The 72,089-nt window shown below is 46.4% G+C and overlaps 1 protein-coding gene across 1 annotated transcript; it reads left to right on the top strand.

The window, feature by feature from the left end:
• Positions 1-46,210: 46,210 nt before the first annotated feature.
• TUBB4A (tubulin beta 4A class IVa) lies at positions 46,211-52,869 on the top strand. The gene is made up of 4 exons (XM_069767309.1): positions 46,211-46,582; positions 49,938-50,046; positions 50,274-50,384; positions 50,777-52,869. The coding sequence occupies exons 1-4, from the start codon at positions 46,526-46,528 to the stop codon at positions 51,832-51,834; spliced, it is 1,335 nt and encodes a 444-aa protein (XP_069623410.1). The 5' UTR covers positions 46,211-46,525; the 3' UTR covers positions 51,835-52,869.
• The last annotated feature ends 19,220 nt before the right edge of the window (positions 52,870-72,089 follow it).

Genomic DNA, 72,089 nt, shown 5'->3' with positions numbered 1-72,089 from the left:
TGAACTGCATGATACCCTATGGGGGGAGCTGCATGATGCCCTATGGGGGTGAGCTGCATGATACTCTATGGGGGGTGAGCTGCAGGATACCCTATGTCAGGGTGAGCTGTATGATACTCTATGGGGGTGCTGCATGATATCCTTTGGGGGAGCTGTATGATACCCTATGAGAGGGGGCGAGATACCCGATGAGGGGGGCAGCGTGATACCCTATGGGGGGCAGCATAATACCCTATGGGGGCAGCGTGATACCCTATGGGGGCAGCATGATACCCTATGAGGGGGCAGCGAGATACCCTATGAGGGGGGCAGCGTGATACCCTATGAGGGGGGAAGCATAATACCCTATGGGGGCAGCGTGATACACTATGGGAGGCAGCATGATACCCTATGGGGGGGACAGCGTGATACCCTATGAGGGGGGCAGCGTGATACCATATGGGGGGGCTACATTATATTCTGTGGGGTGCTGCATTATATTCCATGAAGGGGCTGCATTATACCTTATGAGGGGGCTGCATTATACTCTGAGGGTGCTACATTCTATTTTGGGGGGGCTGTATTATACTATTTGAAGGGGGCTGCATTATACCCTATGAGGGGGCTACATTATATTCTATGGGGGGCTGCATTATACCTTATGAGGGGGTTGCACTATACTCTAAGGGGGCTACATTATACTCTGAGGCTGGTTGCATTATATTCTATGGGGGCTACATCATATTCTATGAGGGGGCTGCATTATATTCTGTGAGGGGCCTACTTTATATACTATGAGGGGGATACATTGTACCCTATGAGGGGGCTACTTTATATTCTATGAGGGGGGCTACCCCAACCCCTGCTACATAATTAAGATGTGTACTACCTTATATTATAACCTTATATTAGCGTGTTTTACCACACAATTGGTGGTCTTGTATTTATTTCTATGTAGCTACATAGTGGGCCCCAAGAATGATTTTCTCTGGTGGGCCCAAAGTGCTCCAGTCCAACGATAGATAGATAGATAGATAGATAGATAGATAGATAGATAGATAGATAGATAGATAGATAGATAGATAGATAGATAGATAGATAGATAGAATAAAAGCTGACAATTCATTTGCTATCTACTGTAAAATCACAGCAGGAGCCGACAGGATAGAATAGATGGATTACATACAGTAAATACACACAGAATAGATAGATATATAGATGTCAGTGACAAATACAATTAGTTCGGTGTGTGTGCAGGTTACTGTACATGTATTTAATTATTAAAAGATTATTTTTCTGAAAAAAATTGAGTGGGCTCCTGTGTAATTTTCTTAAACAGCAGAAGGAAAGCTTATGGCTGGGGGGCAATGTTTATAGCCTGGGAAGGTGGTAATAACCATGGAGCCTTCAAAGCTATTAATATCAGCTCAAAGCTGTATACTTAACCTTTGCTGGCTATTAAAATGGGGAACCCCCCAAAAAAATTACATAGGGTCCCCTTATAATGAATAACCAGCAAAGGCTATGCAGAAAGCTGCAGGCTGACATTAATAGCCTAGGAAGGGGCTATTATGGATACTGCCCCCCCCCCCAGGCTAAAAACATCATCTCTCAGCCGCCCCAGAAAAGATGCATTTCTCCAATTTTGGCACTTAGCCTCACTCTTCTCACTTGCCCTGTAGTGGTGGCAAGCGGGGTGATAGTTTGGGGGGTTGATGTCACCTTTGTATTGCCAGGTGATATCAAGCACTGAGGTTAGTAATGCTGAGGCGTTAATAAGATTCCCCCATTAGGAACCCCTTAGTCACATTGTATGAAAACAGAGACACCCAGAATAAAGTCCTTTAATTGAAAGAATGACATTAACTCCTTTAATAATCTTAATAAAACCATATTAAGAACTTTGCCCATTCCCTCGTGCCCTCATCATCTGCTAAAGAGTTTAAAAAAAAACAATATTCCTCACCTTTTGGCAGAGATGCTGCTAATCCACTTGTCCCACAATGGGTCTAGCTCTGCTAGATCTAGATGGCAGGCTGCATTGTTGCATGATTTGACCATACAGCCTGATATCCAGCAGAGACACAAAGCAGTGTATGCTCAGTGTTTTCCTGTGAACTCTTATTCCCTGTTTGAGGGCACCACGAACGTGAGAAAGTTCTACTAGCGGTGCTGCCAGACATGTCCTTGGAGTTCACAACCAATGAACTCACCTTTATGACATCAATGTGAGTGCCATGGGAAAATTTCCCACGACACTCGCGCTGATGTCGGAAAGGTGAAGTGAGCTGTTTGTGAACTCGCAGGACCTGTCTGATGGCACAGGGAGCAAGAGGAGTATCTCACACTTACAGTATCATTAGATAGGTAATAGGAGTTCACAGGGAGACACTGAGCACACGGTGCTCAGTTTCTGCTGGATAACAGGATGTATGGTCGCATCATGCAACCATACAGCCTGCCATCTAGACAAATGGATTAGCAGAATCTCTGCGGAAAGGTGAGGAATATGGTTATTGAGTTTTCTTTAACTATTTTGCAGATGACGAGGGCGTAAGGGGAATGGGCGATGTCGTAAGTATGGTTTAATTAAGATTATTAAAGGAGTCTGTGTCATTCTTTCAATTAAAGGACTTTATGCCGCGCGTCTCTGTTTTTATACAATATGACTATGGAGTTAGTAATGGCACATCTTATTGACGTCTCTCCATTACTAACCTTGGGTCTTGATGTCACACGACAATACAAAGGTGACATCAACCCCCCAACTATCACCCCACTTGTCACTGCTACAAGGCAAGTGGGAAGAGGGAGGCTAAGTGTCAGAATTGGCAGATCTTAGAGATGTGCCTTTTCTGGGGTGGCTTAGAGCTGATGTTTTTAGCCTCAGGGGAGGCAGTATCCATGGCCCCTTAGTAGGCTATTAATATCAGCCCACAGCTGTCTGCATAGCCTTTGCTGGTTATTAATTATAGGGGGACCTTACGTCATTTTTTTAAGGTCCCCCATTTTTATAGCCAGCAAAGGCTAAGTATACAGTTGTGGGTTGATATTAATAACATGGGAAGCTCCAAGGGTATTACCCCCTTCTCAGGCTATAAACATCGGCCCCCAGCCAACAGGTTTCACTCTGCTGGTTAAGAAAATTACGCAGGAACCCACTCCATTTTTCAGAAAAATGATCTTTTATTAATTAAATACATATACATTAAATACATGAACTGTACTAATTGTATATGTCACTGACATCTATATATCATCCTATTCTATGTGTATATAATCCATCTATTCTATCCTGTCGGGCCCCGCTGTGATTTTACAGTACAGAGTTGCAGTTCTTTATCTATCTATGTAAAATATATACATATGTATGTGTGTCACTGATATCTATATATGTTTTCTATGTGTATATATCTTTTCTATCTATCCCATTCTAACCTGTCACTCTGATTTTACTGTTCGCGGCACATGAATTGCCTGCTTTTCAAAGGACATCGGTGAATAAAAGTCAGACAGCACTCGCATGGTTTTTTTCTCGCAGCCATAGGCTTGCATTGGTGAATCTTGGCCGAGTTTCGGTGCCAATCGCAGCTTTCGTCGATTTTACACGCACGTCGAATACGGCTGAGAAAATAAACGGTGATGTGCGCTGCCTCATAGATTAACACTGGGCCGAGTGTGCAATATTTTCTTGCATAGCACCCGGCCATATTCTACGGTAGTGTGACTCCGGCCTTAGTCTCTTTTTATGTCCTTTATTATGTTCCGTTACTTTCTTCTTTATCTATAGGTATTAACCCTGTAAGGTCAGGACATCTCTTCCCCCTTATAGATTTTTATTCTCTTATTCACTTCTTCACAAAAATCAGAACAGGAATGGAATTTGATGTCTGCTATAACTCTTCTTCTTTTTTCAATCATTTTAGGATTTTATTGTTTGAGAGAGAGAGAGAGTTATTGGTGAGGAGAATAAGGTAAGTGCTTACTTATCCTAAATCTACACTTCTCTGATATAATGGGGCCACTTGATGGCAGAGAGTCACCTTCCATGTCCCCATAACCTCCTGCAACTTCTCCTCTCGTAGAGAAACATTGAGGCTCCATGTGAGTAAGGAGAATAGCGGGTGACTCCGTGTTACCGCCGAGCATTAGCCTAAGAGAAAAGTAAGACGGACGAATAACTCGGCTGAGGATCGCAACGCAACGCTCAGACTGGCTGTCGCTCTCCTGGCACGAGTGTCACAGCTGCATGAAAATACAGTACATGCCGTCACGCTCGGGTCGGGAGAGCCGTCGATAAGTCTAAGCATTGCGTCGCGATCCTCGTCCGAGTTGTACAGCCGTCTGACTCGTCCCTAAGGCCAAGTTCAGACATTGCAGTATTATAGCATCCAAATGTTTGGAAATTCATTTATAGGAGGGAATTCATCTTACACTGCTTCAAAAGTTGTACATTTCTATGTAACGCAAGGCTCTAAATACAATTTAGCGCCTTTTGACTTTTTTTACTCCATCCCTGACACTTTTCAAAAACATGGGTACCGCCTAGTCGAAGGGCCAGGAAAGTCAAAGCCCAACAGAATAGTTATAATATGCACCAGAAAGTGTTGCAAATTGGCAAACTCCTCCCAACGTCCGGTGTTTGAGGTTATGCTAAGAGGGCTGGCCATGTTGGTTTGCGGAGACATTAATGGTTTAAGAGTCCCAGTTCTGGCTACTATAATATTGATATGTATGATATAAGTTGGGGTCTCTATTCTATAATTACTGTTTATATCTGATTATAAAATCCATCTTCTCTTATCAGCTATGGAGCAGATGACATGAATTCTCATTGTCTTCTTACTCTTTAATAGGAGGAAGGTAGAGGAGGCGGAGGAGGAGGAGGAAGAGGAGGAGGAGGCGAAGGAGGAGGCGGAGGAGGAAGAGGCGGAGGAGGAGGAAGAGGCGGAAGAGGAGGAGGAGGCAAAGGAGGAAGAGGAGGAGGCGGCGGAAGAGAAGGAGGAAGAGGAGGAGGCGAAGGAGGAGGAAGAGGAGGAGGAGGTGGAAGAGGAGGAGGAAGAGGAGGAGGCAGAGGAAGAGGAGGAGGAGGAGGAAGAGGAAGCAGAGGAGGAGGAAGAAGAGGAGGTGGAACATCTGATTGGAATGTATGTATCTAATATAACTGCAATTATTCATTCTCCCATATTCTCCCTGTAATAATACAAAGAGATGTCTACACTGATTATACTAAGACTTAATAGTATGATTTCTCTTCCTATCATTTTAGTAAATGCGTAATATTATTCACATTTTTATTATTTTTTTCTTTAACAGATTGATACACAAAATGGAGGGTGCAAAGTGAGTATTCGGGTATTTATCTTATTCCATCTTCCTACCACATTCATATAGGAGTGGTATGTGTACCAATAAGGGGAGGCCTCCATAATGATGGCATCACCGCTCTCACTCATAGGCCCTGGTGAATTCTTCGTACTGTTGCTCATCCTTTTCCCCCATAAGATAACAATGAGGTCATGAACAAAGTATGGTGAAGCCAAAAATTTCCCCGGACTCTTCACCGACCCAATGTTGACTTGGAGCCGTAGATTGAAGGATAATCATACCGTGCAGTACAATCTATGTGACCATGGAGCTATATAGATTCTGGAGGTGATGTCCATGCTGGTATCGGAGACACAAGTTATATAGATAACATTTCTTTAGTCTTTATATTAGCCAAGGTGTTAAAGGGGCGGTCCGAAATACAAAGGGATTTTCATTCTAAATCTCCATCTATTTAACGCCAAAATCTAAACTATTTTCTAATATACTTTCATTTTAAACACCCGATCCTTTGTTTGCAAATCCCAGTGCATGCTGTGATAGTAACATAGTAACATAGTAACATAGTTAGTAAGGCCGAAAAAATACATTTGTCCATCCAGTTCAGCCTATATTCCATCATAATAAATCCCCAGATCTACGTCCTTCTACAGAACCTAATTGTATGATACAATATTGTTCTGCTCCAGGAAGACATCCAGGCCTCTCTTGAACCCCTCGACTAAGTTCACCATCACCACCTCCTCAGGCAAGCAATTCCAGATTCTCACTGCCCTAACAGTAAAGAATCCTCTTCTATGTTGGTGGAAAAACCTTCTCTCCTCCAGACGCAAAGAATGCCCCCTTGTGCCCGTCACCTTCCTTGGTATAAACAGATCCTCAGCGAGATATTTGTATTGTCCCCTTATATACTTATACATGGTTATTAGATCGCCCCTCAGTCGTCTTTTTTCTAGACTAAATAATCCTAATTTCGCTAATCTATCTGGGTATTATAGTTCTCCCATCCCCTTTATTAATTTTGTTGCCCTCCTTTGTACTCTCTCTAGTTCCATTATATCCTTCCTGAGCACCGGTGCCCAAAACTGGACACAGTACTCCATGTGCGGTCTAACTAGGGATTTGTACAGAGGCAGTATAATGCTCTCATCATGTGTATCCAGACCTCTTTTAATGCACCCCATGATCCTGTTTGCCTTGGCAGCTGCTGCCTGGCACTGGCTGCTCCAGGTAAGTTTATCATTAACTAGGATCCCCAAGTCCTTCTCCCTGTCAGATTTACCCAGTGGTTTCCCATTCAGTGTGTAATGGTGACATTGATTCCTTCTTCCCATGTGTATAACCTTACATTTATCATGATACTCAAATGTAGTGTCATAAGAGGGGAGAAGCTGTGGTCACTGCCCCAGCCGCTGCCCTCTCTCTGAAAACGAAGTGTCAGCAGTGACCTTTGTTTCGGCAACTGGGCTAGTCCCTGTGCAATGTGTCCTGTACGATATGCACTAAGACAGTGCACTTTCTCGCCGACACAGATCAATAATAATGAGCTAGTAACAGAGCAGAGCACACTGTCAGTTCGCCTTGTAAGATAAATACCCGACTTGCAGAGACGAGCACCAACCCCCACAAGTTACTAAAATTGAAGAGTTGAAGAGGCGGCGATGGTCTCTGCACACTGGGAATTCGTCTTACAATGCGCAATGACAGTGCACTCTGCTTTGTTGCCGGCGAGAGAGCACACTGCATTTATGAACATCACGGCAGATAACTTTATAAATAGAATTCCTAACCAGAATTGTACTGTTTTCATTTCAGGCACTTTGAAAAGATCGCACTGCCCAATGAAGAGTCACTGCCGTAAGTAATTGGTGTAATCATGGTCCACAGCGTTCAATGTTTGTAGACATCAGTTACTTTTCACTGTGAGACACAGATGTGATCAGAGGTGTAACTTCAACTATTTGGACCCCAATACAAAATATGTAACAGGGCCCCTCAACTACCATAACCCATCTGCAATAGTGATGAGTATATATGTGGCAGATGAGGGGGTCCCGATGTATCTGCTCGCTCTACACTACCATGGCGATATGGAGATGTTCATCTCGGAAACCATAAAACTATTTTTTTCCTAATTCCTCTGAATGCTACTATTTGTCATTGCATTTATTACTGAGACACACTATATAGATGATATGTTCTGTAAGTTTCTTACGTTTCTCACTGTTTCTAACCAAAGCTACATTTCTATAGGCCATTAAGACCAATAACAACGGCCTGGGCGAGCACGGAAACCATCAAGTAAGTTATTAGAACCCATTGGCTCCCATTACACAATTACTGCCCCACGCCTTGCACTTATCTGTCTAAGGGGGTCAATATATGCCAGAAAGGAGGTAATGAAGAGAATGACATGAAAGGGACAATTAATGGAAAATGGCCGCTGAATTCAGTGTCTCCTAAGTGCCCGTTTGCCCCTTTAGCATCATTCTGTTCAGTGCCCACAGAAGAGCAAGTGGCAGGTGGACACTAAGGAGGCCATTTATTTCTGTTCTCTGCCCGGGTGCCGCCATTTAATTACCTAAGGAGCGCCCCCTACTGGAGCTGTGCGCTCCCCTGTAAAATTCTGAATTCATCAGTAAACTCTCCCGTTCATGAATGGTGGATTTATCGTCACTAGGGAGGGTTAATTGCTTCCTTCACAGTCTATTTCTTACCAGGTCTTTCCAAAATCCCAGTAAAAACACTGCAGTTTTACATGGATTATGGAAAACCATTGCATAAAATGTGCCATGATCGCAATGTGTGGACCCCTGTAACCCTCACTTATAAAGGGCTATGTCATGTGTTCAATAGTGAGGAAGAGAAAGGAGCAGTGGACGGATATGATCCAGTGACCGAGATGAGAGAGGAGGACACCAGGGAGGAGAACACCGGACTGTAAGTAGAGAGACAGTGACATGTACGATATTATAGGGCGTCCACCACCATAGATGTTTGATAGTAACTGATGAATGACTTGTTATGGTACAGACTGAAGAAGGTTCAGGCCGGGCTTCATAGGAAGTCACACATGGCAGACATGGAGGCCTCCAGTAGACCCCTAGCTGCAATGGCAACCAATCGGCACCCTACGATCACCTTGTGTGGGGGGCTGATGGCCATACAAAGTGTCAGCTGCTGTGTTAAAGCCCCTTTTGCATATAAAGGGTTAAACTAATGCGATCAACACTAGCTCCAATTACATCAGATACTGCTGGGCGTCGGCTGTATAACGGAGACATCACCGATGCTGCAGGGAGCAGACTCAGCTCTTGAGCCTGCTTCATGCAGAGATAGTGCACCCTCATTAAGGAGTTAACCTTCATTCGGCATATCCGACACCAGTCTTCATATAACCCTGTGTCCTCTGGATGTCAAAATAGATTATATGTGTGTAAGAGGAAGCAATGGTGCCCCTGAAGAGCCCTCATGATGTGACATTAGTGAGGATAGACTGCCATCTGCTGGCTGGATGAAACCAGGCGGAACCAGCTGACACCAGAAGAGTTGCAGGAAGAGTCAGGTCTTGTGTGGGACCTGGTCGGGTGCCCCGCATGACAGAGTTCTTGGATATAAAAGTCTTGCGATCCAAATGAAAGGAGGCTTTGGCCAAGAGTGGGCAAGTTGTAGACGTACACAAGAGAAGATGCTGCAGCCAGAGAGACAGGCAACAGCAGGAAGCGTGTGCTAGCAGAGTGCAGGCTGCTTGAGGACAGGACCCAGACAATACCAAATAAGATCCAGAGCCCAGACTATGCCGGTCAAGACCCGAGCATCCGATCCACGCCGGTCCAAATTCAGAGTCCAGACCTCACTGGTCAAGGCTTGAATTACAGACCTGCGCTGGTCAAGATACCGAACCCTGATGAAACCAGTCAAGATCCAGAGCCCAGACCCCTTCTCCCCAGATCCAGGATACAGCCGTCGTTCGTCAAGCACCGAAAACCCCTGAGTAGACTTTGCCCGGAAGAGTACGCCTGCTGTTACAGAAGGACGACATGAGTGAACAAGGCGATAGCTTCCAGACCCTGAGAGATTTTTCTGCCGTTCTAATTTTCTAATTGTACTTTGAAGCCCATTATGTGTTCTGCATTGTATAATCTACTTGTAACTACCCTGTTTATACTGTTTATTAACTACTGTAAGTTTCCGCCATAGCGAGTGAAATAAAAAGTTAATCAGCTGTTCCTGCATCATGTCTATCTGCGAGTTGCAACCGGTTACCTGCTTTACATATGATTTATATGACTTATTTTATGTGTCCAACAGTGAGGAAGAGGAGAGTGAGGAAGAACCTGAGAATACCACTATGGAGACTGACAGCTGGAGTATGAATAGGTTAGTGGAGAGTGCGAGACCACAGACAAAATCTTACTTCCTTTTTGATGACGCTTCGTTTGAAAATCCAACTGCATGCTGGGATACTCAAACAAAGCGACATCAGGGGGGTGCCCCAGACTCTGCACTCTCCCTGAAATGTAGCGTAGGCAGTGACCTTCGTTTCGGCGGCTGGGCTAGGCCCTGCACCATGTGCACTGTACGATATCCTGTTATGGACCTGGTGGTTAGGAGCACCCGAAAAGACCTGATGGTTAAACTAACAAAGGACAAGCTCTGGGAAGTGGGAGCTCTGCTGACCGCAACCCCTAATCCTATCACACACACTAGAAATAGCCGTGGAGCGTTCCTGACTCTCCCTGGATGCCTCTTCACAGCCTAAGAGCTAACTAGCCCTAGAGATAGAAAATAAAGCCTACCTTGCCTCTGAGAAATTCCCCAAAGGAAAAGGAAGCCCCCCACATATATTGACTGTGAGTTAAGATGAAAGTCACAAACACAGAAATGAAACAGGTTTCAGCAAAGGGAGGCCAGACTTACTAAACAGACTGAGGATAGGAAAGGTATCTTTGCGGTCAGCACAAAAAACTACAAAAAGACCACGCAGAGTGTGCAAAAAGACCTCCGCACCGACTCACGGTGCGGAGGTGTCACTCTGCATCCCAGAGCTTCCAGCTAGCACGGCAAAATCATGATAGCAAGCTGGACAAGAAAACAATGAACAAATAATAAACTAGCAGGGAATTAGCTTCTGCTGGAGTAGACAGGTCACCAGAAAGATCCAAGACCGAACTGAACCAGTACAAGAACATTGACAGCTGGCATGGAGTAACGATCTGAGTGGAGTTAAATAGAGCAGCCAGCCAAGGAATAAACTGAGACACCTGTGGAAGGAACCTCAGAAGCAGCAGCTCCAATCACAGCCACCAGAGGGAGTCCATGGACAGAACTCGCCGAAGTACCATTCATGACCACAGGAGGGAATTCGATAACAGAATTCACAACAGTACCCCCCCCCCCTTGAGGAGGGGTCACCGAACCCTCACCAGAGCCCCCAGGTCGATTAGGACGAGCCAAATGAAAGGCACGAACTAGATCAGCAGCATGAACATCAGAGGCAAAAACCCAGGAATTATCTTCCTGACCATAACCCTTCCACTTGACCGGGTACTGGAGTTTCCGTCTCGAAATACGAGAATCCAAAATCTTCTCCACCACATACTCCAACTCCCCCTCGACCAACACTGGGGCAGGAGGATCAACGGAGGGAACCATAGGCGCCACGTATCTCCACAACAACGACCTATGGAACACATTATGGATGGCAAAAGAAGCTGGAAGGGCCAAACGAAATGACACAGGATTGAGAACTTCAGAAATCTTATACGGACCAATGAAACGAGGCTTAAACTTAGGAGAGGAAGCCTTCATAGGAACATAACGAGACGACAACTAAACCAAATCCCCAACACGAAGTCGGGGACCAACACAGCGCCCGCGGTTAGCAAAACGTTGAGCCTTCTCCTGGGACAATGTCAAATTGTCCACCACATGAGTCCAAATCTGCTGCAACCTGTCCACCACAGTATCCCCACCAGGACAGTCCGAAGGCTCAACCTGCCCTGAAGAGAAATGAGGATGAAAACCAGAATTACAGAAAAACGGCGAAACCAAAGTAGCCGAGCTGGCCCGATTATTAAGGGCGAACTCGGCCAAAGGCAAGAAGGACACCCAATCATCCTGATCAGCAGAAACAAAGCATCTCAGATATGTTTCCAAAGTCTGATTAGTTCGTTCGGTTTGGCCATTTGTCTGAGGATGGAAAGCCGAAGAAAAAGACAAATCAATGCCCATCTTAGCACAAAAGGACCGCCAAAACCTCGAAACAAACTGGGAACCTCTGTCCGAGACGATGTTCTCCGGAATGCCATGCAAACGAACCACATGCTGGAAAAACAATGGCACCAAATCAGAGGAAGAAGGCAATTTAGACAAGGGTACCAAATGGACCATCTTAGAGAAGCGATCACAAACCACCCAAATGACCGACATCCTCTGAGAGACAGGGAGATCTGAAATAAAATCCATGGAAATATGCGCCCAGGGGCTCTTCGGGACTGGCAAGGGCAAAAGCAACCCACTGGCATGAGAACAGCAGGGCTTAGCCCGAGCACAAGTCCCACAGGACTGCACAAAAGAACGCACATCCCGTGACAAAGAAGGCCACCAAAAGGATCTAGCCACCAAATCTCTGGCACCAAAGATTCCAGGATGACCAGCCAACACCGAACAATGAACCTCAGAGATAACTTTACAAGTCCATCTATCAGAGACAAACAGTTTCTCCGCTGGACAACGGTCAGGTCTATCAGCCTGAAACTTCTGCAGCACCCACGGCAAATCAGGGGAGATGGCAGACAAAATTACCCCCTCTTTGAGAATACCCGCCGGCTCAGGAACACCCGGAGAGTCAGGCACAAAACTCCTTGACAGGGCATCAGCCTTCACATTCTTAGAGCCCGGAAGGTACGAAACCACAAAATCAAAACGGGAGAAAAACAGCGACCATCGAGCCTGTCTAGGATTCAACCGTTTGGCAGACTCGAGATAAGTCAAATTCTTGTGATCCGTCAAAACCACCACGCGATGCTTGGCTCCTTCAAGCCAATGTCACCACTCCTCGAATGCCCACTTCATGGCCAACAACTCTCGATTGCCAACATCATAATTGCGCTCAGCAGGCGAGAACTTTCTAGAAAAGAAGGCACATGGTTTCATCACCGAGCCATCAGAACTTCTTTGCGACAAAACAGCCCCTGCTCCAATCTCAGAAGCATCAACCTCGACCTGAAACGGGAGCGAAACATCTGGCTGGCACAACACAGGGGCAGAAGAAAAACGACGCTTCAACTCCTGAAAAGCCTCTACAGCCGCAGAGGACCAATTGACCACATCAGCACCTTTCTTGGTCAAATCAGTCAACGGTTTAGCAACACTAGAAAAATTAGTGATGAAGCGACGGTAAAAATTAGCAAAACCCAGGAACTTCTGCAGGCTCTTCACAGATGTCGGCTGAGTCCAATCATAAATGGCCTGAACTTTAACAGGGTCCATCTCGATAGTAGAAGGGGAAAAAATGAAACCCAAAAATGAAACCTTCTGAACTCCAAAGAGACACTTTGACCCCTTCACAAACAAGGAATTCGCACGAAGGACCTGGAACACCATTCTGACCTGCTTTACATGAGACTCCCAATCATCCGAAAAGACCAAAATATCATCCAAATATACAATCATGAATCTATCCAGGTACTCTCGGAAGATGTCATGCATAAAGGACTGAAATACAGATGGAGCATTAGAAAGCCCGAATGGCATAACCAGGTACTCAAAATGGCCCTCGGGCGTATTAAATGCTGTTTTCCATTCATCGCCCTGTTTAATACGCACAAGATTATACGCCCCTCGAAGATCTACCTTGGTGAACCAACTAGCCCCCTTAATCCGAGCAAACAAATCAGACAGCAGCGGCAAAGGGTACTGAAATTTGACTGTGATCTTATTAAGAAGGCGGTAATCAATACAAGGTCTCAAAGAACCATCCTTCTTGGCCACAAAAAAGAACCCTGCTCCCAATGGTGATGACGACGGGCGAATATGACCTTTCTCCAAGGATTCCTTTATACAACTCCGCATAGCGGTGTGCTCTGGCACAGATAAATTGAACAGTCTGCCCTTAGGAAACTTACTACCAGGAATCAAATTAATAGCACAATCGCAGTCTCTATGGGGAGGTAGGGCACTGGATTTGGGCTCATCAAATACATCCCGGTAATCCGACAAAAATTCAGGGACTTCAGAAGGAGCGGAAGGCGAAATTGACAACAATGGAACATCACCATGTACCCGTTGACAACCCCAGCTAGACACAGACATAGATTTCCAATCCAAAACTGGATTATGGACCTGTAGCCATGGCAACCCCAAAACGACCACATCATGCAGATTATGCAACACCAAAAAGCGAATATCCTCCTGATGTGCAGGAGCCATGCACATGGTCAAATGAGTCCAGTACTGAGGCTTATTCTTGGCCAAAGGCGTAGCATCAATTCCTCTCAATGGAATAGGATACTGCAAGGGCTCCAAGAAAAAACCACAGCGCCTGGCAAACTCCAAGTCCATCAAATTCAGGGCAGCGCCTGAATCCACAAATGCCATAACAGAATAGGACGACAAAGAGCAAATCAGAGTAATGGACAAAAGAAATTTAGACTGTACCGTACCAATGGTGGCAGACCTAGCGAACCGCTTAGTGTGCTTAGGACAATCGGAGATAGCATGAGTGGAATCACCACAGTAAAAACACAGCCCATTCCGACGTCTGGGTTCTTGCCGTTCAGCTCTGGTCAAAGTCCTATCACATTGCATAGGCTCATGCCTATGCTCAGAGAATACCGCCAAATGGTGCACAGCTTTGCGCTCCCGCAAGCGCCGATCGATCTGAATAGCCAAGGACATAGACTCATTCAGACCAGGAGGCGTGGGAAATCCCACCATGACATCCTTAAGGGCTTCAGAAAGACCCTTTCTGAAAATTGTCGCCAGAGCACACTCATTCCACTGAGTAAGCACAGACCACTTTCTAAACTTCTGACAATATACCTCCGCCTCATCCTGACGCAAAGCCAGCAAGATTTTCTCTGCCTGATCCACTGAATTTGGTTCATCATAAAGCAATCCAAGCGCCAGAAAAAACGCATCTACATCACGCAATGCAGGATCTCCTGGCGCAAGGGAAAATGCCCAGTCTTGAGGGTCACCACGCAACAAAGAAATAATGATTTTTACTTGTTGAACGGGGTCACCAGAGGAGCGGGGTTTCAAAGCAAGAAACAGTTTACAATTATTTTTGAAATTCAGGAACCTAGATCTATCCCCAGAAAACAAATCAGGAATAGGAATTCTAGGCTCTAACATCGGATTCTGAACCACAAAATCTTGAATGTTTTGTACCCTTGCAGTGAGATGATCCACACAAGAGGACAGACCTTGAATGTCCATATCTACACCTGTGTCCTGAACCACCCAGAGGTTAAGGGGAAAAGAAAGACAAAACACATTGCAGAGAAAAAATGGTCTCAGAACTTCTCTTATCCCTCTATTGAGATGCATTAATACTTCAGGCCAGCTGTACTGTTATGGACCTGGTGGTTAGGAGCACCCGAAAAGACCTGATGGTTAAACTAACAAAGGACAAGCTCTGGGAAGTGGGAGCTCTGCTGACCGCAACCCCTAATCCTAATCCTATCACACACACTAGAAATAGCCGTGGAGCGTTCCTGACTCTCCCTAGACACCTCTTCACAGCCTAAGAGCTAACTAGCCATAGAGATAGAAAATAAAGCCTACCTTGCCTCAGAGAAATTCCCCAAAGGAAAAGGAAGCCCCCACATATATTGACTGTGAGTTAAGATGAAAGTCACAAACATAGAAATGAAACAGGTTTCAGCAAAGGGAGGCCAGACTTACTAAACAGACTGAGGATAGGAAAGGTATCTTTGCGGTCAGCACAAAAAACTACAAAAAGACCACGCAGAGTGTGCAAAAAGACCTCCGCACCGACTCACGGTGCGGAGGTGTCACTCTGCATCCCAGAGCTTCCAGCTAGCACGGCAAAATCATGATAGCAAGCTGGACAAGAAAACAATGAACAAATAATAAACTAGCAGGGACTTAGCTTCTGCTGGAGTAGACAGGTCACCAGAAAGATCCAAGACCGAACTGAACCAGTACAAGAACATTGACAGCTGGCATGGAGTAACGATCTGAGTGGAGTTAAATAGAGCAGCCAGCCAAAGAATAAACTGAGACACCTGTGGAAGGAACCTCGGAAGCAGCAGCTCCACTCACAGCCACCAGAGGGAGTCCATGGACAGAACTCGCCGAAGTACCATTCATGACCACAGGAGGGAGTTCGATAACAGAATTCACAACATATCCAGAAACACAGTGTGCTTTCTCGCCAGCTCAGACCAGTAATAATGAGACGGTAACACAGCAGAGCGCACTGTCAGTTCACCTTGTAAGATGACTACCCGGGCTGTAGACATAAGAGCCGGCCCCCACAAGTTATGTCAATTGCATAGCTAGCACTGGTCTGTGCACACTTGAAATCTGTCTTCCAATGCGCACTGACAGTACGCTCTGCTCTGTTGTCCATGAGAGAGCGCACTGCCTTTGTGCACATCACGCCAGATAACTTTATCCGTAGGCTTCCTATGTATCAATTCTTCTTACCTGAACTGTATTTTTATTATTTCAGATGTTTTGGATCAAATGAAACCATCGCATCGTCCAGGACGGAGCCACTGCCGTAAGTAATTGGTGTAATCATGATCCATGACGTTCAATGTTTGTAGTCCTCAGTTACTTATGTCTCACTGTGAGACACAGATGTGATCAGAGGTGTAACTTCAACTATTTGGGCCCCATCTCAAAATATGTAGCAGGACCCCTCAATTACCATAACCCATCTGTAATAGTGATGAGTATATATGTGGCAGATGAGGGGGTCCCGATACGACTGCTCGCTCCACACCCCCTATACCTATGTGGAGATGTTCATGTCGGATACCATAAAACTATTTTTTTCCTAATTCCCCCATATTGTTATGCCTCTGAATGCTACTATTTGTCATTGCATTTATTAACAAGACCCGATATATAGATGATATCTCACTGTTTCTAACCAAAGCTACATTTCTATAGGCCAATAAAACCAATAAAAACGGCCTGGGCGAGCACGGAAACCATCAAGTAAGTTATTAGATCTTTCATTGCTGCGTTTGCATTACTGGACCCCATAGACAAGGACTGCCGAAATCCTGGAGAAAATGAATATATATGTATTAATCTGTGTGAGAAGAAACTTTAAAAGGATTTCTATCACTTTTTCTGTTGAGAAAGGAGGCAGCTAAATATCAAATTCCAAGGCTTAATCCATTGCTCATTTATTGTCGTAACCCATTGGCTCCCATTACACAATTACTGCCCCATGCCCTGCACTTGTCTGTATGAGGGGGTCAGTATACGTCAGAAAGGAGGTAATGAAGAGAATGATACGTGGAGTGCCCGCTAGGGCCATGGGGTACTCAGGCCGGGTCCGGCGGCACTTAAATGGGTGGTCACAGTGGCAGTGACCCGGTCCGTGGCCCTGGGCATCCAATAAAAAATGTGAAAAAGGGGATAAAGTTTATGGAATTAAATGTTCGTGACACCACCTGTGGTACTCAGCAATAAAGATGTTAGCCAACGCTGCAATCAGATCCTCTGGGGTGATGGTAGTGATGCAGCAGAGTTGGCACAGCTCTCTACAGGTAGCGCTAACCCCAGGGCAGGTATAGTATTTAAGTGAAGAGGAGATGGTGGTTGGTATGCCAGGCAGGTGTTGTAGAAATAATACCAAGACACAGTAAGGTGCAGTTTCCACTTTTGCTCACAGTTCTCCAGTCCACAAACACCAGTCGGAGGCTGTTTTTTCCTGGTGAATGGTCCAGCAATCTGCCAGGTAGTTTGGGGTGCACCTTTCCAGGACTCCTTTCATATGCCTTTCTCTGGCCATCTCACTACACTGGCTTCCACATCTCCTGCCCAGTGTCTTTCCTCACAGTGTCCCAAGCCAGCAGCCGTGGACCTTGTCAGGTGACCTCATGTGAGTCCCCTGGCTCCTTTATGGCTGCCTTTTGGCAAAGTTTGGGTGGATGTGGCTGTGACTATTGCAAAGCCACAGCCTCCGGTTTCTTAGCTGAACTTAGAGTCTCTCATTAAATTGGGGACGGTCCCTTAACTGCGACCTGGTCCCTCCACTTCTGGATATGGGACCCACGGGTTGCTTCTGCACTGTCCGTGTCCCTAGGACCCCTTCTGTCCTCCCGGGAGCTTCCTTCTGTCTATCTCTCTCTGTTCCTTCTTTAGTTCCGTTCTGCAATGTCTTTCTCTTTTGGTCTCCTCAGGACCAATTGCTGTAACCCGTCTGCTCTGTTCTCATTCTCCCTGCAGACTCTCTGCCTACTAGACTGTCCTCTCTCACTAGTTAGCTCCTCCCCTTTTCCTACCTTCCCCACCCACTCCCTAATACCCTTTCCTATCCAGCCTGAGATGAGACCTTCCTCTCTTAGGGTACGTCCAGGTGCCCCAACTGAACTGGTGTGTGTTGGGTGCCAGTGTTAGAGTCCTGGGTGGTGCCCCCTCCTTACCTGAGAGTGGGATACCACACCTATGGGGAGGTGCAGCATCTCTGTGGCGACTGGACCCTCAGAGGCGCCACACATGAAAGGGTCAATAAATGAAAAATGCAGCTGAATTCAGTGTCTCCTAAGTGCCCGTTGATATTGAAGATGCAATGTTCTGGGGATGGGATGGGACATCTACTGAAAATGTGCAGAACTGTACACGGTGCGTTTTTGTTTTGTTTTTTTGCGGTTTTCTGAATTCATTTATAAAAACACTATGAACCCACTTAAATACTTCATATGAAGGAGCGATCACAAGAATTATCATTTATGTGAGCGCTACTGCAAATAGTCTGTGTCTTGTGTCCAGTAGTGAGGAAGAGGAGAGAGAAGTGGTCATGAATTTTATAACACCAGACATAAGTGAGGAAGATGGCGGCAGTGAGAGCATCGAACTGTAAGTAGAGAGACAGTGACATGTACAGATATTATAGGGCGTCCACCACCGTAGATTTTTGATAGTAACTGATGAATGACTTGTTATGGTACAGACCGAAGAAGGTTCAGGCCGGGCTTTGTAGGAGGTCACACATGGCAGACACAGTACATAGATAGTACAATATTATATTCTTATAGTTATGGCACGTCCAATCGCTTGATATAAAACCCTGCTGCACATAAATACTGATATCTGATGGAGGAGCCAAAAACAAAAGACCAGTGATATCAGATCCTTTATTCCTGAGCAGTTCAGTATCGTCCATAAAGTTGTTCTCCATTTCTATCCCTCCATTCTATCAAATTGCTTGCAGGCATGTGACATCAGGGAGGGGCCTAGAGCTAATTAGGACCTTTGCAGGTCCCCTTCAGCTTCCTCTCCTGCACTGATCAGTGTCGGGCAGCTCTCTTCCTGCACATGCCTCTCGCTCCTCTCCCACCTCTCAGGCCTACTTGATTTCTAGCCCCATTGCAGTCTCTGTGTCTGACTCGGCTGTAGGTCTGCCCCTGTAAAGGGTCGATGAATGTCAACTCGTGAGAAAGGAGATAATGAAGAGAGGGTCAGAAATGGAGCAATAAATGATTGAAGATCATGATACTATTGAAGAAGCAATGTTCTGGGTATGGGATGGGGCACCTACTGAAAATGCTCAGAACTGTGTTGTGAATTCTGCTCTTGGGCTCCCTCCGGTGGTTATGAGTGGTAGTGCTGCTGTCTTTGGATCGCAGCATTTATCAGGTGTGTCCACTCATTGCAATTTGGACTGGGCTATTTAGTCTTGCTTTATCCTTTAGTCAGTGCCAGTTGTCCATTGTTTTTGGAGGATTCACATCCATACCTGGTCTCTCCTGTTTAGCTGTTCATTTCAACAAAGATAAGTTCTGGCTTTGTTTTTGCTGTCCACATTCTGTGGGCCTTATAGTTCAGTGCATTTTCATGTTTTGTCTTGTCCAGCTTGTCTGTGTAAGGATTTTTTGCAGCCAAGCTGTGTCTCTGGGGATGCAGATATACCCTCCATGTCTTTAGTCAGATGAGGAGATTTGTATTTTCTGTGGTGGATATTTTCTAGTGTTTTAATACTGACCGCATAGTACTCTGTCCTATTCTTTCTTTTTAGCTAGAGTGGCCTCCTTTGCTAAATCCTGATTTCAGTCTGCGTATGTCATTTCCCTCTCCTCTCACAGTCAATATTTGTAGGGGGCTGTCTATACTTTTGGGATTTTCTCTGAAGCAAGATAGTTTTCCCGTTTCTATCTTTAGGGGAAGTTAGTCCTTAGGCTGTGTCGAGGTGTCTAGGGAGTGTTAGGTACATCCCACGGCTACTTCTAGGTGCGGTGCTAAGTTCAGGGTTGCGGTCAGTACAGGTACCACCTTCTCCAGAGTACGTCTCATGCTGCTCCTAGGCCACCAGATCATAACAGAACTGTACATGTTTTTTGCTATGTTTTCTGAATTCATTTATAAAAACACTACAAAAAACGACCATGATTGTATTGTATGAACCCACTTATATACTTCATATGAAAGAGCGATTACAAGAATTGTCATTTATGTGAGCGCTACTGCATATAGTCTGTGTTTTATGTCCAGTAGTGAGGGAGAAGTGGTCGAGATTGTGATAACACCAGACATAAGCGAGGAAGATGACGGCAGTGAGAGCACCGGACTGTAAGTAGAGAGACAGTGACATGTACAGATATTATAGGGCGTCCTCCACCGTCGATGTTTGATAGTAACTGATGAATGACTTGTTATGGTACAGACTGAAGAAGGTTCAGGCCGGGCTTCGTAGCAGGTCACATATGGCAGACACAGTACATAGATAGTTTAATATTATATACTTATAGTTATGGCACTTCCAATCGCTTGGTATAAAACCCTGCACATAAATAATGATAACTGATGGAGGAGTCAAAAAGAAAAGACCAGTGATATCAGATCCTTTATTCCTGAGCAGTTCATTATCGTCCATAAAGTTGTTCTCCATTTCTATCCCTCCATTCTGTCAAATTGCTTGCAGGCATGTGACATCAGGGAGGGGCCTAGAGCTAATTAGGACCTTTGCAGGTCCCCTTCAGCTTCCTCTCCTGCACTGATCAGTGTCGGGCAGCTCTCTTCCTGCACATGCCTCTCGCTCCTCTCCCACCTCTCAGGCCTACTTGATTTCTAGCCCCATTGCAGTCTCTGTGTCTGACTCGGCTGTAGGTCTGCCCCTGCAAAGGGTCGATGAATGTCAACTCGTGAGAAAGGGGATAATGAAGAGAGGGTCAGAAATGGAGCAATAAATGATTGAAAATCATGATACTATTGAAGATGCAATGTTCTGGTAATAAGATGGGGCACCTACTGAAAATGCGCAGAACTGTACACGGTTTTTATGTTTTCTGAATTAATTTATAAAAACACTACAAAAAACGACCATAATTGTACTGTATGAACCCACTTATATACTTCATATGAAAGAGCGATTACAAGAATTGTCATTTATGTGAGCACTACTGCATATAGTCTGTGTTTTATGTCCAGTAGTGAGGGAGAAGTGGTCGAGAATGTGATAACACCAGACATAAGCGAGGAAGATGGCGGCAGTGAGAGCACCGAACTGTAAGTAGATATCATAGATTGTATGCCATTGTAGAGGTTTTATTAGTAGATGGGGTTATGACTTGTTATCACTCTGTAGAGACAGTGGAGGATATAAAGCATGGCCGTACATATCCCTGGGAATCAGAGGTTGATTGGGGGTAATGATTTAGGGGTCCGATTCCCCAGGGTTGTAAACACAATTTTCTGAGCCCTCGGTCTTGCCTGAGCAGTGCTACCTCTACATTGTGGCCAAAGGGCATTGAGGACAATTGAAATGACGTCCATTGTGACCAATAAAGATAGAAGTGCTGGTAGGTGCTGCAAAGTAATGGAGGTTTTCCAGCTGCTACCATGAAACCTAACTGGCAGACGACGTGAGAAACCGATGAGCGGGGTCTATGTCAGCTTCATCACCTACACTGATCAGTGTTGGGCAGGGAGACTCGTGTCTCTTACTGCACAGTTCTCTCTCTCACTTCCCGATTTCTCTGACCCTGTAGCAGTCGTATAGTGACACGTTACAGTCCTGCCCCTCTAAATGTGTCAGTGAATGTCATTTGTAAATGAGATAATGGAGAAAAGGTCAGAAAAGGTCCAATGGCCGCAAAAGACAGAGCCTCCTAAGTGCCACTTGCCCCATTAGTGCCCTCCTGGATGTTTGTGGGGTTGATGTCACATTTTTATTGTCAGGTGACATCAAGCCCATGGCTTAGTAATGGAGAAGCGTCTATAAGACACCTATCCATTACTAATCCTATAGTTGTATTGTAAATAAAGACACAGCCGGAATAAAGTCCTTTATTAGAAATAAAACAAAACACAGTTTTCCCTTTTTATTTAAAAATAACAAACACAGTTACACTAACCTAACGCCTATTCCACCGAAGCCCTCGTTTTCCTGTAATAAAACTAAAATAAAAAAACAACATTATACCTCACCTGTCGGTTGTTCTGTCCAACGCCGTAATCCATGTCTGAGGGATTAATGTTATGTGTCCAGTAGCGAGGAAGAGGAGGGAGAAGTGGAAACGGAGGATGTAATACTAAGTATAACGGAAGAAGATGGAAACACCAGATTTTGTACTGTATATGTTCGGTTATTTTCGAGCGATTAAATCGGCTAATATTGCAGGTTCGGCGATAGTGAGCCGAACCGAACATTAAAATATTCACTCAACTCTACTTGTTATCACTGGGTAGAGATGGAGGAACATAGAAAACATGGCTGCACATATACCCGGCTGTAGTTCTGCCTCTGTAAAGGGGTCAATGACTGTCAGGTGGGGAGAAATAGTGTAATGAACAGAGTTCACAGAAGGATCAATAAATGGAATATGGTGACAGAAATCAGTGCCTCCTACAGCCTGTTTGGCCCTTTAGTGTCCTAATGGATGACAACATGGCACAGGAGAACATTACAGGGAATCTGTTAGTAGGATCAACCTTCCTAAGCCGTCCATATGGGCAAAATGGCACCTTGATGTCTGACAGCAGCAAAACTCGGATGAGTGTTGCAACACAATGCTCAAAAATGGCCGACGGCTCTCCCGACCCGAGCGTGACAGCATGTATTTCTATGTTGCTGTTACACTTGGGTCCTGAGAGCGGCCGGCCAGTCTGAGCATTGGTGACCCTTGTCTGAGTTATACAGCCGTCTGACTCTTCCCTAAGACATCTGATCGCAGATATCAAGGTATCATGTTATTCAGCTTCCGATGACAAACATGTCCTTATAGACGGCCCAGGAGGGTGGATCCTACTGACAGATTCCCTTTAAGAAACCGAGAATGAATGACAAGTGGGCAGTAAGGAGGCAATGATTTTTGTGCCAGTTTGGCAATTATTCCCCCCCTTTAATTATGCCATTGATGATGTGTGTCCAGTAGTGAGGAAGAGGAGGGAGGAGTGGACATGGATGGCACAGAGCTAGAGAAGAGCAAGGAGGACCCCAGCGCAGAGACCACCAGACTGTAAGTAGAGAGACAGTGACATATACAGATATTATAGGCTGTATATGATGTGGATGTGTATTAGTAACTGATGAATGACTCTTTATCACTGGGCAGAGAATGAGGAGGAGACACAGCATGCACATACCGGGCTTTCAGGGACCTATTGGGGGCTGCTAACTTGGGGGGTCCCCTACGCCAGGGTTATAGTAGGTACAAATGTCCGAGCCCCTGGTCTTGTCTGAGCGGTAATGCCGCTCCAATGTAGCCATGGGACACTGGAAACAGTTCTGCTGGTGGCCACTGTGGCTACCAAAGTTGAAGGTACAGGGACAGGTGGCCGGTGCGGGGGTGGGAAGGCATTATAGTTATAATGATGTATTCAATCACTTGGTATACAACATGGCTGCATAAACTGCACATAATGAGGACTGATGTCAAAAGAGTGCAAAAATATGAGATCATTTATATTAAGCTCTGGAGGCAGATTCTCGGGGAGATCTATGTTCGGCCCATAGATCTTAACAGCTCATTTACATATTAAGAAAATAATAGATTTATCTTCAATAAGACATCGGATCCCAGACATCAAGGTGTCATTTTATCCAGCTTCCTATGACCTACATGCCCATATAGACGGCTCAGGAAGGTGGATCCTACTGACGGATTCCCTTTAAGTCGTTGAATTTATTTAGGAGACACACTAGGAGTATATAGACGATCTCTGTTTCTAACGAAAACTACATTTTATTATAGGCCAAAATGGCATGAAGTGAAAACAGCGTGGGCCGACACAGAGCCGATCCCGTAAGTAATGAGTGAAATCATGGCGGCATTTAGTCTAATGAGACCTTGGGCTTGGGAAAGTTGACGTCATACAGGGACATAAGGCCCGGACATTACACAGGACGACATCGCTGTATATATCCTCAGAATGATATGGGGAACTGTCTGTATCTCAATTTGTTTGTTTGGATTTTTTTTTAGACCCAAACGTAAATGGTGGATACTGAAGTGCTTGAGGAAAAGCAGCAAGGACAAAGTCAGGAGCATGAACTTGTAAGTACTTTACCTTCTTCCCACAAGTGTCCGAATCACTGTCTTCTAGATGGAGAAGCATTTAATGGTCCGTCCTGGTGGTTACCGACAGAAGAAATGACAGTGACCTGTACACAACGAGCTAATAATCAGTAATGACATCTACCTATATCATGTGGAGATTACATGAGGCGTGTCCTCCATTCTGGTTATTGTCGGTGTCCGGACCGGACCAGGATTTGTTCCTTATTATTATTTTACATTTATTTGTGATTATTTCTTCTATTTCCCCATCAACAGAAATGACAGCGATGAAACAGCGCAGTGTCCATCAAAGTAAGGAAAAGCTTCCCCCATTGTTGTATGTGACGTGTTGTTACACTGAGGCTGATAATAATGTTTCGCCATTTCTTGGCTTCCTCTTAGGCTATAATATAAGTATAATATCAGGGGCAGATACACGTTGTGTCTTTCCTTCACACCTTAATACGATAGTGTATATTTCTAATGGCAAAAACCAATCTTTCACTGTCTATCTATACATCCCATAGTGAGAGAAAAGCATTTCCCTCTAAACTCACTAACCCTCCCGTCCGTTCTTCTCTATACTGAACACTGTTTCGCCATTTCTTGGCTTCCTCTTAGGTTCCTCAGAGTATTTTTATGTTGCTGTACCATCAAAACGGCAGAGTAAAAAAAAAAACCGTAAGTCTGATTTTCATTGAACAATTTTAACATTTAAGTATCATCGGAAGTTTTCAGTAATTATCAGGGAGGTGACAAATGAATGTAATCCTTATGAATACACCCGCTATTATAGACTGATGGAGGCGGGGAGGTGGGTGTATGGGAGGGGAGCTAGGAGGAGAACGTCACCGCCAGGATCTGACCTCACTTCATGGCTTCATCCCCTCATCTAGCAGACATTATTGGTCACTAAGTGGCAGGATTGCTCCCAATCACTGATAGATCGCGGACTTCTCAGGGATTTTTTCATCTCTTTCTTCATGTGCTGAACACTTTTTTCTTTATCGTTTCTCATTATTACACAGAACTTATGGACATCTATGGATGATGTATTTGCCTGTGTGGATTGGATGGGTTCTTACCGACATCTGGGGAGAATTTATTGTCAATAGCACCTTCAGAAATAGATTTATTTAGAAAATTGGTGACACTCTCCATATTTAAAAGTCAGAAATCACAGAACCATCAAATGGCACAGATGTATAAGGTGTTCAGTGCTCACAGACACGGCCGAGGTGAGGAGGCTGAGCCCGACCACCACTGAGCAAGACACAGAAGTACAAGGTATTCAGTGCTCAGAGACACGGCCAAGGTGAGGAGGCTGAGCCCGACCACCACTGAGCAAGACACAGAAGTACAAGGTATTCAGTGCTCACAGACACGGCCGAGGTGAGGAGGCTGAGCCCGACCACCACTGAGCAAGACACAGAAGTACAAGGTGTTCAGTGCTCAGAGACACGGCCTGAGGTGAGGAGGCAGAGCCCGACCACCACTGAACAAGACACAGAAGTACAAGGTGTTCAGTGCTCAGAGACACGGCCGAAGGTGAGGAGGCTGAGTCCGACCACCACTGAGTAAGACACAGAAGTACAAGGTGTTCAGTGCTCAGAGACACGGCCGAGGTGAGGAGGCTGAGCCCGACCACCACTGAGCAAGACACAGAAGTACAAGGTGTTCAGTGCTCAGAGACACGGCCGAGGTGAGGAGGCAGAGCCCGACCACCACTGAACAAGACACAGAAGTACAAGGTGTTCAGTGCTCAGAGACACGGCCGAAGGTGAGGAGGCTGAGCCCGACCACCACTGAGTAAGACACAGAAGTACAAGGTATTCAGTGCTCAGAGACACGGCCGAGGTGAGGAGACTGAGCCCGACCACCACTGAGCAAGACACAGAAGTAAAAGGTGCTCAGTGCTCAGAGACACGGCCGAGGTGAGGAGGCTGAGCCCGACCACCACTGAGCAAGATACAGAAGTATAAAGTGATCAGTGCTCAGAGACACGGCCGAGGTGAGGAGGCTGAGCCCGACCACCACTCAGCAAGACACAGAAGTAAAAGGTGTTCAGTGCTCAGAGACATGGCCGAGGTGAGGAGGCTGAGCCCGACCACCACTGGGCAAGACACAGAAGTACAAGGTGTTCAGTGCTCAGAGACACGGCCGAGGTGAGGAGGCTGAGCCCGACCACCACTGAGTAAGACACAGAAGTACAAGGTGTTCAGTGCTCAGAGACATGACCGAGGTGAGGAGGCTGAGCCCGACCACCACTGAGCAACACACAGAAGTACGAGGTGTTCAGTGCTCAGAGACACAGGTGAGGAGGCTGAGCCCGACCACCACTGAGTAAGACACAGAAGTACAAGGTGTTCAGTGCTCAGAGACACGGCCGAGGTGAGGAGGCTGGGCCCGACCACCACTGAGCAAGACACAGAAGTACAAGGTGTTCAGAGACACGGCCGAGGTGAGGAGGCTGAGCCCGACCACCACTGAGCAAGACACAGAAGTACAAGGTGTTCAGTGCTCAGAGACACGGCCGAGGTGAGGAGGCTGAGCCCGACCACCACTGAGCAAGACACAGAAGTACAAGGTGTTCAGAGACACGGCCGAGGTGAGGAGGCTGAGCCCGACCACCACTGAGCAAGACACAGAAGTACAAGGTGTTCAGTGCTCAGAGACACGGCCGAGGTGAGGAGGCTGAGCCCGACCACCACTGAGCAAGACACAGAAGTACAAGGTGTTCAGAGACACGGCCGAGGTGAGGAGGCTGAGCCCGACCACCACTGAGCAAGACACAGAAGTACAAGGTGTTCAGTGCTCAGAGACACGGCCGAGGTGAGGAGGCTGAGCCCGACCACCACTGAGCAAGACACAGAAGTACAAGGTGTTCAGAGACACGGCCGAGGTGAGGAGGCTGAGCCCGACCACCACTGAGCAAGACACAGAAGTACAAGGTGTTCAGTGCTCAGAGACATGGCCGAGGTGAGAAGGCTGAGCCCGACCACCACTGAGCAAGACACAGAAGTACAAGGTGTTCAGTGCTCTGAGACACGGCCGAGGTGAGGGGGATGAGCCCGACCACCACTGAGCAAGACACAGAAGTACGAGGTGTTCAGTGCTCAGAGACACAGCCGAGGTGAGGAGGCTGAGCCCGACCACCACTGAGCAAGACACAGAAGTACAAGGTGTTCAGTGCTCAGAGACACGGCCGAGGTGAGGAGGCTGAGCCCGACCACCACTGAGGAAGACACAGAAGTACAAGGTGTTCAGTGCTCAGAGACACGGCCGAGGTGAGAAGGCTGAGCCCGACCACCACTGAGCAAGACACAGAGGTGGAAACACTCCTTCCGGTAGGCGTGACCTCTGGATGGCTGGACGCCTCTTCTGGCCCTTTTGTTCCTTCTACGCCCACTATGGGCGGGAACTTCTTGTTGTTCTGCGCCTCTAACTGGCATTAATTATGAAGTTCTTGTTCTGCGCCATCTTAGACCACATTTTAACATGTCGGAAGTAATAATTATTATACAAAAAATATTTACTAAATCCACTTGGGACATCAGGATTGTCACGTATAAAAAACTCATCTTCAAGTATCCTAGTAACAGTTGGGGGTCCGCCAGACAGGACCTTGTCCTAGAGCGGACCTAGCATTACATGAGTGTAATACCTCACTTCCTCTGTGGTGGCGCTGCAGGCTACAGGACACTTACAGCCAGGTTCCCTCTTAGTTTCTAGCTGATTGATCCAGACTTTGTGATCGGGATCACTTGGGGAGCAGCTGCCAAGCAAAGATATGGGAACTTGTCCAACTATATTAACGAAAAAGTAAAAAAAATATCCGGGTCTCAGAAAATGGGAAAGTTTTTTTAAAAATAAAATCTAAAACATATATAAAAGTTTGAAATCGCTGTAATTGTACTGACCTGAAGTATCATGTTTTACCGCACGGTGAACTATGTGCAATAGAAACAAAAAACACAAGGACAGAATTACGTTGTTTTTAGTTCTGTTCAATATTTCCCGTGCTATAATAATCATTGGCTGCGATAGGAGAGTGTTAAGGGGTGGCTGTGTTTTATATCTATTTTACACACCGTAGTAATATTTTTTGTTACGTTTTGATTTGGGTTTTTCCATTTTTTCATAGAACGGAGCTTGGTTTCTAAACATCTGAAACTACAAGCTCAGGTCTCCAAGGAAAGACTATCAAATCCAAACGGGCTCATTACTCAGCTCTGCACTTCTAACCGTAAGTGTTAGTGATCCGTGGGGTCAAGGTACAAGGGTATCCTTTAATATATATATATATATATATATATATATATATATATATATATATATATATATATATGTATAGTTGTGTGAAAAAGTATTTGCCCCTCCCTGATTTCTTATTCATTCGCATGTGTGTCACACTTAAATGTTTCGGATCACCAAACAAATGTACATATTAGACAAAGATAAGACAAGTAAACACAAAATGCAGTTTTTAAATGAAGGTCTACACTATTAAGAGAAAAAGAGATCCAAACCTACGGGGCCCTTGTGAAAAAGTGATTGCCCCCCTTTAAAACATAAATTAACTGTGGTTTATCACATCATTGGGAAGCTAAGTTCAAATTCCCCAGCCACATGCAGGCCTGATTACTGGCACACCTGTTCTCAATCAAGAAATCACTTGAATAGAACCTGCCTAACAATGTGAGGTAGACCAAAAGAACATCAAAAGCTAAATATCATGTTGTGAATGCAAGAAATTTTGGAACAAATGAGAAACAAAATCATTGATATCTGTCATTCTGGAAAAGTTATAAAGTTATTTCTAAAGCTTTGGGACTTCAGCGAACCACAGTGAGAGCCATTATCCACAAATGGAGAAAACATGGAACAGTGGTGAAGCTTCCCAGGAGTGGCTGGCCGACCAAAATACCCCAAGAGCGCAGCAACGACTCAACCAAGAGGTAACAAAAGCCCCCACAACAACATCCTTAAAGGGACTCTGTCACCTGAATTTGGAGGGAACAATCTTCAGCGATAGGGGCGGAGTTTCGGGTGTTTGATTTACCCTTTCCTTACCCGCTGGCTGCATGCTGGCTGCAATATTGGATTGAAGTTCATTCTCTGTCCTCCATAGTACACGCCTGCGCAAGGCAAGATTGCCTTGTGTAGGCATGTACTACGGAGGACAGAGAATGAACTTCAATTCAATATTGCAGCCAGCATGCAGCCGGCAGGTAAGGAAAGGGTGAATCAAACACCCGAAAAACCCCACCCCTATGGCTGAAGATTGTTCCCTCCAAATTCAGGTGACAGAGTCCCTTTAAGAACTGAAGGCCTCACTTACCTCAGTTAAGGTCACTGTTCATGACTCCGCCATAAGAAAGAGACTGGGCAAAAATGTCCTGCATGGCAGAGTTCCAAGATGAAAACCACTGCTGAGCAATAACAATATAAAGGCTCATCTCAGTTTTGCCAGAAAACATCTGGATGAACCCCAAGACTTTTTGGAGAATACTCTGTTGACTGACAAGACAAAAGTTGAACTTTTTGGAAGGTGTATGTCCCATTACCTCTCGCGTAGAAGAAACACAGCATTCCAAAAAAAGGAACATCATACCAACAGTAAAATATGGTGGTGGTAGTGTGATGGTCTGGGGCTGTTTTGCTTCTTCAGGACCTGGAAGACTTTCTGTTAAGAACTTACCTGTATTGCAACCACTAGAGGCAGCAACGGTAGGTTGCATAGTCAGGACTCAGTAGTCAGCCAGAGGTCCGTTCACTAGAGCAGCAGTATAGTTTGAAGGATAAGTGTTATGACCTGGTGGTTAGGAGCACCCGGAATGACCTGATAGTTAAACCTCATACAGGACGAGCTCTGGGATGTGGGAGCTCTGCTGACCACAAGCCCTAATCCTATCACACACACTAGAAATAGCCGTGGAGCGCTCCTGACCAGACCTAGGCGCCTCGTCACAGCCTAAGAACTATCTAGCCCTAGAGATAGAAAATAAAGCCTACCTTGCCTCAGAGAAATTCCCCAAAGGTAAAGGAAGCCCCCCACATATATTGACTGTGAGTAAAGATGAAAGTCACAAACGCAGAAATGAAACAGGTTTCAGCAAAGGGAGGCCAGACTTACTAAATACACAGAGGATAGGAAAGGTAACTTTGCGATCAGCACAAAACCTACAAAAAACCACGCAGAGTGTGCAAAAAAGACCTCCGCACCGACTCACGGTGCGGCGGGGCCACTCTGCATCCCAGAGCTTCCAGCTAGCAAGACAAAATCATGAAAACCAGCTGGACAAGAAAACAGTGAACAAATAATGACTATCAGGAATTTAGCTTCTGCAGGAGAAGGCAGGTCACCAGAGAGATCCAGGAGTGAACTGAACCAATGCAAAAACATTGACAGCTGGCATGGAGTAACGATCTGAGAGGAGTTAAATAGAGCAGCCAACCAAAGGATAAACCACGTCACCTGTGTAAGGAACCTCAGAAGCAGCAGCTTCACTCACAGCCACCAGAGGGAGCCCATAGACAGAACTCGCCGAAGTACCATTCACGACCACAGGAGGGCGTTCGACAACAGAATTCACAACAGTACCCCCCCTTGAGGAGGGGTCACCGAACCCTCACCAGAGCCCCCAGGCCGATCAGGATGAGCCACATGAAAGGCACGAACAAGATCGGCAGCATGAACATCAGAGGCAAAAACCCAGGAATTATCTTCCTGACCATAACCCTTCCACTTGACCAGATACTGGAGTTTCCGTCTCGAAACACGAGAATCCAAAATCTTCTCCACCACATACTCCAACTCCCCCTCGACCAACACCGGGGCAGGAGGATCAACGGAGGGAACCATAGGCGCCACGTATCTCCGCAACAACGACCTATGGAACACATTATGGATGGCAAAAGAAGCTGGAAGGTCCAAACGAAATGACACACAGTATTAAGAACTTCAGAAATCTTATATGGTCCAATGAAACGAGGCTTAAACTTAGGAGAGGAAACCTTCATAGGAACGTGACGAGATGACAACCAAACCAAATCCCCAACACGAAGTCGGGGACCAACACAACGCCGGCGGTTAGCGAAACGTTGAGCCTTCTCCTGGGACAATGTCAAATTGTCCACCACATGAGTCCAAATCTGCTGCAACCTGTCCACCACCGCATCCCCACCAGGACAGTCCGAAGGCTCAACCTGCCTTGAAGAGAAACGAGGATGGAAACCAGAATTACAGAAAAAAGGAGAAACTAAAGTAGCCGAGCTGGCCCGATTATTAAGAGCGAACTCAGCCAAAGGCAAGAAAGACACCCAATCATCCTGATCAGCAGAAACAAAGCATCTCAGATATGTCTCCAAAGTCTGATTAGTTCGTTCGGTTTGGCCATTAGTCTGAGGATGGAAAGCCGAAGAAAAAGACAAATCAATGCCCATCTTAGCGCAAAAGGACCGCCAAAACCTCGAAACAAACTGGGAACCTCTGTCCGAGACGATGTTCTCTGGAATGCCATGCAAACGAACCACATGCTGGAAAAACAATGGCACCAAATCAGAGGAGGAAGGCAGTTTAGATAGGGGTACCAAATGGACCATCTTAGAGAAGCGATCACAAAGCACCCAAATGACCGACATCTTTTGAGAAACAGGGAGATCAGAAATAAAATCCATGGAAATATGCGTCCAGGGCCTCTTCGGGATCGGCAAGGGCAAAAGCAACCCACTGGCACGAGAACAGCAGGGCTTAGCCCGAGCACAAATCCCACAGGACTGCACAAAAGAACGCACATCCCGTGACAAAGAAGGCCACCAAAAGGATCTAGCCACCAAATCTCTGGTACCAAAGATTCCAGGATGACCAGTCAATACTGAACAATGAATCTCCGAGATAACTCTACTAGTTCATCTATCAGGGACAAACAGTTTCTCCATAGGACAACGGTCAGGTCTATCAGCCTGAAACTTTTGCAGCACACGCCGCAAATCAGGGGAAATGGCAGACAAAATTACCCCTTCTTTAAGAATACCCGCCGGATCCGGAAGACCCGGAGAGTCAGGCACAAAACTCCTTGACAGGGTGTCAGCCTTCACATTCTTAGATCCCGGAAGGTATGAAACCACAAAATCAAAACGGTAGAAAAAGAGCGACCATCGAGCCTGTCTAGGATTCAACCGTTTGGCAGACTCGAGATAAGTCAAATTCTTGTGATCCGTCAAGACCACCACGCAATGTTTAGCTCCTTCAAGCCAATGTCGCCACTCCTCGAATGCCCACTTCATGGCCAACAACTCCCGATTGCCCACATCATAATTGCGCTCAGCAGGCGAGAATTTTCTAGAAAAGAAGGCACAGGGTTTCATCACCGAGCCATCAGAACTTCTTTGCGACAAAACAGCCCCTGCTCCAATTTCAGAAGCATCAACCTCCACCTGAAAAGGGAGCGAAACATCTGGCTGGCACAACACAGGGGCAAAAGCAAAACGACGCTTCAACTCCTGAAAAGCCTCTACAGCCGCAGAGGACCAATTGACCACATCAGCACCTTTCTTGGTCAAATCAGTCAACGGCTTAGCAACACTGGAAAAGTTAGCGATGAAGCGACGATAAAAATTAGCAAAGCCCAGGAACTTCTGCAAGCTCTTCACAGATGTCGGCTGAGTCCAATCGTAAATGGCCTGAACTTTAACAGGGTCCATCTCGATAGTAGAAGGGGAAAAAATGAAACCCAAAAATGAAACCTTCTGAACTCCAAAGAGACACTTTGACGCCTTCACAAACAAGGAATTCGCACGAAGGACCTGGAACACCATTCTGACCTGCTTCACATGAGATTCCCAATCATCCGAAAAGACCAAAATGTCATCCAAATATACAATCATGAATCTATCCAGGTACTCTCGGAAGATGTCATGCATAAAGGACTGAAACACAGATGGAGCATTAGAAAGCCCGAATGGCATAACCAGGTACTCAAAATGGCCCTCGGACGTAATAAATGCCGTCTTCCATTCATCACCCTGTTTAATTCGCACAAGATTATACGCACCAGGAAGATCTATCTTGGTGAACCAACTAGCCCCCTTAATCCGAGCAAATAAATCAGACAGCAGCAGCAAAGGATACTGAAATTTGACTGTGATCTTATTAAGAAGGCGGTAATCAATACAAGGTCTCAAAGAACCATCCTTCTTGGCCACAAAAAAGAACCCTGCTCCCAATGGTGACGACGACGGACGAATATGACCCTTCTCAAAGGATTCCTTTATATAACTCCGCATAGCGGCGTGCTCTGGCACAGATAAATTAAACAGACGGCCTTAGGAAACTTACTACCAGGAATCAAATTAATAGCACAGTCGCAATCCCTATGAGGAGGTAGGGCACCAGATTTGGGCTCTTCAAATACATCCCGGTAATCTGATAAAAACTCAGGGACTTCAGAAGGAGTGGAAGGTGAAATTGAGAGCAATGGAACATCACCATGTACCCCCTGACAACCCCAGCTGGACACAGACATAGATTTCCAATCCAACACTGGATTATGGACCTGTAGCCATGGCAACCCCAAAACGACCACATCATGCAGATTATGCAACACCAAAAAGCGAATATCCTCCTGATGTGCAGGAGCCATGCACATGGTCAATTGAGTCCAGTACTGAGGCTTATTTTGGCCAAAGGTGTAGCATCAATTCCTCTCAATGGAATAGGATACTGCAAGGGCTCCAAGAAAAAACCACAGCGCCTGGCAAACTCCAAGTCCATCAAATTCAGGGCAGCGCCTGAATCCACAAATACCATGACAGAATAGGACGACAAAGAGCAAATCAGAGTAACGGACAAAAGAAATTTAGACTGTACTGTACCAATGATGGCAGACCTAGCGAACCGCTTAGTGCGCTTAGGACAATCGGAGATAGCATGAGTGGAGTCACCACAGTAAAAACACAGCCCATTCCGACGTCTGTGTTCTTGCCGTTCCGCTCTGGTCAAAGTCCTATCACACTGCATAGGCTCAGGCCTATGCTCAGAGAATACCGCCAGATGGTGCACAGCTTTGCGCTCACGCATGCGCCGATCGATCTGAATGGCCAAAGACATAGACTCATTCAGACCAGCAGGCGTGGGAAATCCCACCATAACATCCTTAAGGGCTTCAGAAAGACCCTTTCTGAAAATTGCCGCCAGGGCACATTCATTCCACTGAGTAAGCACAGACCACTTTCTAAACTTCTGACAATACACCTCCGCTTCATCCTGACCCTGACACAAAGCCAGCAAGATTTTCTCTGCCTGATACACTGAATTTGGTTCATCATAAAGCAATCCAAGCGCCAGAAAAAACGCATCAACATCACGCAATGCCGGATCTCCTGGCGCAAGGGAAAATGCCCAGTCTTGAGGGTCACCACGCAACAAAGAAATAATGATTTTTACCTGTTGAATGGGGTCACCAGAGGAGCGGGGTTTCAAAGCTAGAAACAGTTTACAATTATTTTTGAAATTCAAGAACCTAGATCTATCCCCAGAAAATAAGTCAGGAATAGGAATTTTAGGCTCTAACATAGGATTCTGAACCACAAAATCTTGAATATTTTGTACCCTTGCAGTGAGATGATCCACACAAGAGAACAGACCTTGAATGTCCATATCTACACCTATGTCCTGAACCACCCAAAGGTCTAGGGGAAAAGAAAGACAAAACACAGTGCAAAGAAAAAAAAATGGTCTCAGAAGTTCTCTTATCCCTCTATTGAGATGCATTAATACTTTGGGCCAGCTGTACTGTTATGACCTGGTGGTTAGGAGCACCCGGAATGATCTGATAGTTAAACCTCATACAGGACGAGCTCTGGGATGTGGGAGCTCTGCTGACCGCAAGCCCTAATCCTATCACACACACTAGAAATAGCCGTGGAGCGCTCCTGACCAGACCTAGGCGCCTCGTCACAGCCTAAGAACTATCTAGTGCTAGAGATAGAAAATAAAGCCTACCTTGCCTCAGAGAAATTCCCCAAAGGTAAAGGAAGCCCCCCACATATATTGACTGTGAGTAAAGATGAAAGTCACAAATGCAGAAATGAAACAGGTTTCAGCAAAGGGAGGCCAGACTTACTAAATAGACAGAGGATAGGAAAGGTAACTTTGCGATCAGCACAAAACCTACAAAAAACCACGCAGAGTGTGCAAAAAAGACCTCCGCACCGACTCACGGTGCGGAGGGGCCACTCTGCATCCCAGAGCTTCCAGCTAGCAAGACAAAATCATGAAAACCAGCTGGACAAGAAAACAGTGAACAAATAATGACTATCAGGAACTTAGCTTCTGCAGGAGAAGGCAGGTCACCAGAGAGATCCAGGAGCGAACTGAACCAATGCAAAAACATTGACAGCTGGCATGGAGTAACGATCTGAGAGGAGTTAAATAGAGCAGCCAACCAAAGGATAAACCACGTCACCTGTGTAAGGAACCTCAGAAGCAGCAGCTTAACTCACAGCCACCAGAGGGAGCCTATAGACAGAACTCGCCGAAGTACCATTCACGACTACAGGAGGTAGTTCGACAACAGAATTCACAACAGATAAGCAAGTGAAAGGAGAGCTTGACTAATGGCTGGGAGCTCAATAATCACTCAAGGAAGGAAGTGTTTAAGTAGGGAGTTCAATCAATAGATTCCACGGTAGAAGCAATCAGGAACTCAGGTAATCAGAAACAACACAGGCATTAGTATCTAGCTTAGCAAGGAACTGTGCAGCGAGAGGAATAGCTCAAAGGGAAAAGCTGCTTCCTGATGCACAAGATCTTCTGGGTTCAAATCCTGACACTTGCTGTCGTTAATGGAACCATGAATTCTGCTGTCTACCAAGAAATCCTGAAGGAGAATGTCCAGCCATCTGTTCGTGACCTCAAGCTGAAGCACACTTGGGTTTTGCAGCAGGACATTGATCCAAAACACACCAGCAAGTCCACCTCTAAATGACTTAAGAAAAACAAAACAAAACTAAGACTTTGGAGTGGCCTAGTCAAAGTCCTGACGTTAATCCAATTGAGATGCTGTGGCATAACCTTAAAAGGCAGCTCATGCTCGGAAACCCTCAATTGTGACTGAATTACAACAATTCTGCAAAGATGAGTGGCCAAAATTCCTCTAGAGCGTTGTAGAACGCTCATTGCCAGTTATCAATTGCCAGTTATGCTTGATGGCAGTTGTTGCTGCTCAGTGTGGCCCAACCAGCTATTAGGCTTACATGATCTGAAATATTCAAGTATTACAAACACAAAAATGAATAGGAAATCAAGAAGGGGGGAAACACTTTTTCACACAACTGTATATATTTATATAGAATTTATTTATATATTTTTGTATTATTATGTAGTTTTTATTGTAAAAATTCTTCTTTTAACAATCATGTTTCTAGGAATATTCTTCAAACAGAAGTGCATCCAGGGATCTTTGGTCTAACCAAAAAAAAAAAAGAAAAAAAAGAGGAAAAGCCAAATTCTGGGGGCATCAAATCAGATTCTTTATTCAATACCAAAGAAGTTAGGACAAAGCAGCCGTCAAAGGTAAATAGGTCTCTTATTAATTCCAGAGAGCAAAATCTTGTGGTGGACAGGTACATCTGCATGGGGTGTAGATGTTCTCCTCTTGTAATCACATAGGTTTGTAACGTGGCTGGGGGCGGTAGTCGTGGGTGAGGGACTTAGTCCTGACGCTCCCGGCACGCTACATGAAAGTGACAGTCCTGGCTGCGTGTGTGGGATTGGGTTGTGTGGGCTGCGTGTTCGTGCAGGCCGCAGCATGCTGCCACTGTTCTCGGCTGGCCTGGACCATAAGACAAGACAACTCAAGAGATCAACAGTTCCTTTTCAACAACAGTTCTTTACTAGGCAGTTCCTACAGTCCTTCAGTTGCAACATTAGGCAGGAGATAGCGGGCACAAAGCCTTATCAGACACAGTTCAACTTCCCTCTGGGTTACTTCAGATCTAACTGGGTGGTAAATCCAGTGTAAGCCAGTCCAGCTTCTCAGCAGGCACCATGACGGTCACCTTCCTTTCCTACAGTCCCACGTCCAGTCTCCATAAGGGTCCCATAATGATTGGAGTAAAGCTTTGCACTCCTGGTCGTCTAGTAGGAAACCGCTCGGTTGGTTGACTACGTTCACAACACAGTTGAGGTTAACCCGGTGTCTTGACGGTTAAGGGGCCTGGCCACTAGAATTCTGCACCAGAAAAAGTCACCCATTACCTTGACAATTCAAGTGGCCTGGCTGCTGGGGTTCCGTCCTCCGGCTCCCATCATCTGGGACCACTCAGTGAGAGGATTGGTCTCTAGTTACAACACTGGTCACAACGTGTGTCTCCGTCCACACTCGAGATTTACGCTACCTCCCTTTCGGACTCTTTTTCCTCCAGCCACAAGTCACCCAATGCACACGGCCTTGACAGCCTGCAGGCTATGTGTCCATTCTTACTGCACACTGGGTCTTAACTGAAGTCTCTAGAAAAAAAACTCTCTCTGTCCCTAGCAGAGGATACCTCCCACTGTTGGCTAGTCCCAACATTAACTGTTTCTGACCCTGCAGTCTGTTGCTGGGCAGACTTAACCTTTCACACAGTTCCATGAAAATATTATGATGCCCTAAATCAAGGGTAGGAAATTAATTTTCCCAAGGTTACACAGGAGAGACCATGACTGTTGTGGAGGGTCACACCAATAGGCTGAAATTACTGTAATTCTGCTCAATATTAATATTAACATATTGATTATAATTATTTTATATCAATATTCATTGCATCACTTAATATTGAGCAGAATTAAGTATACTGACATCCCTCTATAACCTATGAGCCCATACACAGACCCCTATATACCATAAGAGCCCCCACATAGCCTCCCATATACAGCCTAAGCACCCACATAGATTCCCATATACAGTGTGACCCCCCACAGTCTCTTATATACATTATGAGCCCCAACATTGCCTCTCATATACAATATGTGCTCCCATATAGCCTCTCATATACAGTATGACCCTCCATAACCTCCTATATACAGCATGAGCCCCACATAGCCTCCTATATACAGCATAGCCCCCACAAAGCCTCCTATATACAGTATGACCCCCACATAGCCTCCCATATACAGTATGAGCCCCACATAGCCTCTAATATACAGTATGACCCCCACATAGCCCCAATATACAGTATGAGCCCACACATAGCCTCCTATATACAGTATGACCCCCACATAGCCTCCCATATACAGTATGAGCCCCACATAGCCTCCTATATACAGTATGGCCCCCACAAAGTCTCCCATATACAGTATGAGCCCCACATAGCCTCCTATATACAGTATGACCCCCACATAGCCTCCCATATACATTATGAGCCCCCACATAGCCTCTTATATACAGTATGACCCCACAAAGCCTCCCATATACATTATGAACCCCCACATAGCCTCCTATACACAGTATGACCCCCACAGTATGAGCCTTACATAGCCTCCTATATACAGTATGACCCCTACATAGCCTCCTATATACAGTATGAGCCTTACATAGCCTCCTATATACAGTATGACCCCCACATAGCCTCCTATATACAGTATGACCCCCACATAGCCTCCTATATACAGTGTGACCCCCCACATAGTAACATAGTTAGTAAGGCCGAAAAAAGACATTTGACCATCCAGTTCAGCCTATATTCCATCATAATAAATCCCCAGATCTACGTCCTTCTACAGAACCTAATAATTGTATGATACAATATTGTTCTGCTCCAGGAAGATATCCAGGCCTCTCTTGAACCCCTCGACTGAGTTCGCCATCACCACCTCCTCAGGCAAGCAATTCCAGATTCTCACTGCCCTAACAGTAAAGAATACACGGCCTCCTATATACAGTATGAGTCCTACATAGCCTCCTATATACAGTATGAGCCCCACATAGCCTCCTATATACAGTATGACCCCCACATAGCCTCCTATGTACAGTATGTGCCCCACATAGCCTCCTATAAACAGTATGAGCCCCACATAGCCTCCTATATACAGTATGTGCCCCACATAGCCTCCTATATACAGTATGTGCCCCACATAGCCTCCTATATACAGTATGAGCCCCACATAGCCTCCTATATACAGTATGACCCCCACATAGCCTCCTATATACAGTATGTGCCCCACATAGCCTCCTATATACAGTATGACCCCCACATAGCCTCCTATATACAGTATGACCCCCACATAGCCTCCTATATACATTATGTGCCCCACATAGCCTCCTATATACAGTATGAGCCTTACATAGCCTTCTATATACAGTATGACCCCCACAAAGCCTCCTATATACATTATGTGCCCCACATAGCCTCCTATATACAGTATGAGCCTTACATAGCCTCCTATATACAGTATGACCCCCACATAGCATCCTATATACATTATGTGCCCCAAATAGCCTCCTATATACAGTATGACCCCCACATAGCCTCCTATATACAGTGTGACCCCCCACATAGTAACATAGTTAGTAAGACCGAAAAAAGACATTTGTCCATCCAGTTCAGCCTATATTCCATCATAATAAATCCCCAGATCTACGTCCTTCTACAGAACCTAATAATTGTATGATACAATATTGTTCTGCTCCAGGAAGATATCCAGGCCTCTCTTGAACCCCTCGACTGAGTTCGCCATCACCACCTCCTCAGGCAAGCAATTCCAGATTCTCACTGCCCTAACAGTAAAGAATACACGGCCTCCTATATACAGTATGAGCCCTACATAGCCTCCTATATACAGTATGAGCCCCACATAGCCTCCTATATACAGTATGACCCCCACATAGCCTCCTATGTACAGTATGTGCCCCACATAGCCTCCTATAAACAGTATGAGCCCCACATAGCCTCCTATATATAGTATGTGCCCCACATAGCCTCCTATATACAGTATGTGCCCCACATAGCCTCCTATATACAGTATGAGCCCCACATAGCCTCCTATATACAGTATGACCCCCACATAGCCTCCTATATACAGTATGTGCCCCACATAGCCTCCTATATACAGTATGACCCCCACATAGCCTCCTATATACAGTATGACCCCCACATAGCCTCCTATATACATTATGTGCCCCACATAGCCTCCTATATACAGTATGAGCCTTACATAGCCTTCTATATACAGTATGACCCCCACAAAGCCTCCTATATACATTATGTGCCCCACATAGCCTCCTATATACAGTATGAGCCTTACATAGCCTCCTATATACAGTATGACCCCCACATAGCATCCTATATACATTATGTGCCCCAAATAGCCTCCTATATACAGTATGAGCCTTACATAGCCTCCTATATACAGTATGACCCCCACATAGCCTCCTATATACAGTATGAGCCCCACATAGCCTCATATATACAGTATGACCCCCACATAGCCTCCTATATACAGTATGACCCCCACATAGCCTCCTATATACATTATGTGCCCCACATAGCCTCCTATATACAGTATGAGCCTTACATAGCCTCCTATATACAGTATGACCCCCACATAGCCTCCTATATACAGTATGAGCCCCACATAGCCTCCTATATACAGTATGAGCCTTACATAGCCTCCTATATACAGTATGACCCCTACATAGCCTCCTATATACAGTATGACCCCCACATAGCCTCCAATATACAGTATGACCCCTACATAGCCTCCTATATACAGTATGACCCCCACATAGCCTCCTATATACAGTATGACCCCCACATAGCCTCCTATATACAGTATGACCCCTATATAGCCTCCTATATACAGTATGACCCCCACATAGCCTCCTATATACAGTATGACCCCCACATAGCCTCCTATATACAGTATGACCCCCACATAGCCTCCTATATACAGTATGACCCCCACATAGCCTCCTATATACAGTGTGACCCCCACATAGTAACATAGTAACATAGTTAGTAAGGCCAAAAAAAGACATTTGTCCATCCAGTTCAGCCTATATTCCATCATAATAAATCCCCAGATCTACGTCCTTCTACAGAACCTAATAACTGTATGATACAATATTGTTCTGCTCCAGGAAGACATCCAGGCCTCTCTTGAACCCCTCGACTGAGTTCGCCATCACCACCTCCTCAGGCAAGCAATTCCAGATTCTCACTGCCCTAACAGTAAAGAATACATGGCCTCCTATATACAGTATGAGCCCTACATAGCCTCCTATATACAGTATGAGCCTTACATAGCCTCCTATATACAGTATAACCCCCACATAGCCTCCTATGTACAGTATGTGCCCCACATAGCCTCCTATATACAGTATGACCCCCACATAGCCTCCTATATACAGTATGACCCCCACATAGCCTCCTATATACATTATGTGCCCCACATAGCCTCCTATATACAGTATGAGCCTTACATAGCCTCCTATATACAGTATGACCCCCACATAGCCTCCTATATACAGTATGAGCCCCACATAGCCTCCTATATACAGTATGAGCCTTACATAGCCTCCTATATACAGTATGACCCCTACATAGCCTCCTATATACAGTATGACCCCCACATAGCCTCCTATATACATTATGACCCCTACATAGCCTCCTATATACAGTATGACCCCCACATAGCCTCCTATATACAGTATGTGCCCCACATAGCCTCCTATATACAGTATGACCCCTATATAGCCTCCTATATACAGTATGACCCCCACATAGCCTCCTATATACAGTATGACCCCTATATAGCCTCCTATATACAGTATGACCCCCACATAGCCTCCTATATACAGTATGACCCCCACATAGCCTCCTATATACATTATGTGCCCCACATAGCCTCCTATATACAGTATGAGCCTTACATAGCCTTCTATATACAGTATGACCCCCACAAAGCCTCCTATATACATTATGTGCCCCACATAGCCTCCTATATACAGTATGAGCCTTACATAGCCTCCTATATACAGTATGACCCCCACATAGCATCCTATATACATTATGTGCCCCAAATAGCCTCCTATATACAGTATGAGCCTTACATAGCCTCCTATATACAGTATGACCCCCACATAGCCTCCTATATACAGTATGAGCCCCACATAGCCTCCTATATACAGTATGACCCCCACATAGCCTCCTATATACAGTATGACCCCCACATAGCCTCCTATATACATTATGTGCCCCACATAGCCTCCTATATACAGTATGAGCCTTACATAGCCTCCTATATACAGTATGACCCCCACATAGCCTCCTATATACAGTATGAGCCCCACATAGCCTCCTATATACAGTATGAGCCTTACATAGCCTCCTATATACAGTATGACCCCTACATAGCCTCCTATATACAGTATGACCCCCACATAGCCTCCAATATACAGTATGACCCCTACATAGCCTCCTATATACAGTATGACCCCCACATAGCCTCCTATATACAGTATGACCCCCACATAGCCTCCTATATACAGTATGACCCCCACATAGCCTCCTATATACAGTATGACCCCTATATAGCCTCCTATATACAGTATGACCCCCACATAGCCTCCTATATACAGTATGACCCCCACATAGCCTCCTATATACAGTATGACCCCCACATAGCCTCCTATATACAGTATGACCCCCACATAGCCTCCTATATACAGTGTGACCCCCACATAGTAACATAGTAACATAGTTAGTAAGGCCAAAAAAAGACATTTGTCCATCCAGTTCAGCCTATATTCCATCATAATAAATCCCCAGATCTACGTCCTTCTACAGAACCTAATAACTGTATGATACAATATTGTTCTGCTCCAGGAAGACATCCAGGCCTCTCTTGAACCCCTCGACTGAGTTCGCCATCACCACCTCCTCAGGCAAGCAATTCCAGATTCTCACTGCCCTAACAGTAAAGAATACATGGCCTCCTATATACAGTATGAGCCCTACATAGCCTCCTATATACAGTATGAGCCTTACATAGCCTCCTATATACAGTATGACCCCCACATAGCCTCCTATGTACAGTATGTGCCCCACATAGCCTCCTATATACAGTATGACCCCCACATAGCCTCCTATATACAGTATGACCCCCACATAGCCTCCTATATACATTATGTGCCCCACATAGCCTCCTATATACAGTATGAGCCTTACATAGCCTCCTATATACAGTATGACCCCCACATAGCCTCCTATATACAGTATGAGCCCCACATAGCCTCCTATATACAGTATGAGCCTTACATAGCCTCCTATATACAGTATGACCCCTACATAGCCTCCTATATACAGTATGACCCCCACATAGCCTCCTATATACAGTATGACCCCTACATAGCCTCCTATATACAGTATGACCCCCACATAGCCTCCTATATACAGTATGTGCCCCACATAGCCTCCTATATACAGTATGACCCTTATATAGCCTCCTATATACAGTATGACCCCCACATAGCCTCCTATATACAGTATGACCCCTATATAGCCTCCTATATACAGTATGACCCCCACATAGCCTCCTATATACAGTATGACCCCCACATAGCCTCCTATATACAGTATGACCCCCACATAGCCTCCTATATACAGTATGACCCCCACATAGCCTCCTATATACAGTGTGACCCCCACATAGTAACATAGTAACATAGTTAGTAAGGCCAAAAAAAGACATTTGTCCATCCAGTTCAGCCTATATTCCATCATAATAAATCCCCAGATCTACGTCCTTCTACAGAACCTAATAACTGTATGATACAATATTGTTCTGCTCCAGGAAGACATCCAGGCCTCTCTTGAACCCCTCGACTGAGTTTGCCATCACCACCTCCTCAGGCAAGCAATTCCAGATTCTCACTGCCCTAACAGTAAAGAATACATGGCCTCCTATATACAGTATGAGCCCTACATAGCCTCCTATATACAGTATGAGCCTTACATAGCCTCCTATATACAGTATGACCCCCACATAGCCTCCTATGCACAGTATGTGCCCCACATAGCCTCCTATATACAGTATGAGCCCCACATAGCCTCCTATATACAGTATGACCCCCACATAGCCTCCTATATACAGTATGACCCCCACATAGCCTCCTATATACAGTATGAGCCTTACATAGCCTCCTATATACAGTATGACCCCTACATAGCCTCCTATATACAGTATGACCCCCACATAGTCTCCTATATACAGTATGAGCCCCACATAGCCTCCTATATACAGTATGAGCCCCACATAGCCTCCTATATACAGTATGACCCCCCATAAAGTCTCCTATATACAGTATGACCCCCCACAAAGTCTCCTATATACAGTATGACCCCCACAAAGCCTCCCATATACAGTATGTGCCCCACATAGCCTCCTATATACATTATGACCCCCACAAAGCCTCCCATATACAGTATGAGCCCCACATAACCTCCTATATACAGTATGACCCCCACATAGCCTCCTATATACAGTATGAACCCCACATAGCCTCCCATATACAGTATGAGCCCCACATAGCCTCCTATATACAGTATGAGCCCACATAGCCTCTAATATACATAGTGTTCCCCACATGCCAAGGGGTTGTAAAGTAGTGGACGACCCCTTTAAACTTTGTCCAAGATGGTTGCTAGGTCCAACATGGCTGTTCAGAATATTAGGACTGATCATTCTCTTAGAGTCTTCAAGTCTAAGGCACTTTTATATTACAACAGGCATATCCTTTCCAATGCCTCTGAAATCATCGCTGACTGGGCAATATAATATGTGTAACGATGGCACGGTCTCACCAAGATCTTATTAGAGATGATATCCTTCAGCATATCTGGTAAAGGAGGGAAGGGGAATCCGGGAATCCGGACGTGGCCCTATTGTGCCCATTCAGCACTAGTCAGCCTTAGGCCCCCAAGACTCCCACCCTTACTAGGGCAGTCCACAGCTCAGCCTAGGGGAAAATCTGCCCCAAAAAGCGCTACGTGCCTCCTGACGCGTTTCACCTTCAGTGCGTCTTCAGGGGAGCACAGACGCACACAATAACAAACATTCCCCTGTCCACCTCCAGCTGCAGAGACAGTAATGGCCATACGTTCAGGCAATGACATCAAGCTATGGTTTTCACAAATATGGCCACATAATGTTGCAATTAAGCTGGTGTAACAGCTATGTTACGACATTGGCCGAGACACAGGTCATGTGCCGCTGATTCATTGCATATGGTATATATGTGTGTGTGTGTAAATATATATATAAATCAATTGCACTAGTGAATACGGGCGCATGATGGCGAAACGAGCCCTGAATTATATTTGTGATATTTGCTGCATTTTTTATGCGAAATTAAACTGGGGCTACAGTATGTCTAATCATTAGATGCACTACTCAAACGCTACCACATGGTGGCGCCATCACGCTGAAATTACTTGCATTTCAGAGCTTGTTGCACTTCCCAAAGGAGTCCAGGTGGTGGCGCAAAGAAGCTAGGCTTCATTTACGTCTGGGAATACTTGCTGTACTACCTGATATACGGTCACATGAGCACAGTATGCCCCAAACTCATTGTTATAGATAAGTATAGCCACACTGAGTAAATAATAGTCATGCCTATTTTTTTCTCAGTTGATTTTCTAAAACATGGCCACAAGGTGGTGCAGCAACGAGGAGTGGAGTCTTTAGCCCTACCCAATATGGCCACACGGTGGAGCAATAAGCTCAAGATGAGATTGTAAACGTTGCAATACCAATTGGGGCCACACGAGGGCGCAGTGAAGACAGATGATGCTGTACTCAAAATGGCCACGAAGTGGAGCCTATACCTATATATATATAGGTAAGTCATTTGTATGTGCTGCTATACTGAATACGGCCACGCGGTGGCGCAAAGTTGTCTGACTGTTTTCCATCTACCTAGGTGTGGCCACAAGGTGGAGCCTTGAATATATTCCGAATAATCCCTTTTGATACAATGCCTACAAAGGGACACAAGGTGGCGCCAAGAAAGTAGGTACCTGCTTGTATTACCTAAGTTTGTCCACGCGGTGGCGGACAGGAGCCTGGTATCTGTGCTATTCTGATTGTATCAGTTGCAGTACGCCGGTTTGGCCACACGATGGCGCAGTGATCGCCTGACATCTCTGATATGTGCGACCCGGATGCTCTCAGTCATACTGTGCGACTTTATTATACCGCAGCCGTGTGGGCATCGTGACATAAAGGAAAATGGCCCCGTGCAGGGCTGTAGCCTGATATAAGATGGCTGTCGCCCTTGCAGACGGTTTTTTTTTTTTGCCCGCTTTTGACATGGCCGCAGGTAACCACGCCCTGACCACGCCTCTTGCTGGGGTCGCTGACGTCACTGCGTATAAAAGCTGCGGGCGCGGCGGAGGGGAGGTGCAGAAGGTTCCGGATTCAGTGCTGACAGCTGCCATCTCTGGAGACATAGACCAGCGGAGACATGAGGGAGATCGTGCACCTGCAGGCGGGACAGTGCGGCAACCAGATCGGGGCCAAGGTGAGGCCGGCCGCTGCCAGGGGCGCGCAGTCTGCGGGGGAGGGGCGCTGCTGCTGGGTGACGTCAGCACTCGCCTCTAATATGCGTATAATGTCCGGGGAGCCGTAATATCCAGTCATCGGCAGTGTGACGGAGCTGTGCGCAAGAGCTGACACTTCACTGCCTGAGGGGGGCGTGTGGGGGCCTGTGCTGCGGAGCTGGCCCCCTAATATAGGGGGAGGGGGGTCCTGTGCTGCAGAGCTGGCCCCCTAATATAGGGGGAGGGGGGTCCTGTGCTGCGGAGCTGGCCCCCTAATATAGGGGGAGGGGGGTCCTGTGCTGTGGAGCTGGCCCCCTAATATAGGGGGAGGGGGGTCCTGTGCTGTGGAGCTGGCCCCCTAATATAGGGGGAGGGGGGTCCTGTGCTGCGGAGCTGGCCCCCTAATATAGGGGGAGGGGGGTCCTGTGCTGTGGAGCTGGCCCCCTAATATAGGGGGGGGGTCCTGTGCTGCGGAGCTGGCCCCCTAATATAGGGGGAGGGGGGTCCTGTGCTGCGGAGCTGGCCCCCTAATATAGGGGGAGGGGGGTCCTGTGCTGCGGAGCTGGCCCCCTAATATAGGGGGAGGGGGGTCCTGTGCTGTGGAGCTGGCCCCCTAATATAGGGGGAGGGGGGTCCTGTGCTGTGGAGCTGGCCCCCTAATATAGGGGGGGGTCCTGTGCTGCGGAGCTGGCCCCCTAATATAGGGGGAGGGGGGTCCTGTGCTGCGGAGCTGGCCCCCTAATATAGGGGGAGGGGGGTCCTGTGCGGCGGAGCTGGCCCCCTAATATAGGGGGAGGGGGGTCCTGTGCGGCGGAGCTGGCCCGCTAATATAGGGGGAGGGGGGTCCTGTGCGGTGGAGCTGGCCCCCTAATATAGGGGGAGGGGGGTCCTGTGCTGTGGAGCTGGCCCCCTAATATAGGGGGAGGGGGGTCCTGTGCGGCGGAGCTGGCCCCCTAATATAGGGGGAGGGGGGTCCTGTGCTGCGGAGCTGGCCCCCTAATATAGGGGGAGGGGGGTCCTGTGCTGCGGAGCTGGCCCCCTAATATAGGGGGAGGGGGGTCCTGTGCTGCGGAGCTGGCCCCCTAATATAGGGGGAGGGGGGTCCTGTGCTGCGGAGCTGACTTTAATTATTGGGGGGGTTCCCGTCCTGTGCCTGTGACCCTCTGCAGTGGAGGAGGTGGGGGTCTCTCCTGCTGTGGGGTCTGTGCCTGGCACACTGGCGGTGCCTCTTCGCAGTGCAGCTGGGTGTGGTGGAGGCTCAGTAGCTGCCATTGTCCATTCAGTGTAATGTTGGCGCCTCACACAGAAGCTGCAGACTGTGGAGTGCTGCAGTCGGGGGGCCGGGCCCAGTAGCTTTGCTCCTCAGATCTGGAGTGCTGCAGTCGGGGGGCCGGGCCCTGTAGTTCTGCTCCTCAGATCTGGTGTTGCCCATGTCAGATGTGTTCTGCACATGACACCTCCTCACCCTCCCTGGGCCGGATCTGGGCTCACCGGTGTCAGATGACGCCTACAGGGCAGAATTGGACCCGGGTGCCCTGGCGGGGGCGGGTGTGCTGCCACGTAGCTGCCTGTCACCTGCAGTAATGGTGGTGACACAGGATGGTGGGGTGATGGGGATGGGGGGGGGGGGGGGGGGGGGTTGTGCCTCTGATTCTTCCTCACATGACAGCAATTATTAAACATCAGTGTGACATCGGTGCTGTGTACCGTGTGCGGAGGCCGGTGGGCCCTAATGTGTGCGGGTGACTTGTCTGCATGCCAGCAGTCTCCAGCTGCAGCAGCCATCTTGTGTGGTGGACTACAGGGCGAGCGGTGGCGGCGGCATGTGACAGCCCGGCCCTGCCGGTGACACACTGCATAGGATTGTGACTGGTGGGGGAGGGGAGCTGCAGGGACGTGACTGTACTGGAAAGTGCAGGGTGTTATAGGGACACTCCGCTTCCTGCACTCGCCCTGGTGAATCCATAGATGGGGCCGCGGGTTGTGGGGTCTCCTCGGCTGTCAGCCTTTCATGTGCTGTTAAATATGAAGCTCAGATCTGGAGACTATAAGCCGCCTTAAGCTCCTGGGTTATAGCGGGGTGGTGCTCCCCTGGGGGCCATGACTTCCCTGTATCATGTCCTGGGTTATAGCGGGGTGGTGCTCCCCTGGGGGCCATGACTTCCCTGTATCATGTCCTGGGTTATAGCGGGGTGGTGCTCCCCTGGGGACCATGACTTCCCTGTATCATGTCCTAGGTTATAGCGGGGTGGTGCTCCCCTGGGGGCCATGACTTCCCTGTATCATGTCCTGGGTTATAGCGGGGTGGTGCTCCCTAGGGGGCCATGACTTCCCTGTATCATGTCCTGGGTTATAGCGGGGTGGTGCTCCCCAGGGGGCCATGACTTCCCTGTATCATGTCCTAGGTTATAGCGGGGTGGTGCTCCCTAGGGGGCCATGACTTCCCTGTATCATGTCCTAGGTTATAGCGGGGTGGTGCTCCCCAGGGGGCCATGACTTCCCTGTATCATGTCCTGGGTTATAGTGGGGTGGTGCTCCCCTGGGGGCCATGACTTCCCTGTATCATGTCCTGGGTTATAGCGGGGTGGTGCTCCCCAGGGGGCCATGACTTCCCTGTATCATGTCCTAGGTTATAGCGGGGTGGTGCTCCCCAGGGGGCCATGACTTCCCTGTATCATGTCCTGGGTTATAGCGGGGTGGTGCTCCCCTGGGGGCCATGACTTCCCTGTATCATGTCCTAGGTTATAGTGGGGTGGTGCTCCCCTGGGGGCCATGACTTCCCTGTATCATGTCCTGGGTTATAGCGGGGTGGTGCTCCCCAGGGGGCCATGACTTCCCTGTATCATGTCCTAGGTTATAGCGGGGTGGTGCTCCCCAGGGGGCCATGACTTCCCTGTATCATGTCCTGGGTTATAGCGGGGTGGTGCTCCCCTGGGGGCCATGACTTCCCTGTATCATGTCCTAGGTTATAGCGGGGTGGTGCTCCCCTGGGGGCCATGACTTCCCTGTATCATGTGTATACAGCGCTGGACCTGCAGTAATTAAAGGGGATGTCCAGAACTCGCACTAATGGCCTCCCTGTAAGATAAGGCGTCATCCAGCAGTCAGCAGGTATCGGCCCCGGATGTGAGGCTACAGGCGGCTGTGTAATGGCCGCTCCTGGGTGCTGCTGCTCGGCTCCCCTTCACTTCTATGGGGTATTAGGTGCTGGGCATTGCTGGCTTCTTCCATGGCTTTACATCCACTGATGGGGCATATAACAGATAGGTCGGACCCCCGTAATCTGCTGGTGTCAGGCCTGGACATCCCTCTCTAACTCTTATATTTCTTCCACAGTTCTGGGAAGTGATCAGTGATGAGCACGGCATCGATCCCACAGGAACCTACCATGGAGACAGCGACCTGCAGCTGGAGAGGATTAACGTCTACTACAACGAGGCCTCAGGTACCCCACAACGTCACGGCGCCGTCTCTCTGGAGGTTGGGTTGTGATCCGTCTACATTGTAGAAGCGCCCCATGACAGGCTGCTGTGTAACGGCACAAGCAGGATATCTGAGCAAGTAGAGCTGCAGTGTAAAGCAATGGGGAGAGACCTCAAAGCCGAGGCCTCTTCTGAGGTGGGAGGATGAGTCTTGGATGGCGTCTGAGCAGGTGTTTGCTTTGTCCTGCAGGTGGGAAGTACGTTCCCCGGGCCGTCCTCGTTGACCTGGAACCCGGCACCATGGACTCCGTACGCTCCGGACCTTTCGGCCAGATATTCCGACCAGACAACTTTGTGTTTGGTAAGTTGGTTGTGTGGGATCCTGCCAGGAAGTTTGTCATAGTCACTGTGGGGGTCTGAGCTCATCCCCTTACTACATGCAGGCCTCTCCCTGTACGTGTATGATGACTCCTAATAACCCTGGATAAGTAGATGTTGAGTATTCACGGCCTGATTTATAGGTGCTGTGCACACAGGTGTGTCAGCGTCTCACATCCTCTACTCCTCCCTGTCCTCACAATAAGGACATGTCACCCGGGTGTCTCTCTACCATGGTAGAACTGGTGTCATCCTGTGGTCAGTAGGGCAGCCATTTTTGTGGGCATCTATGCCCATATGATGTAGGAGATTACTGGGTATGGGGTGGCGTTTCTTAATTTGCCCATTAATGTGTTTTTGTTTTTCTGCATGCAGGTCAGAGCGGTGCAGGAAACAACTGGGCGAAGGGCCACTACACCGAGGGTGCAGAGCTGGTGGACTCCGTCATGGACGTGGTGAGGAAGGAGTCTGAGAGCTGCGACTGTCTGCAGGGGTTCCAGCTCACCCACTCTCTGGGCGGTGGGACCGGCTCTGGGATGGGGACCCTTCTCATCAGCAAAATCAGGGAAGAGTATCCTGATCGTATCATGAATACCTTCAGTGTGGTCCCCTCCCCCAAAGTGTCTGACACCGTGGTGGAACCCTACAACGCCACGCTCTCTGTACACCAGCTGGTAGAGAACACAGACGAAACCTACTGCATAGACAATGAGGCTTTGTACGACATCTGCTTCCGCACACTCAAGTTGACCACTCCAACATACGGAGATCTTAATCACTTGGTCAGTGCAACCATGAGCGGCGTCACAACCTGCCTGCGCTTCCCAGGTCAGCTCAACGCTGATCTTCGTAAACTGGCCGTCAACATGGTCCCCTTCCCACGTCTTCACTTCTTCATGCCAGGGTTTGCGCCATTGACAAGCCGTGGAAGCCAACAGTATCGTTCCCTGACTGTACCAGAGCTCACCCAGCAGATGTTCGACTCCAAAAACATGATGGCCGCTTGTGACCCAAGACACGGACGTTACTTGACAGTGGCCGCTGTGTTCAGAGGTCGCATGTCCATGAAGGAGGTGGACGAGCAGATGTTAAATGTCCAGAATAAGAACAGCAGTTACTTTGTGGAATGGATCCCCAACAATGTGAAGACTGCTGTGTGCGACATCCCACCACGAGGGCTGAAGATGGCGGCCACCTTCATTGGCAACAGCACTGCTATCCAAGAGCTGTTCAAACGCATCTCCGAGCAGTTCACCGCCATGTTCCGGCGCAAGGCTTTCCTTCACTGGTACACAGGAGAGGGCATGGATGAGATGGAGTTCACCGAGGCCGAGAGCAACATGAACGACCTGGTGTCAGAGTACCAGCAGTACCAGGATGCCACTGCAGAGGAGGGAGAGTTTGAGGAAGAGGCAGAGGAAGAGGTTGCTTAATCCCCCTTCACCTACCCACAACTGCTAACCCTCCTCATCATGCCATCCTAAGTCCCACCACCAGATTGCAGGACAGCACCCCAATAATTAGCAGTGGAGCCTCAGAATAGTTGGAATACCCTGACACTAAACCGTCACAGCTGGAAAATGCACTATAACAATTTGGCCAATCCTCAGTTTCTGGAGACTTCTTGATGTCCGTCTGTTGTAGGTGACCAGGCCTCGGTGCCCGGCCAGGCTGTTGTGATATCGCATGTCTGCATGCTCCAGAGAGATGCACGCTCCTAATCATGGAGGATTGTTCTAGTTCGTCTGGTTTAAGAAAGTAATTTGTGATTGTCCTCCTAGAGTCCTTGGCTGCCAGGTGCTCATCTCGTGCACCATGACTGTGCCCATAGTGGCAGTGCCATGTCAGTGATGCCCCTTTTCTCCCAGTGAATAGGAAACTGTGGTTTCAGTATTAGAGAGGGGGCAAAGAGCTGGAATCTCTATATTTTTGTTACCCTCCAACCATTCGCACTGCCATTTTGCCTATTCCAAGGCTCCGCTGCCACTCTGCTCTTCTTGCTGCCCATCAGACAGCACTTGCCACCTAACCCTCATCTCAGTACCACGCAAACACTACTGGCACCTCAGCTTCTGTGTATGACGAGTCTCTCCACAAATCGAACCCCCTTATTTCTGTAACTGTCTGCCAGTGAGCCCACCCATCATGGCTATCTGGCGTCATTGGCCCTCCCTGGTGAGGACTTTACACTGCCCTCTAGTGGCACACCACCTGATCTATGAAGGATCCATTCCTAGTGCTCATGAGGACTGAAGACCCCGTGTCTGGATGACTCCATCCCCTGCCCTGTGTCTTCTGCTGCTTTTTATTTGTTTTTCTATTGTCTGAATGGTTTAAGTGCATACATACTGTACACGTGATTGTGAATGTCACCCGTATCATTGGACCTGTCGCACAGGATGACGGCACTTCTCCCAGCCATGCTATAAAGTCTGCACACTACTGAATAAAAACCTGTGCAAAAACTACTCTCTTGTCGTCTGTGGCCTGGTGGTGGGGCGGGGGGTGTAGCGAATTGTACAGCCCTTACTAGGAGGAAAAGGCTCTGATGCAAGAAAGGATTCTTCGCAGTTAGTGTTAATGATGGGATCACTGATGTGATGGTCCTAACATTGGGGTTGGATAAATGTAAAGGACTAGATGCAGTGTTCTGCAGCAGCTGTCGATGACTAGATGCAGCGCTGGCATTGTGGGGTACAACAATGCTCTCCATTAGTGTTTGGCTACCCTATAATGTGCCCCTCTTCCAGTGTTGACTGGTGGGCTGAATACAATACACTTTGGCTAAGCTGGAGGCCAGGGCCGTGTGAGCAAGAAACTAACCTAACTGGTGGCCATATAGGCTATCAATCCTCACTGGCCATTATAGGATGTGCTGCTCCTCTGCTTCCCTCCAGGTATGGCGGCTCGGGTGTGCCCCATGGATGACTTCACTGGGCGGGGAGCGGACGTGGCCTCGGCTGCTTCCCTTCTAGCTAAGGTGACGGGTGTCAAAGTCCTAGATGGTGACGTGTCTGATCTACAGATGCCCGCACCACAGGAGAACAGGATGCTGCAAAAAACAAAGGGGTATTCCAATCTGGATAATCCTGTCCAAATATGTAGTAGGTGTAGTAATGGCAAACCTCTAAAGAAAAGTTATTTATTTATATATATATATAATATATATATATATATATATATATATATATATATTTCTTTAGTATTAGCTTGCTTTCCTCCTGTGCAGGACCTTTTCTTGGGTATCCATGGTTACATCCACTGACTTAGGTTGCTAGTGGTTGTATCCATGGATACCAAAGGTCCTGCACATGAGGAAAGACATGGCAAAAATAAATCTGTATTTGTAGGTATCTTCTAATATTTCCATCTACATATTGGGATAGGATGTTGGATGGTCATACCCCTGTGCGTTGGCTGTGGGTCTCCTCAATCTGCCTTTGAGGAGTTTGGGGGTAGGGGACCTGCTGCCCGTCCAGACACCGTGGGCTCGTGCTTTATGTTGAGGCCTTTATAGCTTGGAAGATCTGCGGTGTCTCCACATCATGGCCGCTTCTCCGGCCTGTAATAACCACAAGCGCTGACTAATCCAGAGGTCGATGCACCTGTTCACACACGGCCGATCCGCCTGCTCTGGAGCCCGCTGCCCATCCCAGGAGCCACGGTGCCTCATCACCGGCAGCCTCCTGTCCGGTAGAAGCTTCACCCTCGAGCACACTTCTTAGGGTATGTACACACGTTGCGGATTTGATGCAGTTTTATATCCGGTTTACAGTACCATGGAAAACAAAATCCGCAGTGCACATGCTGCAGAAAATACTGTGTGGAAACGTTTTACACCTCCTCAATAGGGATCCACAGGTGTAAAAACGCAGGCAAAAGCTGCAGGTAAAGCGCAGGGTGTTTTAACTGTGGCTTTTTCTGTGCAGAATCTGAAAAATCCGCAATGTGTGCACATAGCCTTAAGTGGAACTGTGAATGAGCCTTGTAAAATAACCTAAAGGCATCACCAAAATGGCTGCTTTTCTCTGGGTCAGCACCTCCACCCCTACTGGCCACAAGTTAGGTGGGCGAATGCTGCTGCTTTAAAGGACACAACCTAGAGACAAGTGTGGTGATGTTTCTTGTAAGTACTTTAAAAAAAAAAAAAAATCCTGCAGTTTAAGGATAAGTTCGCACAGGGCGTCTGCTGCTTTTTTTTTTTTTTTTTTTTTCTGCAGCAAAACCTGATCATGGCAGGAAAGAAGCTGCGTCAAAAACGCAAGTTTTGGTGTTTTGTTTTTTCTTTGTCCATGCTAAAGTCCTTGGATTTTCAGCAGCAAATAATACCTGTTTTAGGTTTTTTGTTTTTTTTAACACCCATCCAAGTCAATGGGTGAAAGAAGTGACATGCTCTATGTCCAAAAAATGCAGCAAAGCACAAAATACCAATCAAACAAAAACTCAATGTGTATGCATGAGATTTCTGAAATCTCATAGGCTTTGCTGGTACTGTAAAAAGCAGCTGAAAATTATCAAAAAACACCTTGTGTGAACTTACCCTAATGGTGGCTATACGGAAAGACCCCATTTAGTATTTGATGTCAGTCCCCTCATTGCAGAGAGGCCGTACATGACATGATTATCGTCTGTTCTCGGCCATGTTGGTGCTAGACGGTCTCCTGCAGTCCCGCGGCTGTGTACACAAGGCCTCCGCGTATATACACCACCCGTATCTATATAGAGCTGCTCAAACAGAGGAAGCCGTAGCTTCCAGTGACGAAGGAGACACAGCCCAGACAGCTCATAGAAAAGGCGAAGAAGCCATCAATGATGGCCGATACTACCTGTAATGTCGCTCTAAGGCCAGGTTCACACTAGCGTAAAAAGTCTTGTTTGATTATCAGAAAAAAAATGTAGGTCTGTAGCAAATAAAATTCTGCATCTTTCTACAAAAGAAAATGTCACATTTCAACACCTACTAGATCTGTCTCGTATTCCCGATCACCAGGAAACAGACAATTTACAGATGACCACAATGATGATAGTGCTAAAAGTATGGGGATGCCAAGGTATTGTTACTACTCATCTGGAGATGGCCCTCCACCACCATCTCTCCACGTAGGAGGGAATGGTCACAGCTGCACATTCTCAATGGCTGCTGCTGTTGTTGATCATTTCTACACTATAAGCCTCGTGTACAGTAACGGTCATCTAAAGGACTTATGTACACAGTGGTCTATGGTCATCTATAAGACTCATGCACACTGTGATGGTCTCCTGTAGGACTCGTGTACACTGATGGTCATCTACAAACCTCATGAACACTGTGATGGTCTCTTATGGTCATCTGTAGGACTCCTATATAGTGATAGTCATCTATAAGCCTCATGTATACACCGATGGTCTCTAATGGTCATCTATAGGCCTAATGTACACTGTGATAGTCTCCTATGGTCATTTACAGGCCTCTTGTACATTGTGATAGTCTCCTATGGTCATCTATAGGCCTTGTACACTGTGATGGTTTATGATAAGCCTTATGTATAGTAATGGTCTGCTATTGTACTTATGTGCACAGTGGTCTCCTATGGTGATATATAGGACTCATGTACACAGTAATGGTCTCTTATGGTCATCTAAATGTCTCTTGTACACTGCGATGGCCTCATGCTCATCTATAGGAATCATATACAGTGATGTTCTCCTATGGTCATCTATAGGACTCATGTATACAGTGATGGTCTCCTATGGTCTTCTATAGGACTCATGTATACAGTGATGGTCTCCTATGGTCATCTATAGGACTCATGTATACAGTGATGGTCTCCTGTGGTCATCTATAGGACTCATGTATACAGTGATGGTCTCCTATGGTCATCTATAGGACTCGTATACAGTGATGGTCATCTATAGGACTCATGTATACAGTGATGGTCTCCTATGGTCATCTATAGGACTCGTATACAGTGATGGTCATCTATAGGACTCATGTATACAGTGATGGTCTCCTGTGGTCATCTATAGGACTCATGTATACAGTGATGGTCTCCTATGGTCATCTATAGGACTCGTATACAGTGATTGTCTCCTATGCGAATGTACATGCCTAATGTACAGTAATGGTTTGCTATTGTCATCTAAGGGACTTATGTACACAGTGGTCTCCATGATCATCTATAGGACTCGTGTACACTGATGGTCTCCTTTGGTCATCTATAGGACTCGTGCACTGTGATGGTGATCTATAGGCCTCATATATACAGTGATGGTCTCCTATCGTCATCTATAAGACTCCTGTACAATGTGATGGTCTCCTGTGGTCATCTATAGGACTCGTATACAGTGATGGTCATCTGCAGGCCTCATGTATACAGTGATGGTCTCCTATAGGATTCATGTACACTGATGGTCTCCTATGATCATCTATAGGACTCATGCAGTGATGGTCATCTACATACCTCATGTATACAGTCATGGTCTCCTAAGGTCATCTATAGGACTCGTACACTGATGTCTTCTATGGTCATCTATAGGACACAGTGATGGTCATCTACAGGCCTCATGTATACAGTGATGGTCTCCTATGGTCATTTATAGGACTCATGTACACGGTGATGGGTAGTTAGTTATATAGGTTGAAAAAAGACTTAGGTCCATCAAGTTCATCCTTTCTCCACCAGTTACACATTCTCTGTCACTAGACTATTTATAACACATAATGCCATTTGTTGTGAGGAAATCATCCGGCCCTTGTGTAAAAGCTGTTATAGTGTCGGCCATTACTACCCCTTGTGGTCGGCATTCCACAGTCTGACTGCTCAAGCTGTAAATAACCCTTGTCTTATTAGCTGCCGGAATCGTCTTTATTCCACAGGTAATAAGTATGGTCCTTAGTATGTTTTTTGCAAGGGAGTTCTCTTTTGCTTGTGTCCTCCAGTGAGCCTCATGTACACATTAATGTTCTGTTATGATCACTATAGGCTTCATCAGGGCCAGAACAAGGTATAGGCAAGGTAGGCACCTGCCTAGGGCGCTGTCTCCCAGAGAGGGTGCAAACTCTAAAAATAACCCTGACATCTGGTCTCCCATAGGGCAAACAGGGGAACAGTGTCACTGGCTGACACTGCTCATCCCTCTCTTCCTGCGCCTCGGCTAGAGGTCACCTTCCCCATCTCCTTCCCTCCACCCCCACCCTTTTAAATTATTATAATATTACGGTATGTTTCAATAACAAAAAAAAAAATATATATATATATTTAAAAATGTTGGGAATCTCTACTTGACAGGTGAATATATTCATCCCATGTCTTTAGTTTTTTATGTGAAGTTCTTTGGAAGTGCCGAACGCTTATTCTGTATTTTGGACGTATGATTTTTTTAGGTTGGTGCACAAATGGGATCCAAATCCGTCGGTAATTATGTAAAATAACGTGGCACTCTGTGCGGTTTTAAAAACACGGATGTTAAAATTTTATTATGGAAACATATCCGACAAAATTTGAGACGTTTTGGTCAAAACCTGCTCTTCATCAGTCAGCGCTTCCTGCACGGCGATGGATACGGCACAGCGTCACCCTGCGCTCCACTCTACAGTGTTTCATCTGTCCGGCCGTCTGATGAAGGGCAGGCTGTGACCAAAACGCCTCTGATTTTATCGGATACTTCTACATAATAAAATTAACATTCATGTTTACAAAACTGCAAGAGTGCCAAGTTATTTACATAATGCACCCGCAGTCACACACTTAAGGCCCCGTCACACATAGCGACGCTGCAGCAATACCGACAACGATCCGGATCGCTGCAGCGTCGCTGTTTGGTCGCTGGAGAGCTGTCACACAGACAGCTCTCCAGCGACCAACGATCCCGAGGTCCCCGGTAACCAGGGTAAACATCGGGTAACTAAGCGCAGGGCCGCGCTTAGTAACCCGATGTTTACCCTGGTTACCATCGTTAAAGTAAAAAAAAAAACAAACGCTACATACTTACCTATCGCTGTCTGTCCTCGGCGCTCTGCTTCTCTGGTCTGGCTGTGAGCACAGCGGCCGGAAAGCAGAGAGGTGACGTCACCTCTCTGCTTTCCGGCTGACCGGCGCTCACAGCCAGAGCAGAGAAGCAGAGCGCCGAGGACAGACAGCGATAGGTAAGTATGTAGCGTTTGTTTTTTTACTTTTAGGATGGTAACCAGGGTAAACATCGGGTTACTAAGCGCCGCCCTGCGCTTAGTTACCCGATGTTTACCCTGGTTACCAGCGAAGACATCGCTGAATCGGCGTCACACACGCCGATTCAGCGATGTCAGCGGGACCTCAACGATCAAAAAATGGCCCAGGCCATTCCGACACGACCAGCGATCTCACAGCAGGGGCCTGATCGCTGGTACGTGTCACACATAGCAAGATCGCTACTGAGATCGCTGTTGCGTCACAAAACTTGTGACTCAGCAGCGATCTCGCTAGCGATCTCGCTATGTGTGACGGGGCCTTTACACATACACACCTGCAGTCACACACATACACACCCGCAGTCACACACTTACACATACACCCGCAGTCACACACACACACACATACACCCCCTCAATCACACACTTATACACCCGCAATCACACACATACACACCCGCAGTCACACACTTACACATACACACCTGCAGTCACACACCCGCAGTCACACACTTACACATACACCCGCAGTCACACACACACACATACACCCCCTCAATCACACACTTATACACCCGCAATCACACACATACACACCCGCAGTCACACACTTACACATATACCCCCACAATCACACACTTATACATACACCCGCAATCACACACATACACACCCGCAGTCACACACTTACACATACACACCTGCAGTCACACACCCGCAGTCACACACTTACACATACACCCGCAGTCACACACACACACATACACCCCCTCAATCACACACTTATACACCCGCAATCACACACATACACACCCGCAGTCACACACTTACACATATACCTCCACAATCACACACTTATACATACACCCGCAATCACACACATACACACCCGCAGTTACACACTTACATACACACCCGCAGTAAAACACATACACACCCGCAGTCACACACACACACCCACAATCACACACATAACACCCGCAGTCTCACACACACACCCACAATCACACACATAACACCCGCAGTCTCACACACACATACACACCCGCAGTCACACACATACACACCCGCAGTCACACACATACACACCCGCAGTCACACACATACACACCCGCAGTCACACACATACACACCCGCAGTCACACACATACACACCCGCAGTCACACACATACACACCCGCAGTCACACACATACACACCCGCAGTCACACACATACACACCCGCAGTCACACACATACACACCCGCAGTCACACACATACACACCCGCAGTCACACACACACCCGCAGTCACACACACACCCGCAGTCACACACACACCCGCAGTCACACACATACACACCCGCAGTCACACACACACCCGCAGTCACACACACACCCGCAGTCACATACACACCCGCAGTCACACACACACCCGCAGTCACATACACACCCGCAGTCACACACACACCCGCAGTCACACACATACACACCCGCAGTCACACACACACCCGCAGTCTCACACACACCCGCAGTCACACACATACACATCTGCAGTCACACACATACCCACCCGCAGTCACACACACACCTGCAGTAAAACACATACACACTCACAGTCACACACATACACACCCGCAGTCACACACATACACACCCGCAGTCATACACAAACACAGTCACGCGTACACATACGTAGATAAACACACGCAGTCACGTAAATACACATACACACCTGGAACGCCCGCCAGGGTCATGAGGTACTCTGTACCGGGTCCGGTACTTAAGGGGATGTGTCACGGCGACCCCGTCCGTGGCCCTGGGCGCCCATGTAAAATGGATATTAATTAAAGTTTATGTTCGTTACGCCACCTGTGGTATTCGGTCAGTAGGGACCGACGCTGCTTAAGGGGTCCTCTGTGGTGATGGTATGGCAGCTAGATGGTATAACTTCCCACAGGTGAAGTATATCCCCAGGGCTCCCGTGTATAGGTGAAGATGGTGAGAGGTGCAGTGAAGAAAGCTGACACAGGTTTGCAGTCTCTTTACCTGGTTTACTGAAGCTTCAGGCAACCGCAGTCCAGGGCACCAGATCACAGGTACAGGCAGGGTACGGCCGGCTTGGAAGCAAATCCAGAGTCCCCTTTACCAGGTGGAGATGAAAGCCTTCCTCAAAGCGCAGTGGTGTTATAGTCCCTTACTGCCTATGGCTTCTGATAAGGTCCTCACAGTTCCTCTCTGTCCCCCATATAGGTTAGGACACAATCCGTATGACTGGTAACGCGAGCCTTTTTACAGGGTCTCTATCACGACCCGGGCCCTATATGTCACTGTGCCTCCTGGGTGTAAATGTGGACAGGTAACTTAAAGTTCAGCTGTCCTGCCGGTTTCAGCTATGCCTCTTAGAGTTCGACAAGGCCTCGGTCTTCCGGCTACCAGAATCTGTGCTAGCCAGGGAGGTAGCCAAATCATTGCTCTGCTCCCCTGGTGTCACTCTCCTGCCCTCTCTCCTGCACGCTTTCCACAAGCTGTCCGTTCTTTCTCAGTTCTCTTTCTCCAGGAGCTGTAACAACTCTGGCTACATGGCCCCTTCAGTCTCACTTCTTTCCGCCAGGAGCTGCAGACCCCCACGTCTGCTCAGCTATTCGTCTATTGTACCAGCTCTGCCTAGCTGATGTTCCTTGACAAGCTCCCTTCTGGCAATCTCTCTCTCTAGCACATCTTTCTGCTTCCTTCCCCTCTGTCTCTCTGACAGGAACTGACTACTTTTCCTTCCAGACCAGAATGTAGGGAAGTTCCCCTTAATCCGGGTTCAGAGCTCCCCCTTCTGGCCTGGAGTGTGAACGTGTTGTTTGTATTGTGATTACCTGATAAAAGGAATCCTTCATTGCTTCCAAGCGTGACATCACTCTCCCCGTGAGGAAAGCAATGACACTGTGACAACCAGGACCCTGGGGTGTCACACACCCACAGTCACGCACATACACACCCACAGTCATGCACACAAACACACGGGCACGCGCACACATACGTACATAAACACCCGCAGTCACACACGCAGTGATACACTAGACAGCACGCATGTACACACAGTCATGCACATGCAGTCCCATATACACATGCAGACTTACACACATACGGGTTACAGAAATGTGCACACACAAGGGATTATGGGAAATGGAATATGTCAATGCAAGAAAAAGTAGTAGGAGTAGTAGGCAGCCAAATCTTTCTGGTAGGGTCTAATAAAGTATGGCTACATGGACAATCATATAGTATGTAATAAATATATGGTCGGTCAGCATACAGAATAATTGTGTGATCTACTATGGTCGGTAACCAACATATACAGACAAATACAAAGACACATATAGGCATAAATATAATTGAAGACATACACATATAAACAGATATGTCACAGACATACAGTATAAAGAGAAACACAATCCTACAGTAGTGTTCAAAATACCAGCCGTCCACTATGACTAACCAGACTAATAATGGTTTTTGGTATAAATGATATCACCACACGTCACACAATTTACCAGTTGGTGCAGAGATTCTAAGAAGATCTCCAGACTCCACATTCACGATCTGCAGGTTTCTGAGTCTGTGCATTAGAATAATTAATTGAAAGGGGAAAGTGTTCACAATAATAGCAGTGTGGAGATCAATCAGTGAGGTCAATCATTGTGTGAAGAGACCGGTGTGAATCCGCTGGTCCTTATTTAAGGCTGAAGCCAGCACATGTTGTACATTTATTTCTCCTAGAACACCTGAGAAATGTGGGCCGTTCGAGACATTGTTCAGAAGAACAGCGTACCTTAATTGAAAAGGTGACTGGAGAGGGTAAAACTTATAAAGAAGAGCAGACAGTGATAGGTGGAAAGCCAAACCAGAGAGACGTGGAAGAAAACGGAAGACGACCATTGGAATGGATGGAAGAAGAGCCAGAATGGCAAAGGCTCAGCCAACGATCGGCTCCAGGATGATCACAGACAGTCTCACGTTACCTGCAAGGACTGGGACAGTTAGAAGACGCCTGTGTGACGCTAATCTCTGAGCAAGAAATCTCCGCAAAGTCCCACTGTTAATAAAGTCATGTACTGAAGCAGATACAATTTGCCAAAGATCACATCAACCGGCCTAAAGAGAAATGGAGAAACATTGTGTGGACTGATGAAAGTAAAATTGTTCCAAGGGCCACAGACAGTGCGTCAGACGACCCCCAAACTCTGCATTCAGCCACAGTGCACTCTGCACACAGTGAAGCATGGTGGAAGCATCATGATATGGGCAGGTTTCTCTTACTATGGTGCCGGATCTATTTACCCCACACCAGGGATCATGGACCAGTTTGCATATAGCAAAATACAAGAAGAGATCGTGTTATCTTACGCTAAAGAGGATATGCCCTGGAAATGGGGGTTTCAACAAGACAGCGACCCTAAACACACCAGTAAATGAGAAAAATCTTCAATCCAGGCCAACAAAATTGAGGTTATGGAGCGGCCAGCCCAATAGCCGGACATTAATCCGATACAAGACTTGTGGGGCGACATAAAAAATGCCGTTTCTGAGACAAAGCCGACAAATGCCAAAAAATTGTGGGATGTCGTCCAAGTATCCTGGGCTGGAATAACAGGTGATACCGTCCAGAAGAAAACAATGTCTATTTATCAATGCAATCTGATAAATGCAAAATGTAACTTCACAAACTTTTTGATGTTTAGGACACACAGCCTGTAATGACGCTTGCAATTCGCATACTGCTACTCACATGGCTCATTCATTGCACCCATAGTAATCCGCATCTTTCTGATGAAGGTCCGCATACAGGATCGAAACGTCAATAATTTTCTGGAATTACATTCTGGATTTATTGGATTGCATGAATAAATGAACATTGTTTTATCTTTCATCATCTTCCTGAGTGCCAAGTTTTCATCTAGCTACTATTACGGATTGGAACCATACTCAGGCACCAATCTATCCACACCAGAGTGCTGTATATCATCAGTACAGTGGTTCCTGTATTGTCAGCAGTCTGATGATTGCTGTTAACATCAACTCCCAGTATCTCCTTACCATTATTAAAGGCATACTGGGAGTTGTAGATTCATACAATACAATTGTATATGATTCTGACTTGATAATACAATTTATTGCTGTACTAAGCTTGGTTCTTGCATTCAAGTACTTATAGTAATTCTGGTTATGTAGTCATGTACTGATGGTGGTTCTGTTATCATATTCATGTACTGATGATGGTACTGTATTGTATTTATTTACTAATGATGGTTATGGTGATGTATTCATACACTGATCGTGGTTCTAGTGACCTATTTATGTACTGATAATGGTTCTGGTGCTGTAGTTATGTACTATTGATGGCTCTGGTGTTCTATTAATGTACTGATGATGATTTTAGTTTCGTTTTCGTCTCCCTACTGCATCTCTGGAGCTCAGCTACAGTGATCTTGGGGTTCTTCTTCACCTCTCTCACCAAGGCTCTTCTCCCACGATTGCTCAGTTTGGCTGGACAGCCAGGTCTAGGAAGACTTCTGATGGTCCCAAACTTCTTCCATTTAAGGATTATGGAGGCCACTGTGCTCTTAGGAACCTTGAATACTACAGAAATTCTGTTGTAACCTTGGCCAGATCTGTGCCTTGCCACAATTCTGTCTCTGAGCTCCTTGGCCTGCTCCTTTGACCTCATGATTCTCATTTGGTCTGACATGCACTGTGAGCTGTGAGGTCTTATATAGACAGGTGTGCGCCTTTCCAAATCAAGTCCTATCAGTTTAATGAAACACAGCTGGCCTCCAATAAAGGAGTAGAACCATCTCAAGGAGGATCACAAGGAAATGGACAGCATGTGACTTACATATGAGTGTATGAGCAAATAAGGTCTGAATACTTATGACCATGTGATATTTCAGTTTTTCTTTTTTAATAAATTTGCAAAAATTTCTACATTTCTGTTTTTTTCAGTCAAGATGTGGTGCAGAGTGTACATTAATGAGAAAAAATTGAACTTTTTTGAATTTACCAAATGGCTGCAATTAAACAAAGAGTGAAAAATTTTAAGGGTCTGAATACTTTTCGTACCCATATATATCAATGGTCTCCTATAGTCATCTATAAGCCTCATGTACATTGTGATGGTTTCCTAACATCATCTATAGGTTTCAAGTACTCTGTGATAGTTTCCTATGGTCATCTACAGTTATCTGAAAAAGATGTTTGCCCCCTTTCTGATTTCCTATTCTTTTGCATGTGTGTCACACTTAAATGTTTCAAATCACCAAACAAATGTAAATATTAGACAAAGATAACACAAGTAATCACAAAATGCAGTTTATAAATGAGTTATTATTAATGGAAAAAAATCCAAACCTGCAGGGCCTTGTGTGAAAAAGTGATAGCCCCCTAAACCTAATAACTGATTGAGCCACAATTAGCAGCAACAACTGCAATCAATCATTTGTGATAACTGGCAATGAGTCTTCTACAACAATCTGGAGGAATTTTCCCCACTCAGCTTTTCAGAATACTCATAATTCAGCCACATTGGAGGGTTTCTGAGCATGAGCCGCGTTTTAAGGTCATGTTGCAGCATCTCAAAAGGATTACGGTCAGGACTTTGACTAGGCCACTCCAAAGTCTTAATTTTGTTTTCCTTAAGCCATTCAGAGGTGGACTTGCTGGTGAGTTTTAGATCATTGTCCTGCTGTATAACCCAAGTGTGCTTCAGCTTGAGGTCACGAACAGATGGCCGGACATTCTCCTTCAGGATTTTTTGGTAGACAGCAGAATTCATGATTGCATTTAACAATGCAAGTCTCCCAGGTCCTGAAGCAGCAAAACAGCCCCAGACCATCACACTACCACCACCGCATTTTACTGGTGTGATGTTCCTTTTCTGGAATGCTGTGTTATTTCTATGCCAGATGTAATGGGACATACACTTTCCAAAAAGTTGAACATTTTTCTTGTCAGTCCACTGAGTATTCTCCCAAAAGTCTTGGGGAGCACCAAGATGTTTTCTGGCAAAACTGAGATGAGCCTTTATGTACTTACTAGATGGTAGCCCGATTGTAACGCCTCGGGTATTCTAGAATATGTACAGTTATATGAAAAAGTTTGGGCACCCCTATTAATCTTAAGCTTAATGTTTTATAAAAATTGTTTTTTTGCAACAGCTATTTCAGTTTCATATATCTAATAACTGTTGGACACAGTAATGTTTCTGCCTTGAAATGAGGTTTATTGTACTAACAGAAAATGTGCAATCTGCATTCAAACTAAATTTGCCACGTGCATAAGTATGGGCACCCTTTTCATTTTCTTGTTTTAAATACTCCTCCCTACTTTTTACTGACTTACTAAAGCACTTTTTTTGGTTTTCTAACCTCATTGAGCTTTGAACTTCATAGCCAGGTGTATGCAATCATGAGAAAAGCTACTTAACCCCTTCCCGACCCATGACGCCACGTAGGCGTCATGAAAGTCGGTGCCAATCCGACCCATGACGCCTATGTGGCGTCATGGAAAGATCGCGTCCCTGCAGATCGGGTGAAAGGGTTAACTCCCATTTCACCCGATCTGCAGGGACAGGGGGAGTGGTAGTTTAGCCCACCCCTCGTGGCTACGATCGCTCTGATTGGCTGTTGAAAGTGAAATTGCCAATCAGAGCGATTTGTAATATTTCACCTATTATAACGGGTGAAATATTACAATCCAGCCATGGCCGATGCTGAAATATCATCGGCCATGGCTGGAAATACAAATGTGCCCCCACCCCTCCGATCGCCCCCCCAGCCCCCCGATCTGGCCGGTACACTGCTCCGGCTCCCCTCCGTCCAGTGCTCCGCTCCCCCCATGCTCTTGTCCGCTCCCCCCGTGCTCCAATCACCCCCCCTGCACTCCAATCCACCCCCCCTGCTCCGTTCCACCCCCCCGTGCTCCGTTCCAGCCCCCCCATGCTCCGTTCCACGCCCCCCGTGCTCCGTTCCACGCCTGCCGCGCTCCGATTCCCCCCCATGCTCCGATCCCCCCCCCGTGCTCCCCCCCACCCCATCATACTTACCGATCCTGCGGGGCTCCGTCCGTCTTCTCCCTGGCAGTGCGCCCGCCGAATCTGCCGGCCGGCAGATTCGTTCCAAAGTACATTTTGATCACTGAGATAGATTATATCTCAGTGATCAAAATAAAAAAAATAATAAATGACCCCCCCCCCCCCTTTGTCACCCCCATAGGTAGGGACAATAAAAAAATAAAGAAATTTTTTTTTTCCACTAATGTTAGAATAGGGTTAGGGGTAGGGTTAGGGGTAGGGTTAGGGTTAGGGGTAGGGTTAGGGGTAGGGGTAGGGTTAGGGCTAGGGTTAGGGTTTCGGTATGTGCACACGTATTCTGGTCCTCTGCGGATTTTTCCGCTGCGGATTTGATAAATCCGCAGTGCTAAACCGCTGCGGATTTATGGCGGATTTACCGCGTTTTTTTCTGCGCATTTCACTGCGGTTTTACAATTGCGATTTTCTATTGGAGCAGTTGTAAAACCGCTGCGGAATCCGCACAAAGAAGTGACATGCTGCGGAATGTAAACCGCTGCGTTTCCGTGCAGTTTTTCCGCAGCATGTGTACAGCGATTTTTGTTTCCCGTAGGTTTACATTGAACTGTAAACTCATGGGAAACTGCTGCGGATCCGCAGCGTTTTCCGCAGCGTGTGCACATACCTTTAGAATTAGGCTATGTGCACACGGTGCGGATTGGCCGCTGCGGATTCGCAGCAGTGTTCCATCAGGTTTACAGTACCATGTAAACATATGAAAAACCAAATCCGCTGTGCCCATGGTGCGGAAAATACCGCGCGGAAACGCTGCGTTGTATTTTCCGCAGCATGTCAATTCTTTGTGCGGATTCCGCAGCGTTTTACACCTGTTCCTCAATAGGAATCCGCAGGTGAAATCCGCACAAAAAACACTGGAAATCCGCGGAAAATCCGCAGGTAAAACGCAGTGCCTTTTACCCGCGGATTTTTCAAACATGATGCTGAAAAATCTCACACGAATCCGCAACGTGGGCACATAGCCTTAGGGTTAGGGTTGGAATTAGGGTTATGGCTACAGTTGGGATTAGGGTTAGGGGTGTGTTGGGGTTAGGGTTGTGGTTAGGGGTGTGTTGGGGTTAGGGTTGTGATTACGGTTATGGCTAGAGTTGGGATTAGGGTTAGGGGTGTGGGGGGGTTAGTGTTGGAGGTAGAATTGAGGGGTTTCCACTGTTTAGGCACATCAGGGGGTCTCCAAACGCAACATGGCGCCACCATTGATTCCAGCCAATCTCGTATTCAAAAAGTCAAATGGTGCTCCCTCAATTCCGAGCCCCGACGTGTGCCCAAACAGTGGTTTACCCCCACATATGGGGTACCAGCATACTCAGGATAAACTGCGCAACAATTACTGGGGTCCAGTTTCTCCTGTTACCCTTGTGAAAATAAAGAAATGCTTGCTAAAACATCATTTTTGAGGAAAGAAAAATGATGTTTTATTTTCACGGCTCTGCGTTGTAAACGTCTGTGAAGCACTTGGGGGTTCAAAGTGCTCATCACATATCTAGATAAGTTCCTTGGGGGGTCTAGTTTCTAAAATGGGGTAACTTGTGGGGGGTTTCTACTGTTTAGGCACATCAGGGGCTCTGCAAACGCAATGTGACGCCCGCAGACCATTCCATCAAAGTCTGCATTTCAAAAGTCACTACTTCCCTTCTGAGCCCCGACGTGTGCCCAAACAGTGGTTTACCCCCACACATGGGGTATCAGCGTGCTCAGGAGAAACTGGACAACAACTTTTGGGGTCCAATTTCTCCTGTAACCCTTGGGAAAATAAAAAATTCTGGGCTAAATAATTATTTTTGAGGAAAGAAAACGTATTTATTATTTTCACGGCTCTGCATTATAAACTTCTGTGAAGCACTTGGGGGTTCAAAGTGCTCACCACACATCTAGATAAGTTCCTTTCGGGGTCTAGTTTCCAAAATTGGGTCACTTGTGGGGGGTTTCTACTGTTAAGCCACATCAGGGGCTCTGCAAACGCAACGTGACGCCCACAGAGCATTCCATCAAAGTCTTTATTTCAAAACGTCACTACTTCACTTCCGAGCCCCGGCATGTGCCCAAACAGTGGTTTACCCCCACATATGGGGTATCAGCATACTCAGGAGAAACTGGACAACAACTTTTGGGGTCAAATTTCTCCTGTTACCCTTTGTAAAATAAAAAATTGCAGGCTAAAAGATCATTTTTGAGAAAATAATTTTTTTATTTTATTTTCATGGCTCTGCTTTATAAACTTCTGTGAAGCACTTGGGGGTTCAAAGTCCTCACGACACATCTAGATTAGTTCCTTTGGGGGTCTAGTTTCCAAAATGGGGTCATTTCTGGGGGATCTCCAATGTTTAGGCACACAGGGGCTCTCCAAACGTGACATGGTGTCCGCTAATGATTGAAGCTAATTTTCCATTTAAAAAGCCAAATGGCGTGCCATCCCTTCCGAGCCCTGCCGTGCGCCCAAACAGTGGTTTACCCCCACATATGGGGTATCAGCGTACTCAGGACAAACTGGACAACAATATTTGGGGTCCAATTTCTCCTATTATCCTTGGCAAAATAGGAAATTCCAGGCTAAAAAAATCATTTTTGAGGAAAGAAAAATTATTTTTTATTTTCATGGCTCTGCGTTATAAACTTCTGTGAAGCACCTGGGGGTTTAAAGTGCTCAATATGCATCTAGATAAGTTCCTTGGGGGGTCTAGTTTCCAAAATGGGGTCACTTGTGGGGGAGTTCCAATGCATAGGCACACAGTGGCTCTCCAAACGTGACATGGTGTCCGCTAACAATTGGAGCTAATTTTCCATTCAAAAAGTCAAATGGCGCGCCTTCCCTTCCGAGCCCTGCCGTGTGCCCAAACAGTGGTTTACCCCCACATATGAGGTATCGGCGTACTCGGGAGAAATTGCCCAACAAATTTTATGATCCATTTTATCCTACTGCCCATGTGAAAATGAAAAAATTAAGGCGAAAAGAATTTTTTTGTGAAAAAAAAGTACTTTTTCATTTTTACAGATCAATTTGTGAAGCACCTGAGGGTTTAAAGTGCTCACTAGGCATCTAAATAAGTTCCTTGGGGGGTCTCGTTTCCAAAATGGGGTCACTTGTGGGGGAGCGCCAATGTTTAGGCACACAGGAGCTCTCCAAACGCGACATGGTGTCCGCTAACGATGGAAATAATTTTTCATTCAAAAAGTCAAATGGCGCTCCTTCCCTTCCGAGCCTTACCATGTGCCCAAACAGTGGTTTACCCCCACATGTGAGGTATCGGCGTACTCAGGAGAAATTGCCCAACACATTTTAGGATCCATTTTATCCTGTTGCCCATGTGAAAATGAAAAAATTGAGGCTAAAAGAATTTTTTTGTGAAAAAAAAAGTACTTTTTCATTTTTACGGATCAATTTGTGAAGCACCTGGGGGTTCAAAGTGCTCACTATGCATCTAGATAAGTTCCTTGGGGCGTCTAGTCTCCAAAATGGGGTCACTTGTGGGGGAGCTCCAATTTTTAGGCACACGGGGGCTCTCCAAACGTGACATGGTGTCCGCTAAAGAGTGGAGCCAATTTTTGATTCAAAAAGTCAAATGGCGCTCCTTCCCTTCCAAGCCCTGCCGTGCGCCCAAACAGTGGTTTACCCCCACATATGAGGTATCAGCGTACTCAGGACAAATTGGACAACAACTTTCGTGGTTCAGTTTCTCCTTTTACCATTGGGAAAATAAAAAAATTGTTGCTAAAAGATAATTTTTGTGACTAAAAAGTTAAATGTTCATTTTTTCCTTCCATGTTGCTTCTGCTGCTGTGAAGCACCTGAAGGGTTAATAAACTTCTTGAATGTGGTTTTGAGTACCTTGAGGGGTGCAGTTTTTAGAATGGTGTCACTTTTGGGTATTTTCAGCCATATAGACCCCTCAAACTGACTTCAAATGTGAGGTGGTCCCTAAAAAAAATGGTTTTGTAAATTTCGTTGTAAAAATGACAAATCGCTGGTCAAATTTTAACCCTTATAACTTCCTAACAAAAAAAAATTTTGTTTCCAAAATTGTGCTGATGTAAAGTAAACATGTGGGAAATGTTATTTATTAACTATTTTGTGTCACATATCTCTCTGGTTTAACAGAATAAAAATTCAAATTGTGAAAATTGCGAAATTTTCAAAATTTTCGCCAAATTTCCGTTTTTATCACAAATAAACGCAGAATTTATTGACCTAAATTTACCACTAACATGAAGCCCAATATGTCACGAAAAAACAGTCTCAGAACCGCTAGGATCCATTGAAGCGTTCCTGAGTTATTACCTCATAAAGGGACACTGGTCAGAATTGCAAAAAACGGCAAGGTCTTTAAGGTCAAAATAGGCTGGGTCATGAAGGGGTTAAAGTGGCCACTTGCAAGTTGTTCTCCTGTTTGAAACTCCTCTGAAGAGTGGCATCATGGGCTCCTCAAAACAACTGTCTAATGATCTGAAAACAAAGATTATTCAACATAGTTGTTCAGGGGAAGGATACAAAAAGCTGTCTCAGAGATTTAACCTGTCAATTTCCACTGTGAGGAACATAGTAAGGAAATGGAAGAAACAGGTACAGTTCTTGTTAAGGCCAGAAGTGGCAGGCCAAGAAAAACATCAGAAAGGCAGAGAAGAAGAATGGTGAGATCAGTCAAGGACAATCCTCCGACCACCTCCAGAGAGCTGCATCATCAACTTGCTGCAGATGGTGTCACTGTGCATCGGTCAACTGTACAACGCACTTTGCACAAGGAATTACGCAGGGGATGGATCTTTCAGCAAGACAATGATCCAAAACACCGCTCCAAATCTACTCAGGCATTCATGCAGAGGAACAATTACACTGTTCTGGAATGGCCATCCCAGTCCCCAGACCTGAATATCATTGAACATCTGTGGGATCATTTGAAGAGGGCTGTCCATGCTCAGCGACCATCAAACTTAACTGAACTGGAATTGTTTTGTAAAGAGGAATGGTCAAAAATACCTTCATCCAGGATCCAGGAACTCATTAAAAGCTACAGGAAGCGACTAGAAGCTGTTATTTTTGCAAAAGGAGGATCTACTAAATATTAATGTCACTTTTCTGGTGGGGTGCCCATACTTATGCACCTGTCAAATTTTGTTTGAATGCAGATTATACATTTTCTCTTAGCACAATAAACCTCATTTCAAGGCAGAAACATTACTGTGTCCAACAGTTATTAGATATATGAAACTGAAATAGCTGTTGCAAAAAAAAACAATTTTTATAAAACATTAAGCTTAAGATTAATAGGGGTGCCCAAACTTTTTCATATAACTGTATGTAGTTTATTTATGAAGATTTTAGAATAATACATTGAATACACTGGATTCGGCCGGCCGCAACCAATTAGCGAAGCGCCTGTCGCTGATTGTTCACGGCCGGCCGCGTAGTATATAGCACAGCCACGTAGTATATAA

This window comes from Ranitomeya imitator, chromosome 4 (genome assembly GCF_032444005.1).
Source record: "Ranitomeya imitator isolate aRanImi1 chromosome 4, aRanImi1.pri, whole genome shotgun sequence".
Lineage (NCBI taxonomy): Eukaryota > Metazoa > Chordata > Amphibia > Anura > Dendrobatidae > Ranitomeya > Ranitomeya imitator.
The sequence above is the reverse complement of the archived record's forward strand: the minus strand, read 5'-3'. Positions and strand labels throughout refer to the sequence as shown.

Coding starts and splice junctions, on each gene's coding strand:
- TUBB4A (XM_069767309.1), top strand. CDS start 46,526: ATGAGGGAGATCGTGCACCTGCAGGCGGGACAGTGCGGCAACCAGATC. Junction 50,047..50,273: donor CTACTACAACGAGGCCTCAG/GTACCCCACAAC, acceptor TTTGTCCTGCAG/GTGGGAAGTACGTTCCCCGG. Junction 50,385..50,776: donor ACCAGACAACTTTGTGTTTG/GTAAGTTGGTTG, acceptor TTCTGCATGCAG/GTCAGAGCGGTGCAGGAAAC.